Below are 72,089 nucleotides of genomic sequence, written 5' to 3'. Positions count from 1 at the left end.
TTTTTGCTTTCCTGATAACTGTAATTTATTATGTGCACGTATGTAGGTCATGCGATTTCTCATGTATGTTTAATGTTTGCAGCCTCCTTTTGCCTATAAAGGATTACACCACCCCCCCTCCACCAAGTCTGTTTGTGCCATTAGGTAAGTGTTTGGAGGGCCTCGTGTGATTTGTACCCATATGCGTTTTCTTATGTGTTTTTTTTTTCCATTTCTTTGCAGCCTCTTCTGCTTTTTTTGCCACCACCAACACCACCACCACCACCACCGTGTTTGTGCCATTAGGTAAGTGTTTGGAGGGCCTCGTGTGATTTGTACCCATATGCGTTTTCTTATGTGTTTTTTTTCCATTTCTTTGCAGCCTCTTCTGCTCTTTGCCCACTACTACCACCACCACCACCGTGTTTGTGCCATTAGGTAAGTGTTTGGAGGGCCTCGTGTGATTTGTACCCATATGCGTTTTCTTATGTGTTTTTTTTTTCCATTTCTTTGCAGCCTCTTCTGCTTTTTTTGCCACCACCACCACCACCACCACCGTGTTTGTGCCATTAGGTAAGTGTTTGGAGGGCCTCGTGTGATTTGTACCCATATGCGTTTTCTTATGTGTTTTTTTTTTCCATTTCTTTGCAGCCTCTTCTGCTTTTTTTGCCACCACCAACACCACCACCACCACCACCGTGTTTGTGCCATTAGGTAAGTGTTTGGAGGGCCTCGTGTGATTTGTACCCATATGCGTTTTCTTATGTGTTTTTTTTCCATTTCTTTGCAGCCTCTTCTGCTCTTTGCCCACTACTACCACCACCACCACCGTGTTTGTGCCATTAGGTAAGTGTTTGGAGGGCCTCGTGTGATTTGTACCCATATGCGTTTTCTTATGTGTTTTTTTTTTCCATTTCTTTGCAGCCTCTTCTGCTTTTTTTGCCACCACCACCACCACCACCACCGTGTTTGTGCCATTAGGTAAGTGTTTGGAGGGCCTCGTGTGATTTGTACCCATATGCGTTTTCTTATGTGTTTTTTTTCCATTTCTTTGCAGCCTCTTCTGCTCTTTGCCCACTACTACCACCACCACCACCGTGTTTGTGCCATTAGGTAAGTGTTTGGAGGGCCTCGTGTGATTTGTACCCATATGCGTTTTCTTATGTGTTTTTTTTCCATTTCTTTGCAGCCTCTTCTGCTCTTTGCCCACTACTACCACCACCACCACCGTGTTTGTGCCATTAGGTAAGTGTTTGGAGGGCCTCGTGTGATTTGTACCCATATGCGTTTTCTTATGTGTTTTTTTTCCATTTCTTTGCAGCCTCTTCTGCTCTTTGCCCACTACTACCACCACCACCACCGTGTTTGTGCCATTAGGTAAGTGTTTGGAGGGCCTCGTGTGATTTGTACCCATATGCGTTTTCTTATGTGTTTTTTTTCCATTTCTTTGCAGCCTCTTCTGCTCTTTGCCCACTACTACCACCACCACCACCACCACCACCAAGTCTGTTTGTGCCATTAGGTAAGTGTGTTCTGTAACTGTTCACTAATTATACTCTATATGAAGAGCAATCTGCAAATCATGTTTTTTCTGTTTTCTCTTTTGTCATTTCAGATTTAGGAGTTTGGGGCTCTTTGCTGCTGCTGGACAGCCAGATTCTCTGCCCACCTCGTGCTCCCATGGCCCCACCCACTGGAAGGATGAGAAGGGGCAGGGTGGCCAGGGAGGCCAGGGTGGCCAGGGTGGCCAGGGGGGGCAGGGGGGGCAGGGTGGGCAGATCGTCTGGCTCTGGTGTGAGGGAGGCTCCAGCTGTATCCATGAGGGAGTCCACCATCCCCATCCCGGAGGAGGAAGCCGGGGGAGGTGGTAACACACCAAGTGGACAAGCTGGCTCTTCTGACAGTAGTCCTGGAGAGGGTCTGTCCACCAGAGTCAGCTTGTCCACATTACCCCGGCTTCCCCGTTTCACCCACAATCAGTGCTGTGCCCTGGTCCACGCCTATATGGCCAGATATCAGGCGATACATGGGACCAGGGCCGCGTCTTACTCAGTAACAGAGAAGAACAGATTGTGGGATGAAATCCGGGATGCTGTAAATGCACTGGGTGAAGCACCTCGCCACCGTGACAGTGTGCGGAAGAAGGTCAACGACATCTGTGGGTCCGTTCGGAAGAAGCTAATTGCATGGGCTGCGGAGGGTCTTTATGACCGACAAGGTCGGCTGGATGAACGTGCACGAAGTTCTCTCTGGGATTATCAATTACCTTTCTTGAAGATCATAGGACCCGATACCATCTTTCCCAGAGAGGACTTAGATTCGGATGCTTTGCACCGAGGTAGGATATTATCTTGGATGTCAATTGTGTGAGTTGTTTTGAAAAGATTAACTACTATCCTATGTGTGACATGAATAGAATTTGATACTTGCCCTTACAATTGTCCTTTTTTGGTTTTCCCCAACCTGCAATTTGTTCATCTGTAGCACGGATCTCAGCCCCTCCACAGCCCATGCAGCTTGGCGAACCAGACGGACTCACAGGTGTTGACATCAGTGTTGACCCTCCTCCTGGTAGGTCCAATATCATACTGTGCCAAACAATGTAGATTTTTTTTTTTTTTTGCCAAGATAGCTCATATTGCTATGTCCTTTACAGAAGATCCGCAGCAGGGAACACACCCAGTGCAGCAAGGCCTGGAGGAAGGTGTTGGTATGTCTAGCCAAATAATGTTTTTTGCTATCTTATTAACCCCATTAACACACATGTTTTTTCTTATGAAAGAGTGTTGCCTTTTAGATGTTTACCCTGCAAAACACAGTTGACAGCATTAATGGGTGCCGTCATTAGTAGGCAGACCAAGCCTTCTTAACCTTTGGGAGGGTTTAGCAAGTGTCCTATGAGCCCAGGAAAGCACTTTTGAATGTTTGGCCTCAATGCCTCATTCCTGAAGCTAGGAGGGCAATCTGGCCATAATCATTACTGCCTAAGGTTATGTACTAAACATGTTTTTTTTTTTTTAAAAGAACATCAGGCCCCTCTTGACGTAGCAGCTGGAGTTGGATCAGGAGCTGGCGACGATTCTGCATCCAGTGCTGTGGTATGTGATATAAGGGAACAAGGTGCACATGTAACATTTCAGTGGTAGTAATGATTTTGGGCTAGATGTGGCTTACATTGTGTGTGTTAAATTAGTGCTATGACATTCTGACGATGCACCAGCACAACAAGAGTTCTATCTTGAACATCAGGGAATTATGTTATAATTTGGCGTGGCACTAATGTTCCAAAAACATCCAGGATCTTTAAAGTCCGGCCAGTCTTTGATTTTCCAGGTCCAAATTCATGGGTATCGTTTGGTTGGGTTGTCCTGTAGCTGATTGATGGCAAGATTTTAGACAACATACGGAGATGTCTAAAGTCATTGGTGTAGTAACCGATTTACCAAAAGCATAAACAACCTACCACACCAGGGTTAATTGGGAACACCTTCATGTTGAATCTTTTTTGCCTTTGTCATATTAGTCATACCAATATAATATGTACCCATTATCAGAAGTGTTGCTAGCTTGTATAATCTTACAATGAACAAGTACTTATTAGAAGCACATCAAACTTTTCAATGTTCTGCTTGGGGTGTTAATTTGTCAAACTAATCTGAAATATTTAGTCATGATGTTTGATAATGATTTGGTCTATTTCTTCTGCTTTCAGGTAGCCTTAGATGCAGAGGGATTGTCACCTACCCAAACTCGTCCATCTATGCTGGATGTAGCTGAGAGGCTGCTTGATGAGTATCGGATCCAAAATGAGTTAAGGAGGCGTACTCAGCAATCTACTGAGGTAGTACATCTGCTCGGGCTCATACAGGAATCTGTAGCAACAATGGTACAGGTTCAACAGGATATGCGTAACAGCTTGGTAAGTTTAGCAGACCAGCATCAACGGGATCGGCAAAGTGTTGACACTCAGGTGCTGGCCACACGCCAATGCCTGTTTGGATCTGAAGATGCCCCATTGGCAGAGCCCTCCCAAACATCTCACTCACCTGCCACTGCAGGTTGTGGTAGTGGGAGGGTAATGCCAGTGTTGGCCACTTGTCAGGCAGCTGGGGATGGGACAATTACTCCTGTAGCCACTCCTAGCACTTCACACTCCGTTCGGACTCCCACACCCCTCAATGAGCAATCCTCCTGCACAACCTCAATGCGCACTGGTTCCACAATACCCCTTCTATCTGACTACATTCCCTCCACACCTTTATCACTTCACTCCTCCCCAGGCCGTCCTCCTTTTGTGTCACCAATGCGACATGTCGTTACCCCCCGCACCGTGGACCACAACAACCAATCAACCACCACTCCCCACACATCTTCACAACCCTTGCACCACCAGCAGCATCAAATAGCCTCGGGGCAGCAACTATCCCATCTCATGGTAATGGCACACGTTCCCCAAATTCTTAGGCTGAGCACAGAGCAGATTAGACTATTGGCACAAGATCTTCAGTCTGGGACATTTCCAGGGTTCAACACCCTGCATCATCAGCAGCCTCAGACACAAGATCTGATCCTAATTGGCCACTTGACCAGAACTCTACTGCTAACCCCAGACCAGATGGGACTATTGTCCCACCATTTGATGGCAGGAACCTTAACAGTGCTCACCACACTGCTTCAGGCACCACCACCACCACCACCACCAACTTAATTTTTTTTGTTTTGTTTTATTTGGGTTAGTTTTGTTAATGATTGTTACATTGGCCAATTTGTTGGGCCATTTTTTTGTTTAATTTGAGGGTGGCACAATATGATTTATTATAGTGTTTTTTTTGGGGATGAAATAAAATTTTATGCAAAATGATTAGTTTGTGTTTGATCTTTGGTTTTTTAGGAGTGTTGGTGGCCAAGTAATGGCCCTGGTTAATGTAGGCATTTATACACACGTGCTTCTCTATCTCCAAACATATGATTTCATGTAAATTTTGAAAACTCAATGTTCACATAATGCCCCAAGAAAAGGTCTCCCTTCAAATGTAGCTTCAAAACAAGTCTCAAGGCTAACATAAACCAAAGCCAACATACTAACAATTACAGACCACACCACTCGACTAAACAAATACAACACAAAACACATTCGATGTGTACACCAAAAAGAAAACTTTGGTAATAAAATAAACGTTTTAATAACACATGTGGGTGTCTACCAACTGTAGCGTACAAAAAATATATTAAAATATATAATAGAATGAACTAAATTGCCAATGTAACATTTGTGTTGCAACGAGCAACATACTTTTATTTTATTTATATAAACTTTTTTTTGGTTTTACAATTTTTTTTTAGGTTTTCACAAAAACAAGTGTTTTTTGTAAACATTTGTGGTTTTTTTGGTTGCCAAAAACAACAAGGCTTTTTTGTAAACATGTTTGGTTTTTTTTGTTGACAAAAACAACAAGGCTTTTTTGTAAACATGTTTGGTTTTTTTGGTTGCCAAAAACAACAAGGCTTTTTTGTAAACATTTGTGGTTTTTTTGGTTGCCAAAAACAACAAGGCTTTTTTGTAAACATGTTTGGTTTTTTTTGTTGACAAAAACAACAAGGCTTTTTTGTAAACATGTTTGGTTTTTTTGGTTGACAAAAACAACAAGGCTTTTTTGTAAACATTTGTCGTTTTTTTGGTTGCCAAAAACAACAAGGCTTTTTTGTAAACATTTGTGTTTTTTTTGGTTGCCAAAAACAACAAGGCTTTTTTGTAAACATGTTTGGTTTTTATGGTTGACAAAAACAACAAGGCTTTTTTGTAAACATGTTTGGTTTTTTTGGTTGCCAAAAACAACAAGGCTTTTTTGTAAACATGTTTGGGTTTTTTTGTTGACAAAAACAACAAGGCTTTTTTGTAAACATGTTTGGTTTTTTTGGTTGACAAAAACAACAAGGCTTTTTTGTAAACATTTGTGGTTTTTTTGGTTGCCAAAAACAACAAGGCTTTTTTGTAAACATGTTTGGTTTTTTTTGTTGACAAAAACAACAAGGCTTTTTTGTAAACATGTTTGGTTTTTATGGTTGACAAAAACAACAAGGCTTTTTTGTAAACATGTTTGGTTTTTTTGGTTGCCAAAAACAACAAGGCTTTTTTGTAAACATGTTTGGTTTTTTTTGTTGACAAAAACAACAAGGCTTTTTTGTAAACATGTTTGGTTTTTTTGGTTGACAAAAACAACAAGGCTTTTTTGTAAACATTTGTGTTTTTTTTGGTTGCCAAAAACAACAAGGCTTTTTTGTAAACATGTTTGGGTTTTTTTGTTGACAAAAACAACAAGGCTTTTTTGTAAACATGTTTGGTTTTTTGGGTCCCAAAAACGAGGGTTTTTTGTTTTTTTATATTTTTTTTGGTCCCAAAAACGAGGGTTTTTTGTTTTTTTATATTTTTTTTGGTCCCAAAAACGAGGGTTTTTTGTTTTTTTATATATTTTTTGGTCCCAAAAACGAGGGTTTTTTGTTTTTTTATATTTTTTTTGGTCCCAAAAAAAAGGGTTTTTTGTTTTTTTATATTTTTTTTGGTCCCAAAAAAAAGGGTTTTTTATATTTTTATATTTTTTTTGGTCCCAAAAACGAGGGTTTTTTGTTTTTTTATATTTTTTTTGGTCCCAAAAACGAGGGTTTTTTGTTTTTTTATATTTTTTTTGGTCCCAAAAAAAAGGGTTTTTTATATTTTTATATTTTTTTTGGTCCCAAAAAAAGGGTTTTTTATATTTTTATATTTTTTTTTGGTCCCAAAAACAAGGGTTTTTTGTTTTTTTATATTTTTTTTTGGTCCCAAAAACAAGGGTTTTTTTTTTAATTTTTTGTTGATTTTTTTTAGATTTTTGCTTATAATGGACAAATGTGAGTAACCAAACAAATAAAAAAATAAAAACTATGATCTTTTTAAAGGTGACACATTCCTCACGAATGGCTCCTCAGGGTCTGGATCCACCCCACTAAGGTCCTCCAAAAATAAAATGCGGTCTATGCACCACGTCACATAATCCAGGAGGACCTCGTAGGTGATGTGGGTGTGCCCTGGGTAGAAAAAGACATGACAATTAGTTTTATGCAAAATGATCCAAACAACGATTGTAATTAATGTGCCTCAACAAATATGCTTAGGAGTCTATTGGTTGGCTTTTATCAACACTCTGAAGCAAATATGCTAAATTGCTGGTGTAAACCTTAAACTCAAACTTTCACAGCAAATTGTTCAAAAGGTTACATAAGATGGCTTGGAATGTTATTAGCAGTTCCACCAAAGCTAAGTAAAAGGCTTTTCTTCATGTCAACACAAGCAATCATTTAGAAGAATGTAAGGTGTTTTGGGTTCAATTGGTCAACACGATACATGTGCACACATTTATCTCTATCACCATTGGAGTTTGTGTAGCATTCTCTCTCCCTCTTACTGTCTATAGATTCAACCTGACACATAGTAGAGACTTACCCTTTGGAATTCGGAGGGCCATTTGTGGCCGGAGTACATGTGTCTGCTCCACCGTTTTATTTTCCGCCATCCCAGCTGTGTTAAGAGAGAAGAAAAAATTTATCTAAAAATCGAATCACGCTAACTGTAGGTTACGCAGTCATGAAAACGCTCTAACACCCACTCATTACCCCTCCACATTTCCCTGAACGTTTTATTTAGACATTGATATGGTGGTGATGCAGATTTGTACAGTGCAAGCGTCATTCTTCTGGGTGAAGCTTGTAGCGTTAAGGATACGTACTCCCTGCTTTTGTGCTGATTGTGTTTTTCTGATGTTTTTGGTGCCTCAGCCCTGCCTGTTCTAAGTGTTGGAAACATATCATTTTTGGAGGGCTGCGGAAAACTAATCAGGTTAGACTTACACTCTCTAGGTTTTTGGGGACGAGAGAAATAACAATCCTCCTTTTTACATGGCCCCTGTACACACCTCTAGGCACCTCCCTCCTGTTGGTTGACCCCACAGCAGGCAGCTTGTTATGGAGGCACATGAGATGAAGCCAAGCACCCTGTGCCTGTTCAGGCACTAGGCTGTGAGCCAGCCTTGCCCCCCTCCCTTCCGATGGTCTCAATGATTAGGAGTGACAGCATCAGGAGGCAATATTGGCATGCTGTCACCTCAGTTAAGGAGGAGGGGGAGTCTGTTCCAGACAAGTATTTGTGCAAAATTTTGGACAGTAAGAAAATGGTCCCAGTAAGTCTTAGGGGGAATATGCACACCTATCACTTGGAATACTAATGCATAGAATGCATTCACATAAAGAACCTGCTGCCTTTAGAACAACTTGAAGCCTGAGCGGGGACATACACAGTTACCATTTCTCCACTTACTAAGTAGACACATTACTGGAAAAGCACACAACTTACCATCATCAGTTTTTTTTTGGGCCCCCGAAGTGGATGGCGTTGCTGGCTCTGGAGAAACTGCACAAAAAGAACACAAATTGAGAGCTGGAATGTGGTACATTACCGAGGAAGAGTATTTATGAAAGATTGATAAACATACATTTTCAGTGTTGACTAAATCAGGACATGATTAAATTACAATGTCCCCAAAAAATTTACAAGTACAAAGCACACCATTTCCAATGTAGAGAAACTAACACCAATTTAGAATAGGGTGGCTTGAGATAACTTACAAAAGATAACATGTCCTGTAATGCTCCCCAAAACCACCTTTCAAACATGAAGGTTAAGCAAGAGTGTTTCATGACCAACCTTCCTGTCACATATAGCAAAACTACACTTGCTTTGACTCCAACTTAGATTATCCTAGATACACATCATCCTAGCACACACAATTCATGTGAGAATCTAATTTTAGGTACTTACAGACTAGTTCAGGGGAGCCTGGAGTGGGGGAGGATGGGGGAGACCCTACATGGGGGGATGGTGTCCCTTCATGGGGGGATGGCGTCGTATCTCCTAGAAACACAAAGACACAAATACAATCCTTGAACCAAAGCTATTTGATAAAGGCACACAGAAAGTAGTTGGGAAACATTGAAGGTAGTAGTTACATTGGACTGGGTAAGCAGCGGCCCCTCTTCCCCAGTCCTCCACAACAAACATCCTCAATGTCAGCTGCTACATAACCCCAATGGCAAAATATATATATTACAGCCCTTATATTTCCCAGGACACATTGAACACACAAACACATGTAGAATACTTACTTCCCATTTGAGGAGAGCCCAGGTCCTCATCACTGGGTGTCAAATGGGCCTCTTCTTGGGCACCAATGTCCTCCTGCCCCAGATCCTGGCTACTTGGCCCTGCCTGAGGCTCCTCTGTTGCTGAAGCGACATCAACCACAAAAGAAAACAAAACAAACAATCATTCCTCCAAGTTAGACCTAATACACAACACACCAGCACATCCACATTACTTACAGTGGGCCTGAGAAGGCTGAGCCTCCACATCCTCATCACTGGTTTCTAAAATAAAAGAAAAACATTATATATTATTTATGGACACAAATAGGCAGTAACCTCTCATCATGCTAGCATCATACTCAATGCCCCTACAATTCAGAACATAGAAGTGCACTTACACCAATGAGATGCATTGACCATGTTTTAAAACAGGAGGGCACCATGCAAATTAAGCGGGCGCCTAAGGCCTCGCACCTACAGGGGCCTTGCGGCCAGTGGCGGAGCACCAACATTTCGAAGGGCGCAGTCAGGGAAATCTCCCAAGTAAAAGATTGCTTTCAATCCTCGGATATAAAATTTGCTGCAGTCCCTTCACTGCGTCTGCCAGGTGTCTGTTGTCCGCTGACACTTACTCCTCCTTCTCTGACTGGGGATTGGCCGTCTGATCATGTTATCCTAAGATGTGGAGGAATCGGTAGGTGTGTACCTGCACCAGTAGGAAGTGACTGGCCGGTCAACTCACTCTGCTATCATCAGTTGTTGCTCTGGGAGGAGAGCTCCGCCCTGGACCCGGAACATACAGGTAACCAGGCCCAGACTTGATATTTTGCAGGCTGGTCATAGATTTGTGGTGTCCACTATGCAAAGGGGTTGAGTAGCCCCAGGGAAGTTGGAAGAGTCTGAAAATGGTTGGTGGAGGAGGAGGAGAAGAAGGCCCTGGGTGGCTGGGGGACAAGGAGAGGGCCCCTGGGTGTTTTCTAGAGGAGGAAAGATCCACAATGACGCCAGAGTCAATTGCCAGGGAAGAGAGTGGAGCTGAGCAAGTCCTGCCTATCTGACCTGAAAGCCAAACATGGTGTAGATGGAGCCCTTTGCCCTACACAATGACAGCACCGGAGGTGGAAGGTGAGTGGTAGCGGGTCTTTGACATTATAGAGCATATGGACTCTGTCCATTATTGGTAGTTTTGTTTGGAGTTGTCCTTTAGATGTTTAACTGTGTTGTTTTTGACCCGAGCTGTGAGGGACTGAGGTATGACAGCCCACTATGCTGAGACTTATAGTGCCCTAGAATGTTGAGGACTGAGGAATCCTTAGTCCCTAACAGAGGGCACTACAAGTCTTAGCATAGCAGGCAGTAGTTCCTCATTCCCCTACAGAGAGCATTACAAGTCCAAGCAGGTAGCCTTCTGCAGTGGGACTTGTTGTGCCCTTGACTGTGGTGGACTGAGGAAGGGAAGTGTAAGAGGGTCTCTGTAAGCTCAGATGTATGGGGGAGCTTTGGGGACCACAGAGTTCCCTTTTACACCAGAGTCCCCAGCTTCCCCCCTCAAATAATGGTTCCCAGAACTCTCCTTACATCAGAGTCTTCACACTTCCCTCTTACAGTGTAGTAAGTCTGGAGACTCCGATGTAAAGGGGGCTCTGTAAAATGTGATTAGAGATTTGAAATTTCTACCATTTTTATTTTCTACTTACGATCCACAATTTTCAGCTGCTCAAATGGCTCGCTGTCTCGGAAGGCATATTGGAGTGTGGCCGTCCTCCTCCTCCCCTTCTTCACCAAAAGCACAAGAGGGTGCCGGCCGTCCGCTTTGGCTAGAAGCAGAAGAAAAAAAAGAAACATAAAAAATACGAATGTACATAGTAGTATTAAAGGTTGTGAAGAGACACTTGATGGAGGTAGGAAAGGTAGGAGCAAGAGGGAGGGGGGGGGGGTGTTGGTATTAGTGTTGTTGCATAGCTAAACACATGTCCACCTACCCAAAAAATTGTAACCTATCTGGTCACATGTAATGTATATTTTTACTTACCGGAGATTTGCTCCACACCCTTTAGCAGGAGCCTGGGTGAGCGCCTTTTGGCATCACTCCAGGCCCGCTGCAGATCCACCATCTCAGCCTGGAAATGGAATCTCCGCTGCAGCCTCATCCGGACACGACACATCATCTTGTGCTTTTGGTGAAGATGCATGTTCACCTTATCATACCCCCAGAGGAGGAGGAGCTGTGGAAAGAGCAGTGTATGTTTGAGTCCAAGTATGTCCAAAATAGTACAGTCTTCAAATAACATGCTAGGTCGTCTTTGAGATATTGTAGAACAAAGAATTCCATTTCTGGTGATACATATACATCGATGTCCAAATCTACCTCCATGACATAGGTTGCCCCACACTGGTGATTTCCTCTACATGATATAGCCATTTTCTCAATTGGCCTTTCATGACACACCCAGGGCCGCCATCAGGGGGGGACAGGCAGTCACTGTATTTACAACCTTATTGCTGTCCATTTAGCAGGGTGAAAGTAACTTTACACACATGTAGCATAGGTATCAACTTTTGTCACCATGTTTAAAGGACAGCAGTATGGGTAGCATTACAGTGACTGTTATTAGTCCAGGCTCACTCAACTAGCCAATGCTTGGAAAAGCAAGCCATGCAGATTGCTTTTCAGGTCCCTTTTAACATGAGCTGTCTGATTGGGTGTGGCTGTTAATTTTTGACGCAGACCTGATAAGCCCCTCCATTCCCCTTTATGGAGTGTTATATGTAAATGGGATTGCTTCATTTGAGATGCAGATTTAAACTATGTATGGCCAAGCTGAAGGTACCCAAGTTGATTGATCGATCACCTTGAGGACAACGTACAACCAGTCTGTCAGATTTTACACACACTTATCGCTAGCATCTCTTGTAGCCACTAGCAATAATCACTGTGTTTTCCTGGCAGGGGCAGCACCGGGAGAACACAATGGCTCCGCAGGAGTGTTTCCCCTGTCTGTGTTGATGGTGGAATCAAGGCAAAATGTTTTTCCTGCAAGCCACGGGACAAACAAAGATAGTTTTTTAATTAATCCATGATTTTGCCAAAATGGGAAAAAAAAGATGTTTGCTTTGTATATTCTTAAGTTTGCTACATAACTAGAACATGTAACAGTGTTATATCATTGCAGGAGATTTCCCCTCACTTCCTGTCTTGGTGTCACCAGGACAGGAAGTGAGGGAATCTCCCGTGGGGATATAGCCAGCAATTCTTTCCTTTTATATATACTATGGACATTATAAGGCAACAATTGCAAGCTATTTCCCCACCATGATATTCCCCTCACTTCCTGTCTTGGTGACACTAAGACAGGAAGTGAGGGGAAATCTCATGCAATGATATCACCCTATTAGAAATTGGAGTTCCGTCTAAAAAGTATACATAAAGTAAGCACTTGGTTTCCAAAGTGGCAAAATTATGGAGGAGTTAAAACCCCATAGTGTGATCGGGGAATCTGACGGTGTGCTCCTACACTCCTCAATGTGTCTGTTCATTATGCTGTGCTGAATTATCCTTGATTCGCAATTCCTGCAAGAGTTGCACATGGTATGTGGGAAATGCAAATTTAAGGTGGCATAATTATCCACACAATCACACATAATCCTTTTTAAAGGTCCCCAGCAGAATTTGATGGCATAGTGGTTCACAGCAGTGCCATCAGATTCCAGTTAGATCTGTCAATTAACAAAGCAATGGGATCTGGGGGTGTATTTAACTTGCAATGGACACCCCCATTCATTATCATATGGCAGTGTGAGATGGGTCTGTTGGGAATGTGATCCATTAAGAAAAGTGATTATACACTCATGTGTTTCTTTTAGAGGTGATTTGTTCAAGGCAATCCTTTGAAGACATGACCATTCCAGATTTTTGTGATCACTGATTCCATCTCAGGTGAACCAATTAGCTGCTGTGTGCAGATCCAGCTTATGATGGTAAGAGTGTCAGACAAGACAAACGGTGCAGAGCTTGCAGTGTGTATGGATGTATGTAAGGCAATAATTTTTGGCATTATGTATTTAGGAAATATAATGTTTCTAATCTTGCATATATGAAAAGGGTCAATACATTTGTCTTTATCTAGACAGATTCCAAAGCGTTAGAGCAATCTGTCACAGATAATTGTGTTTCATTTTGTGTAAAAGTTGAAACTAATCAAATCTATCTATTTACAGGCTTAGCCCACTTTAAGTACACAATGGGACCAGGGCATGTATGTAAACTGAAAATGTACTTAAAGTGAAGCAATCTCTTTTTTCTTTTCTCAATGCATGAAAATACACCAGCTCCATTGTAAATTTTGGCCACATTGACATGGCCTTGCTCCCAAACCATGTGGGAGCATGTTAAGGGGATCCAGGACTATGACATGATAGATTACCTAGGCAAGCTGGCCAGCCACAAAATGGATATGTTGCAGTCCTGGGTACCCTCTCGTTGCTCCCTAAGTTTGTTATCCCTGTCACTTATGGTTTGTGAGCAGTGTCATGCCAAGCTGAACAAGCTGTGTCCTTACTCACGATTGTATATAAAGTGAGTGTACTTAAAGCAGGGTATGCCTATCTATATCTATATAGAAAGTTCAGAGATGTGAACCTGTTCCCTATTATATACACTAATATATGGTATATAACATATTCTATAATGTATATATATTGTATATAATGTATATATTGTACATAGTATATATATATATATATTGTCTCTAATATATATATTTTCTATAATATATATTTTGTGTGTGTGTGTGTGTGTGTGTGTGTATATACACATATACACATATACATATACATATATACATGTGTAGGGAACAGGTTCACATCTAGGAAGTTTCTATAACAGGAAGCTTCTAGATCACGTCTAATAGGCAGAAAGTGCATGCGCAGATCAGCAGACCAAAAGTTTATTGCACACCCGCTAGATAAGCGAGCGACCCACCCATCCCCCCAGCCACCATCCCCCATCCCGCACATTCACACCCCCTCCTTACCTTACACACAAATGCCACTATTTCGGCAGTATAGAGCGCAGGAGCCATGATGCACACACTTGCGAGAGGGCCTGGACAATTTCCGGAAACGTGTGCACGCACCAAAAGTTTCGTTTCCGGTTTCAATGTATAATGTATAAATGTGAGAACGCGGGTTTGTATATTAGCGAATTCGCGAATAGTCACCATACACAACCATTAAGCATATTTAACTTAGAAAAAGAAATACAAATACATACATTTGTGGACACCAGAAAACTTTATTTAGACACATGAAGACATTTGAAAAAAAGATTGGAAACATGCTGTTTATTACACAAATACACAGCTCAAACATTTCACATGACATATTTTTGGCACAGTCTCCACACTATCCCATTGAAGCCACAGATTTGTATTTTTCAAACCAAAACAACCTTTGTACAACATTTAGACCATATACATCGACAAAGAGCCCATAATCAACAGATGCAGATTGACAGAACAATACACAATTATGTTAACAGCAATAAATACTTACAGAGAGTCAACACACAACACAGCCAAATCTCACCTCCATAAATAACAAAGGCCCCCAAATTTTAAGCATAAAGCATGTGACACACAAATATATTGGACCTCTTCATAGGTCAAATCTTTCCTGATGTCTGAGTGAGCTATATATAATCAAAGCAAACACACACCCATAATGTTAACTCCCAGTCAAAAATTTAACTGTGTGTGTTTTGGAGCATGCTCAGTTGCCAAAAAAGGGAAATAGAAATGAGGAGGAGGAGTGAGACCTAAACAGCCCAAATCCATGTATGTGTGTATATATGTGAATTGATAAAATTCTCTCTTCAAGTTTGCTAGTCATTATTTAGAATGTTTAGATACAGGAATACATACATATATATACAATTACATGAGAGAGCGAGAGAGAGAGAAATATATATTTAGGGAAACAATTGAAACACACCTTTTGGGATTTGGGAAGTGAGATTGTGACGATTGAACAGATATGTAAGCCAACAATCTGACTCATCACTCATGAACATCCCTAATTTTGGCGTGGCAATTATATCAGGCGTTCTTATGGGCGTTTTGGCTGGCGTTTTCACAGGCGTTTTGACATGCATTTTTTGGGGAGGCATTGTTATATGAAATCACCTAAAAAAGCCCCAAAAACAGACCACAAACACGTACATGTGAACGTAGCCCTTTTGGGGGCGTTTGAGGGGGATTTGTACAGCTCAAGGATCAACTCCCAAAACAGGCAAAAAATCCAATCCTATTCAGTTCAATGGCCCCTGTTCCCATGTGAGCATTTTGACGGCATGAGGAAAACACCCAACGCTCACTGAGAAATAGCACAATGATTAGGGAGTCTGCCTTCCTGCTGTAGGTTTGTAAGTTCGAATCCGGAAGGAGCTCTCTGTATGGGCAACACTTGGATATCTCCAATCCTCCAAATGTTGACATCATTAATTTTGTTCATGTTTGAAAAAGGCATGTGTATCAGCAAACTTTTAATCTAAAGACATGAACAAAATACAAAAGATGCCAGTCAATATGTAGCAATATTGTGAGCTAAAGCTCTATTTGTTTGTTGGGCATACTTTGCTAATTAGCCAAGTATGAGGGATATATATATATATATATATACCTTCAGTTAAATGTGTAGTAAAATGGTAACACTTGGCCATACCCATATGGAAGAAAATGTAGTATTTGCAATATATTTCTAAAAAAATTCTTTGGAAACACATAAAATATTGTCAAAATTGTGACATTTCCTTGATATGTGTGAAATGCTAATAATCTTTCTTTGAAATATGTTTTACATCTATTTTTTTTCTATCTGACGACCAATTCCCCAATGTAATATTTTGTGGGTTTTTTCAGATAATGTGGAGGTTCTATATAAACACTGTAGATTTGACTGCTATGATTTCTGAGTTAGCAGGAAAGGTGTATGGAATGTGATGGTGTTTACTAAGGGATCCCTTGTTGGAAGTGTGCATGTTTTTCCAATTCCGCCGGTTTTTGCCATTTTCTATGGGCGAGACAGCGGATTTCCAAGCGGTATTCAAAAAAAATTTGACCCAAAATCGCGCTGGCGAAATTTTTTGAGCCTATTTGGCGTTGCGCATGCGCACATTCGCGCGTTCGCAGCTCGGGGCTGGAGGAGCTGTTTAACCTTTCTACACTTTCGCAGATATCTCTCTTTCTAAGTCAGTTTTTGACATTTTTTAAACGCAAGTCATCTCCAAATTGACTTCCACACCTTCCACAGTGATTTGGGATTTTTGGGGGTACAGGGGAAAATTTGGCTAAACTTTAGTCGATCTTTTAGCTGGCGTGGTTTTAAGTCGCGCTCTGACCATATTGCATCTTAATGAATCTCACACTAGGCGCTATTTTCCGCCCGCCGTTCTTTGAATGCCAATTTCAGACTTAAATAATCGCCGGTTCGCAAAATCCCGCAGAAACGGCAATTCGCCGTACTATGAATCAGGCCCGTAGTGACCAAAATATCGGTATCGGTATCCGCCCTGAAAAAAAACACATTGGTATATCCTTAATATATATATATATATATATATATATATATATATATATATATATATATATATATATATACAGTATATTTATATAAATATCAAGAATTAAGAGATGCTCTGAAACACTGTGCCAATGCTTTTCCAAATCAATATGGATTTTGATGCTGAGCAGTAGGGGTTAATGCTATGCAAGTTCTTATAAATGTATGTGGTACTTTGTATTTTTGTATGTTTATACTTGTTGCGAATTCCCTATTAGAATTGCTGTTTAGTGTATACATAACAGTATGGAAGGTAGTTATATTATGTTTTTGATTTTATTAGAATAGGGATGAAGTGAGATAGTTTTATATGGACACATGAATCTCTAGATTAACAATGGGTTAATTCATGCATTCACTGAAGTAGCGGTGAGTGTGTTTTCATGCTTATACTCTTTGTGAGAGGGAAGATAAAAAGTAACCTAAAAACATTGGTGCTATACATGCAGCTTGATGAAGGACATGTGTATGTCCAAAATTGTACCGTTGCTTGCTTGTAAATGCATGAAGATATGAAGTAAAGAAAGAAACTTACAATTATTGGGATTGCCTCTCCAACTTTTTGATCAATATATACATATACACACACTATCTCACAACAGCGAGTTTACTCCTCACCTCAACCACACATCCAGCCAGAGGCAGCACCCTCCTTCCACCTGGGGGCCCCCTCCTGGATCAACACTTTATCTCTCAAGCAGACTCACTGCTAGGGTTTTCACTTTTTCTTCAAGCCAAACCTGTAGCAGCCTGGAACACCTTTGGGTGCCCCAAGGAGAGTAGTATGTGGTGGGCAAAGCTTGCCACAGCGAAAGGTGGGTGTGGTCAAATTACTCTTGCTGAAATCATCGCTCTGCTCCCCAGTGATGTCGAACCTGCCCCCAGACAGCCGCCCGCATCTCCCGGAGGGTAACAGATTTGTGTGCGACTATCATGGTTACTTGGGGAGCCACAGTCTGGTCTGACTAATGTGTCTGGGTTTCAGTCTGCCTGAAACCTTAACACATGATTCAAAACCTGGACTGTCCCAGTGAATCCCAGACAGGTGGCAACCCTACTCCCTGCACATGGCAGGCCCCAGTAGTATCTATGTGGTGCCCACCCCATCAAGCCCTCAGCTTGGGATTGGCCAGGGCTTCCACAATACTGCCAAGCAGTGGCTCACTTCGCTGCCAGTCAGTCCCTGGGGAAACCCTGTAGATTTCTACCCAGACTGCTGAGGGGCACCCAGCAAAACCAGCCCACCTGGGTCTGCCCTGCCTACCAAAAAATAATTACCTATTTACAGTTCTTCTTGTCGTATACTCAGGGGTGAGCCTTGACCATGCGTATGAATGACTCGGGATCGAACAGAGTTAAAGAGGTTGTAAACCCACTTCACAAACTTTTACCTATAGGTAAGCCTATATTACGGCTTACATATAGGTGTTATAAATATCACCTAAACATGCACCGTTTAGGAGATATTTAGAGTGCATACTGCCGATAACATCATCGGCGCATGCGCTCTGAGGAACGGCCACCCATGCCGTTCCTTCAGAGTCCTATGCCGTGAACGGCGGCTCCCGCGCGCACGCGCGGGTGTGATGTAATCGCGCCTCCGGCCAATCAGATGGCCGGAGGACGCGAACCCAGAAGCAGGGCGGCCAGACTGTCGCTGAGGGGGCGGCACGGCGGGGGCTTCGTTTTAAGGTAAGTACTTCATACTCTTTACAGGGCTTTTTTTTCCTCGTTTTTTTTTAAGGGACTTTACTTCCTCTTTAATGTATGCACCATTTTCCAGGTGTAAAATATGGCTGCTTTGGGACTTCCTGTTAAAACATTGTCATTTCCTTTTGGGAGGTAACTTTTCATTTGTGCAGAAAAATGTGACAAAATGTGCGATAGTACATAAAAACGCTCAAATCGCATGTTTCCAGGTCCTCCTATAAGAATAAAAATGCGCCAAAAATGCCCAAATCTTGCCGATTCAAGCTACAAAAAAAGCTCCAGAATGTTTTTGAGCTTTAGGCGACTTGGAGTGGAGATGTGAACCATCTCCATAGAGAAGCATTGATTTATTTCTCCTCCAGCGTTTTGTAGCTTCGAGCTTCAAGCTACAAAATGCTCAGGGGTGTATGGGGCCGAAATGGAAATCTCACAAATGGGATCAAAAACAGCAAGAAATGTTTTCTGAAGCCTGTGAACTGAGAAAGTAACCATTTTACTTCATCATCCAACAGACTTCATAAGACCATTTCCTTTCTTTTCTGCAAGCTAAGCCCTGATAAAGGGGGATGCTTATCAACCCCAGAGCACTTTGACTGGTTACTCGGACATTATATGATAAAATAAATACTACGGGACCTCAAAACTATTGGTGCAACACTCCTGTCTTTCCTCAGCAGTAAAAACCTGATGGGGTCTCACCTTTCCCAACCCTATTCAAAACTAAGGCTGGAATCGTGGAAAACACATGGAAATCTTGGCAAAAAATGCAACGCCAAATGCTCCCAGATCTGTGTCAAAATTTGGTACATTAGCTTCTTTGACATGTTTTTGGAGTGGATGGAGGCCCGTTCAAATGAAGGGTGCCACTCCAAAAACGCTCCACAAAAAAGCTAAAATAAAACGTGGTGCAGCAGGTGTCGCTGCAGTACACTTAGGTGTGAATGAAGCCTTAGAAAAAATTCTGGCTGGAGATGAGCTTTATTATTATTATTATTATTATTATATTAAATTCCCAGAGAAAATGAAGCACGATAACAAAACAGCGCCATATTTTTATTCGAACACTGCCTTTGTTTCATACAATTAGAAAGACGCAGAATGCTGCTGTTGCAGTGTAGTACGAGGAATGTATATCCCCCGTAATGTAAAGAAATGGGACAAAATGATAGAATATAGGCACAAGTGCCCTTGGAAAGGCTCTTATTTGTCATAATGCATCTGTGCAATGATTGCAATGTACAATAGACATGTCGGTAAATGGTTGTGGCGCTCAGGTCACTCCGTAGAAAAAGGCAGATAATAGGAAGAGTTAGAGAAAGTTTCCTCTGCCTATAGCTGGAGGCGAGATCTGATGTGTCAGTAATTTGTGTCTTATTAGAGTCTAATTGATTTTCTTTATGTTCCGCTTTTATGTCATTTCATACGTTCTTTCCAAGGTAGAACATTCCGCAGGCCGGCAGGAAGTCATCTCTGTTTCCTCGCAGGAATTAATTCTTTGTGCGTCTCTGAAAATATGGCACTAATGATAATGTACAAAAATAGTCACAAATTATCTATATAGAGAGCTCAGAGGTGAAATACTTTGTTTAGCGTTATCCCAACTTGCCACTACCAGCTCTGACATAAAAAGAAGTTTAATAAAACATGACAAACTTGATAAAAAAAAAAGCTGCAGTCCTGGAACCTTCTACGAGGCATGTAAGAGTCTTAGAAAACATTTTAGTAATAAATTTAATTTTTGCAGGAGATATTTCTGATTTGACTGTGCAGACTTCTAGAAAAACAGTCACTCAAACAGAAAAGCAAGAAATTAGGTTTCTTGGGTTCTCAGTAAATAAACAGCGTACAGTATGCACTCTAGGGTTTTGATTAAACAATCTTTTTAGATTTTGTCAATTTTATGGATGAAATAAAAAGGTAATTTTTAATGAGCAGTTCTGTAGCTGAGACCCCTCGCCAGAGCTGACAAACATCAGTCTCATGATGATCTCTTACAGTGTGTGTGTAGGGGGTTATATGTCCTAATTATATTAACTGCGGGATCTGTGGGGTATTTTTGGCAAAATTACCTGTTTGGTCTTCCTAAAAATGTTTCCAAATTAACCTTTAATTTCGCCATGTTGACTGCTTGGAAAAAATGTGGTTAAAAAAATAACAATCAGAAAAAAAATGAGTATACGGTACAATTATATATATTTTTTATAATTTGAGTTTTTTTAAATTAAAAAAATATATTTTGGTTATTTTACTGATAAAGTAAAAAGGAAAATGCAGAAATACTTTCTCGTGTGCTTTCACTTTAAATGTAATGCGTTGTGTTTTTTTTTTTTTTTTTTCTTACGGCAAAAGTGTAAAAAAACCAATTAAAATATAAAACAAAAATGAAGGCAAAACACACACGAAACAAGTAGCCCTTGGAAGCAAATGGCCAAAGACCATTGAAAGCTACCAAAAATCACAGTTTCGCTGAAATTGTGAAATTTTTTGAAATTTCTTAGAAATTACAGCAAAGCAAAAACTGTAGATTTCATTAATCACAAATTTTGACCTGGTGAAGGATGAGTTTTCCTACAACTGACAGGTTGTGGCACTTTTATATTTGGACACAGGCACATATACATTTTTATATATAATGTTGTACATTTCTGCTAGTCAATGAGAGGACACACTTTGGTCCTAATGTTTATGAACCAATTTGATTTTGCTGCTGTTCTGAAAAAAATAAAGAGTGCCAAAATCAATGTGGCTTCTAGATATCTGGAGTAACAGAGAATCTTAACCACAAGAGCATTTGTGAGGTTAGCTATCGATGTTGGATGAGAAGACCTGGCTCGCAGTCTGTGCCCCAATTTATCCCAAAGATGTTCAGTAGTTCAGGGCTCTGTGCAGGCCACAAGGTTGGAAGAGCACAATTAAATGTTCAGTCATTTGGGGAAACTTCCATATACTTTTGGTTATATAGCTTATATGGGGGTCATAATCATGTGTTGGAGTTTTTGATGATGCCAATTTATTTGGCTATCTTTTATTGCTCATAGTTCTATGTTTTTGTACCACATATGTCACATTTCTTTGATAAAGGACCCTGTGTGGTTTATATTTGACAACTATGGATTAATAATAAATTACCTTTCTTTGCAAAAGTATATTGTGCTGGTGATAATTTTTCTGGATTTTGCGAGGCAATGTTGTTCTGGTAACCAGAGCAGCTTATGTAATCACAACTACTTAAGGGCCGTACACACTTGATGAAAATCGGACTAAATACCCTCCGATTTTTCTCTGTCTTCTCAGCGTTCATTACCGTTTTTAGTCAACAGTGCATAAATGTTCATGAAATTTCTCGTCCGATTTTTTTCTTTTTTTTGGCACATTTGTTCCTAGACTTCCAGGTTGTCAGCAACTTCAGATCATGCGCGGTTTTTCATATTCCGATTTTTCACGGACGTACTGCATACACATTAAACGAAAATCGGTTGTCTGGGGACGGACGAAAAAAAATTTGGTGTTTGTCCCTCCGTCGGCATCGGCTGCTGAAAGTTGTGTACACACTAGACGAAAATCGGACGATTTCACACCGGGCGGGAATTTTAAACTCAGGAGATAGAGAGCCAAAACACAGGCCAGGGTCACAACAGGCAGACAAAAATCCAGAGACAGGTCAAAGGCAAGACCATACAGGGGAAGGCAGAAGTAGCAGATAATGTCACAGATAAATCAGGAACAAGCTGAAGATCAACTAGTAATCTGTCCATGCCACACTCTAGCTACAGTATCTCACAAAAGTGAGTACACCCCTCACGTTTTTGTAAATATTTTATTATATCTTTTCATGGGACAACACTGAAGAAATTACACTTTGCTACAATGTTAAGTATTGAGTGTACAGCTTGTATAACGGTGTAAATTTGCTGTCCCCTCAATATAATTCAACACACAGCCATTAATGTCTAAACCACTGGCAACAAAAGTGAGTACAACCCTAGCAAAAAATTTCCAAATTGGACCCAAAGTGTCAATATTTTGTGTAGCCACCATTATTTTCCAGCACTGCCTTAACCCTTCTGGCACAAAGTTCACCAGAGCTTCACAGGTTGCCACTTGAGTCCTCTTCCACTCCTCCATGATGACATCACAAAGCTGGTGGATGTAAGAGACCTTGCGCTCCTCCCCCTTCTGTTCGGGGATGCCCCACAGATGCTCAATAGGGTTTAGGTCTGGGGTCATGCTTGGCCAGTCCATCACCTTTACCCTCAGCTTCTTTAGCAAGTCAGTGGTCCTCTTGGAGGTGTTTGGGGTCGTTTCCATGTTGGAATACTGCCCTGCGGCCCAGTCTCCGAAGGAAGGGGATCATGCTCTGCTTCAGTATGTCACAGTACATGTTGGCATTCACGGTTCCCTCAATGAACTGTAGCTCCCCAGTGCCGGCAGCACTCATGCAGCCCCAGACCATGACCCTCCCACCACCATGCTTGACTGTGGGCAAGACACACCTGTCTTTGTACTCCTCACCTGGTTGCCGCTACACACGCTTGACACCATCTGAACCAAATACGTTTATCTTGGTCTCTTTAGACCACAGGACATGGTTCCAGTAATCCATGTGTCCTTAGTCTGCTTGTCTTCAGCAAACTGTTTGCAGGCTTTCTTGTGCATAATCTTTAGAAGAGGCTTCCTTCTGGGATGACAGCCATGCAGACCAATTTGATGATGTGTGCAGTTTATGGTCTGAGCACTGACAGGCTGACCCCCCATCCCTTCAACCTCTGCAGCGATGCTGGTAACACTCATACGTCTATTTTCCAAAGACAACCTCTGGAGAGGACGCTGAACACGTGCACTCAACTGCGTTGGGCAACCATGGCAAGGCTTGTTCTGAGTGGAACTTGTCCTGTTAAACCGCTTTATGGTCTTGGCCACTGTGCTGCAGCTCAGTTTCAGGGTCTTGACAATATTCTTATAGCCTATGCCATCTTTATGTAGAGCAAGAATTCTTTTTTTTTAAGATCCTCAGAGAGTTCTTTGCCACGAGGTGCCATGTTGAACTTCCAGGGACCAGTATGATAGAGTGAGAGTGATAACACCAAATTTACCACACCTGCTCCCCATTCACACCTGAGACCTTGTAACACTATCGAGTCACATGACAACGGGGAGGGAAAATGGCTAATTGGGTCCAATTTGGACACTTTCACTTAGGGGTGTACTCACTTTAGTTGCCAGCGATTTAGACATTAATGGCTGTGGGTTGAGTTATTTTGAGGGGACAGAAAATTGACACTGTTATACAAGCTGTAGATTCACTACTTTACATTGTAACAAAGTGTGATTTCTTGTGTTGTTACATGAAAAGATATAATAAAATATTTACAAAAATGTGAGGGGTGTACTCACTTTTGTGAGATACTGTATATAGACCGTTTGGAGCCGATACCAAAGCCAAGCATATACTCTGCTCAGTGTGCATGCTAAAACGTCTGCACATGTGAGCTAATAATACACGTTTAGTACTGACCTTATGCACAGAAACCTGTGAAGTACCACCCCTGGAGAAGCTGCTGAATATAATGTCTCCATGTAATTGGAGATGACACACTGGCTCACCCAGCATGTACTGATACACCTTGGGTGTTTTAACAATTTATTTGAACAGCATCAATCTAAGAAAAGAAAGACAATTAGTATTTTAAAGAGATTACAAGCAACAAAACAAAATATATTGCATGGAGACAATAGCAAAGCACTAGCTATGCTTTTTTGTGGCAGTAGTACCACAGTCTAATAGGGAAGAAAGTCAGCTTGCTGAAGTTTGAGCTCTTCACTGAATGTCTCACAACCATCCAGGGAGTAGATTCAGAATTTCCAAATCTCTGAACAGAGGCTTGTCCCCTGGCTTCCTAGAAGTGCCCTTGGGCCACAGCCACTCACAACAGAGCACACTTGGTTACTGTCTCCAGCATAGTAGTAGAGAAAAACAAAAAAGAAGAAAGGGATGAGCACACCCAAAAGGTTACTTCTAAAAACGTTTATTGTAACCAATATCGCTAATACAACAATACACAGCATCCAAGACCATGAACCCATCAGAAACCTCTCCCCATGCTACACTCCACCAAATCAAAAACCCCAAAACAAAGGAGAACTCCCAAACAATTTATTTACATTTTTTTTTATGTTTTGGATTTTCTGTCTCCAGCAGCCGAATTTCAAATGTACTTGGGGAAGGGGGGGGGGGACTCCAGAGGTGGGGTACTTTGCATGATAGGCAGCTCAGTCTTCACATACTCCAATCCCTGCATGCATGTGTGTTCTAACTCTTTTGCCTTTGTCCCACACCTCCTCTTCTTTTAGAAAAACACCAGACACCACCAAAATGGCTGCCCGCAGTGGTTTTTCTTAAGGATTGCTATCACATTTCTGTATTATTGAACTTCCAACTAATGGGTTTCTTCTAGATGGCTGTTGCATTTGTATGCAAACAAATACTCAACTTAAAGTAGAACTATGGGCAAAACGTTTTTTTCCCATTTTGGATAGGAGGGTTATAACCCGTCAGATTTTGTTTTGTCTTCTGTCTCCCATTGCAGAGATTTTGCTTCACTTCCTGTCCCATACCCAAACAGGAAGTGAGAGGAAATCCCTGAAAATTATGGGAATTCTTTGGGGACCCCCAGGCCGCCATAGCTAGTGTCCCCATTGGAAGATTTCCACGCTATCACTTTTTTTGGAACAACTAAAAATTTGAGATTTTCTTTTCTTTCAATGATAATAGTAAAAAGGATAAATAGAGAGGGGGATTCTCCCTAATGGGGGCACAGACAGCAATAAAATCTGACAGGTGTTCTAATCCCTCTCCACTCTATCCAACACTAAAAAACAAAAGGTTTGCCTTTAGTTATAATTTAATTCTGTCTATTCCACAGAAAAAAAATGCAGCAACAGCAAGACGAAAAGCAAAAGTCCACAACAACTATATTATTGGATACACACTCCCCCACCAATTAAACTTTGGTCCCCAAAAGTGATACAAGGCCACAAGAATGAAAGATGAATTAATAAACATTACATAGCAATTAAACTGATTTCATGACATTTCCTGACAAGCACATTAGGTAATAGAAACTGCCATCAAGATGTGTCAGAGATGAACTAACCCTCTGGTGCGGTTATAGGTAACATTGAGGCATCCATGGACCAATGCACAGTCAGAATCATCTCTTCCAAGCTATTGCCTAGCGAGTCATATTTAAGTCTGTGTGGGGGTCGTAAGGGTCTCGTGACCCACTGTTACCTGGGTTCAGATGGCTCTGGAGGTAAAAACGTGTTGTCTAGACTCTGGTGGCTCTGGGACAGGGATTTCTGTCCCTTGATCATGAGTTACCTGGAAAAGGCACTGAAGACTATTCTGATTCTTCTTCAAAGAGTTCTGTAAATGTCCCTTCTTTGTAATCGCTCACTTCTTTTCTTGAGTCTGTGGCATCCATAGACTCAGATGACCACAACCAACCCACTTCCAAGTCTCTATCACTATCATTTTCTTCTGGATCTGTTTCAGCAGGTGCCAGTGGGTGAGATGTAGTGTCACAATCTGGGGTAAGGCTCAAAGACCAGTTGCTATAGCATTGGAAGCTCACACAGGAACCAGCAGGATAGGAACACAGGCAGGTCACTTTGGCAGATGACACAGGCTCACCTAAAGGTCAGAATCTAAGTACTAACTGGTGTTCACCAGAGCTCCTGATGGTGGAGATGGATTTTGCTGCGTGTTAGCACAAGGTCACGGTCCTCAGGATCACCCCACCAGGAGGTGAGAAAGCCTTGGTCCAGTAGCAGATGTAGCAGGTAGGGATCAAGCAGAAATGTAATTGAAGAACCATCCAAAGGTTGGTAATGAATAGTTGCAGGTTGGAATTAAGCAGTAGCATAGTCCAGGAGCAAGCCAAATGTTGGTAACGAATGGTAGCGAAGATACGGATGGCAGCCAGTGAGACAAAAGCGAGATATTGGCTGGAGAAGGCACAGTATTCTGGCAAGCAGGAAGTGCAGAGACATGGCTTAAATCAGGAAGTTCATGGGAAGAGCAAAGAGTTCAAGGTTCAAGGCAATATTCATTTAAGGAAATGTCTAGGGAACTGTCCAGCATTCCAGGTGGCTCAGCAAGCAGAAACATAGCCAGACACAGCAGAGGTTCAAGTCCAGGTCCTAACTTTCTTCCTCCCATGAAGTCCGCTGGACATCCTAGGGCCAGGTTTAGGAGGAAACCTCTGCTGAAATTCTCTTGACAATCTAGGGGCATGAACATTCTCCTTAGGCTATCACAAATTTTCTTCTGGTCCATATCCTTCTCATTGAACCAGATATTATAATTTGTTCCTAAAGATCCTGGAATCAAGAATTCTCTCCACCACAAATTCTTCTTCACCCTGTACCTCAACAGGTGGAGGAGGTGGAAGAATTCTTCCAAAAAAGGATTTTCATTAAATGGTTTGAGCAGCGATATGTGAAAACAGGGTGCATTCTCATACTGTCAGGAAGTTTTAAAACAGAAGGTGACTGGGTTGATCTGAGCAGAAATCTGGTAAGGTTCCACAAACATGTGTCCCAACTTTGCAGATGGAATATAGACCTTCAAATTTTTGGTTGATAACCAAACTTTTTCACCCACATGAAAGGTAGGAAGTGATCTGTGATGTCTATCATTAGCCTTCTTGTAACATTCCTGAGACTCCCTCGAAGTCTCAATCAATTTCTCCCGAATCTTGTGCAACATAGTTAATCTGTTGGTAACAGCAGGAATTGGAGTTGAGATAGGGAGATCAGGAATAAAAACTGGATGATACCCATTATTTAAGAAAAACAGGCTTTGAGAGGTGGACCCATGTCTAGAATGGTTATAAGAAAATTCTGCCATAGGAAGATAGTCCATCTAGTCATCCTGAAGATAACTAAACTATCAAAACAGCGAAGGTTTTGGGAGGCACATATACAAATTGTTGTAATTCCTACACCGTTCACCTGATTTGGATGTAAATACCCTAAAATAAAGCTGAAAGTCTGCAGTTAAAGCACATCTTGTTTGTTTTATTTCAAATCCATTGTGGTGGTGTATAGAGCCAAAAAGATTAGAATTGTGTAGATGTCCCAATATTTATGGACCTGACTGTAGACGAGTGTATTAGACCTGCTGGTAACACAGAGGTCTAATTTTGAGGTGAGCGCAGTAGCTTGATAGGAGGTGAAGGCTCATCACCTGAAGTGGACTCATTACCTCACTTCCTCTTCAAAAAAGGGACTTTTGGGCTTTTTACTATCATTTATATTTTACATTGATGTGTTCATGCTTATTGCGCTGCACTTATTCATGTTGTTTGCTTAGTTTGGGTTTCTGTGATTAACCTTTTAGTGTTCAGCTGCATAATTTATGTATATCGTTGCTTTGGTTTTTACTCTTTGTGCTGATTGCATTTGCCTATAGTATTTATACATCCCTGACCACTGACACCCTGTCACCTTCTTGGATGTTTGCCTGTCTGACTGACCCCTCCCCTCCACAGCGCCCGGGGAGAACTACATGGACCGTTTGGGGTTCTTTTTCTGTTTTCCTTCATCTTATTCTCCATTGGGGAGTCCTATGGAACCATGAATCTACTAGACTGTTTACCCTGGTTTGGAAACTGGTTAGAACTATTATACACAGTTGTAAGTCTCCATTCAGAAAAGGCTTCCTTAATTGTAAGTAACTCTTTATTCCCTATGTTGTACTTCCTCTCGGCTGAAGACATTAAACAAGAGAAGTAAGCACAAGGATGAAGCTGCTTCTTTTTACCGCTTTGTTGAGAAAGGATAGCTCCCACAGCAGAGTCAGAAGCATCCACTTCCACTACAAAAGGCAGCTCCGGTTCGGCATGTTCCAATACTGGTGCTAATTAGTGAAAAGAGTTTTTAACTTAGAAAAAGCAGCCTGTGGATCAGGTGACCAGACAAAGGGCACCCCTTTCTTTGTTAGCTGCATGATCGGAGCTATCACCTTAGAGAAGTTTCTTTTGATCTTCCTGTAGAAGTTGGCAAACCCAACAAATCGTTGAATTTCCTTAACATTTCCAGGGACAGGCCAATCTACAACTGCTTTAATCTTCTCAGGATCCATGCTTACTCCACCTGGAGAAATATACCCCAGAAACTGGATCTGGGTTTGTTCAAACTCACATTTCTCCAGTTTGACCTGAAGCTGATTCTGCCTTAATCTTTCAAAGACAGCGCAAACATGCTTGTGATGTTCCTCCAGGTAATCGGAAAAAATGAGAATGTCATCCAGATAAGCAATTACAAACTGGTCCAACAGATCTCAAAAAACATAGTTGATGAAGTTTTGAAAAGTTGCAGGGACATTGCAAAGACCAAAAGGCATAGCCAAGGAATCAAAATGTCAGTATCTGGTTCCAAAAGTGGTTTTCCATTCATCTCCTTGACGAATACGAACAAGGTTATATGCCCCCTGTAAGTCAAGTTTTGTAAACATTTTGGCAGAACAAAGTTTTTTCAATATGTCAGAGATCAAAGGGAGAGGATAATGTTTTTTAATAGTGATTTTATTTATATGCCTGTAATCAATGCACGGATGCAAGGTGGAGTCCCTCTTTTCAACAAAGAACAGGGCTGCTCCTGCAGGAGCGCCTTTAATTCAGGTTCTGACAGATTGAAAAAGCGACTGAAAGGTATTTCTGCCCCTGGGAGCAGCTCAATGGGGCACTCATATAAGCGATGAGGAGGTAACTGGCCCGCATCCTTCTTATCACAGACATCCCCAAACTTATGAGATTGTGGAGGAAGGTTGTCATTTGACTGTGTGATAACCACATCCACCTGTGACTCCTTGATTGGTGGAGAACTTGTTTGACAAGGTTCTCTGCAGTATTCCTCGCAATGAGGGGGGGGGTGTAAAATGTATAATCCGTGCTTCCCAATCGATGGGGGGATTATGGGTGGAAAACCAAGGAAAGCCCAAGATGACAGGAAATTTAGGTAACGTAAATTAGCTGAAAACTGAGGGACGGTTTCATCGGTAATAGGTCCAGAAGTTAAGGGTAAACCATCCACCGTCTCCATATCGATAAGGGCAGATTTTGTTTTTATTCCCCCCGACCAGTTGTTATAGCAGTTGAAGCTCACACAGGAACCAGCAGGATAGGAACACAGGCAGGTCACCCTAGCAGATAACGCAGGCTCACCTGAGGCATGGAATCAAAGTGATAACAGGTGTTCAGAGCTCTTGACGGTGGAGATGGATTTTGCTGCGTGTTAGCACCACGTCGCGGTCCTTAGGATCGCCCCACCAGGAGGTGAGCAAGCCTGGGTCCAGTAGCAGATACAGCAGGTAGGGATCAAACAGAAATGTAGTCGAGGAACCAGCCAAAGTTCGGTAACTAATAGTTGCAGGTTGGGATTAAGCAGTAGCGTAGTCGAGTAACAAATAGTAGCAAAGATACAGACAGCGGCTTGAGAGACAAAAGCGATATATTGGCTGGAGAAGGCACAATATTCTGGTAACCAGGAAGTGCAGACACATGGCTTGAATCTGGAAGTTCATGGGAGGAGCAAAGAGTTCAAGGCTCAAGAAGGCAAAGAAGATCACGGCAGCATCATTCAAGGAACTGTCCAGCAAACTGTCCAGCAAACTGTCCAGCATTCCAGGTGGCTCAACAAGCAGAAACATTACCAGACACGGTCGAGATCCCAGGTTCAAGTCCAGGTCCTAACATTTAATGACTGGAAATGGTCTGTAAAGAGACCGCCTGTTATCGCGTGGGTATAAAGCCTCTACGTGTTTAGCTAAAATCTTTCTGGGATTTTCCTTTGAACTGCTTGAGGGGGTTGCGCTCATTCTTCCATCTATGGTGGTACAGTCCTAAAATTAAGAGATTCTGGGAGGAGATCTCGCCATGGATACAAAAGACCACCCTCAAGCCTATTCAACATAAGCCCTTTCACTATCTTTTCCAGGATCTACCTGAATCTGTTAAATCATACAAGAAAAGTGTCAGTCCTTATTTGTTAAATGCAGCAAAAAACATTATTCTAAGGTTTTAGAAAACAGATAGGTGTCCTGCTATTTTTGAGTAGAAAGCAGTGGATAAGATAATGGAGGTGGAGATGTGGGTGCTCAATTTAAAAGATAAGCAAGAAAAATTGAGTTGGGATGGATGTACTATTTGAATGATATCATTGCCTGTGATTAATTATTTTCCCACAAATTAAAAAATTATTAATTACAAGCAATTCAGCTAAAGTGCCACTCGATTAAATTGGGGGCAAATTTTATATGCTGAGATTTTGCTTTTTTGTACCCTTACAACCAGAAAAAACAAAAAACGAACTGTCATAATACCAAGATGATATGTACAAACTTGCTGAAAACCCTGATACCTACCCAATTCACTTGCCCTGCATCTGGTATATGTTTATACATTTACTCTATGGTTTATATTTATTCAGGTACTTTTTCTATCCCTGTTTTTTTTTTTCTCCTTATCTATTTTATTTCTTTGTGGTTCTCAACATCTGTCATCTTGCGGATATGTGATAATGTAATGAGGTGTCAAAAAGTCCTCGTAAATTTGACGTAGATGATTATGGACGCTTGACCTGCGAATACAGATGTTGAATCAGTTAACCTACAATACATGTTTGATATGTGTATCTACAACATAATGTTGGAAACTTGCTTTATACATCGCATATTTTCCTGTAATGATGATGAACACCTTGACACTCTTTGTTAAACAATAAAACTTGATTATATAAAAAAGAAAATCACAGATCACTTGACTCCCCAGCTTCACAACAGGAACAGCCTGGAGGTTGAATATTAGTTGGGCCCTGGAACACTCTTGTCCGGCAATGTGATGATTTTAGTTGTTAGTAAGGTCAATATTGGCATCACTAGTGGCATCTGAAACTTTTTTTTTTTTTTTGGCATCTGGGACTTTAAGGTTGCTATCTCTTCACTGACCTCTACTGCGCCCACTAATCCAACTTCAGCATGGGATATTGTTGATGACCCATGGCTTTCTTGGCTTCAAACATGGCTTCTTCTACTCTCACTACCTTAAAGTGTAACTCCACTTTTGTTGAGAAAACAAAATTCTCCTCTGGGTGATCTATGTACATTGCAGGGATTTTAACAAACTATTTTGCAGATTCCTATCTTGTGTTATTCTAAAGAAATCACTGTTTGTTCTTCTGTGCCCCTGTGCTAAGCGAGTCTAATAGGGGTGGTTTAATAACTTTAAACCAGCTTCTGCAGCTGTAGGACTCTAATGAGGAAAACTGCTGGGTCTGCACCCAGTTAGATGAGATTTCCTATTGGGGTACCTTACCAAAAATGACATTTTTGTTGCAGGGGGATGCCAAAAATCTGACTTGTATCTTAGTGTACACTTCTGGGGAAATCTGCCAATCACACTAGCGGAAAATGATGTTTCTGGGGGGTGTTCTGTATACATTCTGTGTACAGAACACCTCCAGGTAGCCATATTGCATTGCATTTTACAGAAAATGACAGCAGCTGCTGATTGAAAAGAAAAGGTAATTTTTAATAACAGTCAATTACATTATGACTTGTGTCACCATTGCATATGCTATATATATATATATATATATATATATATATATATATATATATATATTTTTTTTTTTTTTTTTTATTTGCTATTTATTTTTCAATGAAAGTGGAGTTACTCTTTAATGAGCTCAGGATATTTTATTTATATGCCATTCTCTAAAGCATGGGTGTCCAACCTTTTGGCTTCTCTGGGCCACATTGAGTGTAGAGAATTTTTTTTGGGCCGCATATAAAATGTATACTATAGTTAAGGTATATAAGTAATAAAACGCCGCCACGCCCTTCCCGCGCTGCCGCCCCCCCCAGCACTAATTTAACACAACTAGAGGATGATTCCTTCGGAGGCAGCCTCTGCCTACAGTTAGTTGGAAGCCACTGTGGCCGTGCCCCCAACCAAACTTCCTTCTTCCCCATCAAAAAATAAATAAAATTGTCAGGGGGCAGTGGGCCGCATTGCCTGGGGCTCTGGGCCGCATGTGGCCCCCGGGCCGCAGTTTGGACATGCCTGCTCTAAAGTCTTCAGCTGAATCCAGACCTGGTCAGAATTGAAAGCACCTCTCAGGATCTGCTTCTTCTGAACTAGATCTATAGCTGCAGGTTTCATCCCTTCCTTAAGGACAATTTGGTGCAATATCTTATTCAGCCACCTGTTATACTTAGTCATTAATTTCCATGTTGACATGTGTGCTCGAATTGATAGATCAAGTCAGAAGCATTTTCTCTTCAGCCAAAATTATATTGCAGCATAGCAAGATAATCATAAGCTGGTCAAGTCCCTTGACTAAAAATGAGGTTACTAATGGCCTACTCAGTGGCTTCCCTCAAACCCTCCATAATCCAATGTTTCTTGTGTAATTCTGGGACCTCCCATTCTTCCAAAGCCTACATCGCCTGTTCATCCAGGTTTCATATTCTTCTGCTCCAGCAGCACTAGTTCTGCCCTAGCGAAGAGTTTCTGCTTCCTGTAGCCTGCTCCTGAATGGATAACACTCACCTGATTACACTTAGTAATAAAGCTCCCTAGAGCAGTGAAGAATTCTGCCCTTACAGTAACTAAGGTTGCTTATGCAGGTGTCCCTTCTGTTGGAGTTGGCTCCCTTGAGCTTTCAGAGTCAACGTCCTTCACTTTTGGATGAACCAGACAACATTCAAGTCCCCCCGATAGCTGTATGCTGTCCCCTTGAAAGCCGATTGGGATTCCTCTCTTCCTTTCTGACAAGGCACACATATAAGAGAATGACAGATGAACTCTCAGATCCACCATGAACATTTTTTGGTCAGGCACAACTGTTAAGACTATTAGCTGGAGCTGTTTGTCTTTCCAGGTTACTCCTGTAAGGCCTATAACTATGTAGCGGGGTCTTCCATTATACAAGTTCTAAAAGACTGCTGCTTGACATTTGAGAGGAACTCGGCTCCATCTAGTGGCCAAAAGGACACATTGCAGCGGCTATGGAATGTCTTTTGATGTTGTTTTCCTTTCAGGAAGTTGAGCAGTCTTCATCGCCCATAGTGCTTTGAGAATACCAGGGTGCACTGCTGCACCGCACAGCCTTCTGGGGGAAGCTTTATAAAGGAAGGGAGGAGCCAGGCTCACTCTCTTGGGAAAGACACAGTGAGACAAGCAGGATGCCAGTGCTGTGGGCTGATGCTGTATGCTAGGCCGAAACTCCTGGGCCTTAAGTGACTAAGTTGCAGTGTTTCATCTCCAGTAGAGGATCCCTCCTGGAGGTCCCATCGATGTTCTACAGAGACCAGACTCATCCACCCCAAATACCTAGCGCGGCTGGTGACAGAGGCCGGAGACTGAGACAGCAGCGGAGGCTTCCTGGGAGACAGTCCTGTTGGTGAGAGGGCACCTGCCCAAAAACTGACTCTATCTATCAAAGAAGTAACTTTAGTCAGGATTAGCCTTAGAGTAGTAGAAGGCAATATACCAGGTGGCCCAGTACATCTCTCACAGAAGTTTTACCAGCAATCCTACACAGACACCCCGCGGTGATTACTAACTGTTTGCTGCCATTCTCTCTATTGATCACCCATCCTCAATGTGGATTACAAATTGCGAGTGCACCAACGTTGCTAGCGAAGATATAGAGAAGAAACAGCGGACTCAGATAGGTCTGACATTCTGATACTGTGTCTAACTGAATGCTGAGCCTTATCTCCAAAAGTATAATAGTGATTAAGATGGCGGTCCTATAGGCTCTGAGACATTTCCTGAAACAATTAATGTGCCCTTGAGGAGTGATATCACAGTATTTATCTTATCTTTGATTAATTAATTAGTATATCCTTTTACAAAGTCATATTTTACTGTATCGAAACTGTTTATTTGATTCACAGTAAATAACTTTCCTGTTTAAAAGCAAGCTTGTGTGTGGTCACCTTGTATTACCCAGAAGGACTGCAGCTGGAGAGAGGTAACAGGTCATTATTATTTATTGAAGTGTTATATTCCAATCTGTGTAGCCATTTGGTATTCCAGTCCTATTCTGGGTCAGTTGTGCCTAGGGAGGGTTCGAGCCAATTCTGTGGGTTGTTAGGCAGGACGTAGACCCAATAATCTAATCAGCAGCTCCTGCGGGGGTGGTGCTACACGTGGGGGCTCGTCCGGGATGATCTACAGTCCTGCAACACAACCCTCTCAGCCACAGAATCCCCCTCAACGCAGAAATGGATCCTACCGCTGCAGCCGAGTGGTGCAGGGAAGAGAATGTCGTAGTGGAAAATGGCCTGGTGGTTGAAATCAAGGGAGAGGTCTGGACTGAGGAAAAACTCCTCCCAGTTTTAAGGGCACTGTCCACAGACAGGAAATTCTGGGTGACTGACATAAAGACAGACACCACCGTTCCACACACGTATGCATTGTGTGAGTGGAGGAAGGGGGTCCCTGATTACTTTAAGGGAACCAGTGTAAAGACTACTGACCAAACAGAACTTTTCTTAATACATCCAGAAGTCCTTACTGAAGGTCCCTCATCCACCACTCCTGGGGGATCCAGCAAAGAAAAAGGTGTCCAAGAAGGGAGTCCAGAGTCACCACCTTTGTCTACCTTTAGCTCAGAACTGTGTGCTGTTCTCGGGGAAATCGTAGCAAAATGTAGTAAGGACTCCCCAAACTATCTGATGACTGAATATAGGAAGCTCAGGACATTCTCTGGGAAAACTTCTTTTGGAAGCCTTGGAGATCCAGCGCCCTGAGTTGCTTCTCACCGACTCTCCTCAGGGGGCCCGTCTGTTGCATAGAGAGTGGACCCGGTTACAGATCCGAGAAGGGGTGGCCTACCGAAGAGGCCCATCTGAAGATCTGGAGGAGAAGTGGCAACTGTTCTTACCAGCTAAATACAGGGAGAGAGTTCTGGCTGCTCTTCATGATAATCATGGCCATCTGGGACCTGAAAGAACTTTTCAGCTTGTCAGAGACAGGTTCTACTGGCCCTGTATGAGGGCCGAAGTTGAAGGATACTGTCATTCTTGTGTCCGATGTATACAAAGGAAGACTCTGCCACGTCAAGCAGCCCCAATGGGCCATCTGCAAAGCCAGGGACCCATGGAACTGGTGTGCATTGATTTCCTTTGCCTAGAGCCTGATCTGAGTGGCCAAGGGAATGTCCTTGTGGTAACAGACCATTTTACCAGATACGCCCAAGCATTCCCAACAAGGGATCAGAAGGCCTCTACAGTAGCCAAAGTTCTTGTAGAAAAGTTCTTTGTACACTATGGGTTACCACAACGCCTCCATTCAGATCAGGGAAGAGACTTTGAAAGCAGACTGATCAAGAGACTGTTAGATCTGTTAGGCATCCAAAAGACTAGAACTACTCCCTACCATCCACAAGGGGATGCCCAGCCGGAAAGATTTAACAGGACTCTTTTGGACATGTTGGGGACTTTAAGCTCAGAGAAGAAACAGCATTGGGGCAAACATGTAGCTGCCATTGTGCATGCCTACAACAGTACTGTCAGTGATGCTACTGGATATTCCCCTTATCGTCTAATGTTTGGACGAGAGGCTCGATTGCCAGTGGATTTGGCCTTTGGCATCTCGCCCGACCACACCTCTTCAGCATCGCACAAGGGATATGTGGACCGACTGCGGAAGAGTCTGAAATCGGCCTATGATAAAGCTCAGGCCACATCTGATCAACGTGGACTGAGGAATAAAAGGAATTTCGACTTAAAAGTTCGGATCCAAGACTTGCAACCAGGGGACAGGGTATTGTTGAGGAACTTGGGTGTCCCGGGAAAACACAAGTTGGCAGACCGCTGGAAGTCCCAACCTTATGTTATCTGCAAGCAACTACCAAACCTCCCTGTGTATCAAATTCGGCCTGAAGGAAGTGTGGGTCCATTGAAGACTTGGCATAGGAACCATTTACTGCCTCTCTCTGAAGCAGTTCGCATGCCTCCTGTCGTAGATTCGCCAGAGACCCCTTCGACCTCTCGCCTGTCCAGACCAGTCACCAGATCTCAGTCGACACTCCCAGATGTGAGGGAGGGAAATTCTCCATCTGAAGATCTGGAAGATGAAGAGGAGGTACCTGACTGGATGTGGTCGTCTCAGTTACCAGAACCCACACCTGCCTCCCTGTCTTCATCCGAATTGGCTGACAGAGGAACCCTTCGGGCGGAAGCCCCCGAATTCATACCTTTCCACATGCTTCCAGAAGAAGTAGTTGATGATGAAGATCCTGAGGAGGAGGTTGCACCTTCCTCTGAAGAAGAACTGACCGCTCTTGAAGCATCAGATTCCTGTGTGTTGGAACATGAGGAGGAGGACATTGAAGAATCCCCAGAAGTGGCTGGTCCTAGTACCTCTGAGATCGTGCATCCCAAAGAACAGAGGGAAAGAAGAGTCATTCACCCGCCCAAAAGACTGACCTATGACCAATTGGGTGAATGCTCAGAAGAGGCTATCTTTACTTCCAAACGAACTCTTGATCAGCCTAGTTCTTCCACCGCAGATTTGGTGGAGGACAACCCTAGCTCACCCCCAGGCACATCTGTACAAGCCACTCAAGTGTCAGGGGTCTGTGAACAGAATTACCTTCCCTCCCCTGACAATTGGTGGGAGGTTCCTATGTCGAACCTGTGTTGTAATATGCAGTTGTTAAGTTTGAACTCTGCTTATGAAAAGGAAGATGATTCCCTGTTATGCATATGTTAATGTTTTTTTTTGTGTACTGCCAACATATGCACTGGAGTACATGCTGTTGTCCTCTTTGGGGACCAAAGTTTCTCAAGTGGGGGGAGTGTGTAGCGGGGTCTTCCATTATACAAGTTCTAAAAGACTGCTGCTTGACATTTGAGAGGAACTCGGCTCCATCTAGTGGCCAAAAGGACACATTGCAGCGGCTATGGAATGTCTTTTGATGTTGTTTTCCTTTCAGGAAGTTGAGCAGTCTTCATCGCCCATAGTGCTTTGAGAATACCAGGGTGCACTGCTGCACCGCACAGCCTTCTGGGGGAAGCTTTATAAAGGAAGGGAGGAGCCAGGCTCACTCTCTTGGGAAAGACACAGTGAGACAAGCAGGATGCCAGTGCTGTGGGCTGATGCTGTATGCTAGGCCGAAACTCCTGGGCCTTAAGTGACTAAGTTGCAGTGTTTCATCTCCAGTAGAGGATCCCTCCTGGAGGTCCCATCGATGTTCTACAGAGACCAGACTCATCCACCCCAAATACCTAGCGCGGCTGGTGACAGAGGCCGGAGACTGAGACAGCAGCGGAGGCTTCCTGGGAGACAGTCCTGTTGGTGAGAGGGCACCTGCCCAAAAACTGACTCTATCTATCAAAGAAGTAACTTTAGTCAGGATTAGCCTTAGAGTAGTAGAAGGCAATATACCAGGTGGCCCAGTACATCTCTCACAGAAGTTTTACCAGCAATCCTACACAGACACCCCGCGGTGATTACTAACTGTTTGCTGCCATTCTCTCTATTGATCACCCATCCTCAATGTGGATTACAAATTGCGAGTGCACCAACGTTGCTAGCGAAGATATAGAGAAGAAACAGCGGACTCAGATAGGTCTGACATTCTGATACTGTGTCTAACTGAATGCTGAGCCTTATCTCCAAAAGTATAATAGTGATTAAGATGGCGGTCCTATAGGCTCTGAGACATTTCCTGAAACAATTAATGTGCCCTTGAGGAGTGATATCACAGTATTTATCTTATCTTTGATTAATTAATTAGTATATCCTTTTACAAAGTCATATTTTACTGTATCGAAACTGTTTATTTGATTCACAGTAAATAACTTTCCTGTTTAAAAGCAAGCTTGTGTGTGGTCACCTTGTATTACCCAGAAGGACTGCAGCTGGAGAGAGGTAACAGGTCATTATTATTTATTGAAGTGTTATATTCCAATCTGTGTAGCCATTTGGTATTCCAGTCCTATTCTGGGTCAGTTGTGCCTAGGGAGGGTTCGAGCCAATTCTGTGGGTTGTTAGGCAGGACGTAGACCCAATAATCTAATCAGCAGCTCCTGCGGGGGTGGTGCTATGCTACAACTACATACAGCCAAATTCTGCCATTTTGTTCTTTGCACCCCTGGGTTGGAGAAACTAGGTCCATGATGGTGGCTTGGCTAGTGAAGGTGGGTAATACCTAGTGAAGGTGGTTAAATGGTTTTCTCAGTCCCAAATGTGTATCCTAGGCAAGCCCCCACTTTTAGCACAATCCCCGGAGGAGCCACTAGAAATAATGTCTCTGTGTAATTGGAGATTACACATGTGGCTAACCCAGTTCTTACCAACACACCTTGGGTGTTTTAACAATTTATTTGAACAGCAAAAATCTAAGAAAAGACAATTAGTATATCCAAGAGATTACAAGCAACAAAACAATATATTTTGTACGGAGGGAATAACAGCAAGGTGCTAGCAATGCTTTTTTTTGTAACAATATGAAACTGTATGGGTAGTCTATGCTTAGTACCAAGAGGAAAAAATGGCTAATTATATTGGCTAAACAATCACTTTTTCACTGGCCAGTGGTACAACATAGATGAGATAAGCACATTGCCTGGCAGCGGTGGAGCCCTTTAAGAAATAACACAGTCTCGGTATGGAAGAAAGTGTGCATGTTTGAGTTTCACACTGATGTGGCCGCGGGTTCATGCCTGGAGTCCGGTGTGTCCCTGTTCACCGTTTCAGGTGCATATCAGGTCTGAATTTGTGCCTGTATTCGCACCTGAAACCGAGCCAAAGACTAGACGCACAGTATCCTTTTCCATTGAGATCTGCGACCGCCCCTGAGCTGTGTGAACCGGCTCCATTAAGAGCCGGTCACACTCTTCTGTCATGCAAATTGGATACGGGGAAACCCACATCCAATTTGCATCTTGGTGAACCCAGCCTAAGATTGAACTCTTACCTGTCCTGTGCTCACTCCAAGAATCACTATAGATTCACAGACTTAGTTAGCTATACCTTTAGCCATCAGCGGGGGAGGGAAGGCTCTACTAGACAGTCCAGTCACACAAGGTGTTCACCAAATGCCTCACACCCTCCCAGGGAGTAAGCTCACAATTTCCAAATCAAAGCTTAAAACAATGGCTTGTGTCCTTGGGCAACAGCCACTCGCAACAGGGTGCTGGGTGCACACAGTTACTGTTTCTAGCAGTGGGATTCCAAATGCCCTGGGAGAGGGGGGGGGCAATCTTCATTGGGGTACCTTGCAGATTAGCAGCTCAGTCCCAGTACACTCTTGCACATGTTCACCATGTTAACCTTGTGTGTCCTCACTCCTCTGCCTCATCCCACTCCTCCTCCTCCTTTTCTTTTAGATAGCGCAAGAAACCACCAAAATGGCTACCTCAGCGGTCTCCCTAAAGATAGTCAACGCATTTCTGTATTATTGATTGTTTACCTAATGATCTTCTTAACGATGGCTGTTGCATTTGTGCACAAACGACTGCTCAACTTAACTCTTAATTCTACGGAAAAAAAAATGCAGCAACAACAGATGGAAAGAAAAAGTCTGTAGCAACTATAGACCTGGCTACATGTGCCTGCCTACACCTTCACTGGTCTTCTCATACTGGAACACATTGGACCTTCTTTACAAGATGCTTACGTAGGATGAATGGACAGGTGAGCTTTATTAAATCATTTAGTAATTCTTCATTGATTTAATTTATGGACCATCCTGAGGTGGTTGTTACATTGACCAAGAAGCTTGCTTTATGAATATACTTGTTTTTTAATTAGGCGGAGTGGAGTGTCATGGTTACAATGTAGCGATAATGAAATTTCTATTTATACCGATATTGCATTCTGTTTTCAGCCGTCGGTCATCTTGACATGGCCTGCGCTTTGTATTAAAGTTGTTAAATGGGATTCATGCTGTTAGCTTGTGACGTTGCACACATTGTGTCAGATCAAGATTGCATTAATATGAAGTCTTTTAATATATTGTTTGTCAGTATCTTTGGCCTCATTGTTTGATGGTATTGCCAGCTGCTCAGTAAATCATGTTTTTCAGTGACACAGATAATTCTATTTTTATATTTGACTCATGATTCCAAATGGAACATGCTCTTTCCCCTGCATCTAAAATGGTGGTGCTAATGCTGACTTGGCACCCCCTACACAAGGATAAACCTTTATGGATGCCACTTCAGTATTCAGTCTCATAATCCCGTTCCTGGAAACGTAAAGATGGTGCTGTGTAGTGGTTTCACAAACCTGGAGAAAGTAAAAGCTGAGCCATCAAGGCTGCTCCCTTTGCATTGTTTCCACAGTGCCTTTCATTTAAATCTGTAGTTTGGTAAAAAAAAAAAATGGGCATCAAACACATAAGTTATGTGTATTTCATTACCTGCAGGCTGCTTCTTCTGCTAAAAACCTTCCCTGCTGTGCCATCTTAGAGCCACTGGATACTGCCTTGAGTCTTCCAGCACACTATGGTTAAAGCGGTAATAAACTGCAAAAAAAAAAAAAAATTAATAAAATAATAAATCTTCTCAATGCAAATAATGTCACAATGTGTTTGAATGCATCGCATAGTAGCACATTATAAAAGCTTATATCTTTACCCAATATTCAATCTGGGTTTCCCGGGAAGCTGCCGTTTAAATAGCAGAGTCGTGATGACGTCACTCTCGCACATGCGGGCAGTCTATGGACAGCACACCTTATTATAGGTTTACCTGTAGACTTAAAAAAAAAAAAGCCAATTAACAGCAACTACTGCTACTAAGAAAAGTTGCGCCCTTCTGCTGCCCATTTCTGCCGTCTCAATTAGCATCATTCACAGAACTCGTATTACAACTCTTCCATAACGGATTGCATTTCACAGTCAGTTCACTTATATGACCTCTAGTAATCCCTTATGTTGATGGGTAAAAATCCATTTCTGGCAGATACATAGATTTAAAGGCAGCAGCATGAAACATGGTTCAGTGTATTAGCTGCAGTTCCCTGATGGTCTGTCTGATTTGGGCTAATTAGTTATCATAAGAAAGTATTTAAAGCCCTTGTGCCCAGGGCCGGACTGGGAATAAAAACAAGCCCTGGAAAGTGGAAATAATTTCATACCAGCCCCAAACCATTGATATACCAGCCCAACAGCATACAGTGGTGATCGAAAGTTTGGGCACCCCGGGTAAAAATTTGTATTAATGTGCATAAAGAAGCCAAGGAAAGATGGAAAAATCTCCAAAAGGCATCAAATTACAGATTAGACATTCTTATAATATGTCAACAAATGTTAGATTTTATTTCCATCATTTACACTTTTAAAATAACAGAAAACAAAAAAATGGTGTCTGCAAAAGTTTGGGCACCCTGTAGAGTTAATATCTTGAACTGCCCCCTTTGGCAAGTATCACAGCTTGTAAACACTTTTTGTAGCCAGCCAAGAGTCTTTCAATTCTTGTTTGAGGTATCTTTGCTCATTCTTCCTTACAAAAGTCTTCCAGTTCTTTGAGATTTTTGGGCTGTCTGTCACGCACTGCTCTTTTAAGGTCTATCCATAGATTTTCAATTATGTTGAGGTCGGGAGATTGTGAAGGCCATGGCAAAACCTTCAGTTTACGCCTCTTGATGTAATCCCCCGTGGATTTCGAGGTGTGTTTAGGATCATTATCCATTTGTAGAAGCCATCCTCTCTGTAACTTCAGCTTTTTCACAGATGGCATCAAGTTACCATCCAAAATTTGCTGAAATTTTATTGAATCAATTTTTCCTTCTACTTGTGAGATGTTCCCTGTGTAACTGGCTGCAATACAACCCCAAAGCATGATTGATCCACCCCCTATTCTTAACAGTTGGACAGAGGTTATTTTCATTAAATTCTGTGCCCCTTCTTCTCCAAACGTACCTTTGTTAATTCTGGCCAAAAAGTAAAATTTGAACCTCATCGGTCCACAGAACTTGTTTCCAAAATGCATCAGGCTTGTCTATATGTTCATTTGCGAAGTTCAAACACTGATTTTTGGGTTGAGGGCTTAGAAGAGGTTTTCTTCTGATGACTTTTCCATGAAGACCATATTTGTACAAGTATCTCTTTATAGTGGAATAGTGTACCACAACTCCAGTGTCTGCCAGATCTTTCTGGAGGGATCGTGCAGTCAAACGTGGGTTTTGAATTGTTTTTCTCACAATCCTGCGAGCTGTTCTGTCTGATATTTTTCTTGGTCTTCCAGATCTTGCTTTAACTTCCACTGTTCCTGATGACTGCCATTTCTTAATTACATTCCAAACAGAGGATATTGACATCTGAAAACGCTTTGCTATTTTCTTATAGCCTTCTCCAGTTTTGTGAGCGTCAACTATTTTCAGTTTCAGATTTCTAGGCAACTGCTTAGAAGATCCCATGGTGCTGATTGTTGGGGCAAGGTCAGATGAGTCTGGGCATTTAAAACCTTTGAGATTGACATCACCTGGTCTTCCCAGACGATGATTGAGAACAATCGATGACACTAGCAGGTCTCAGCCTTGCAAAGGGGGCAGTGCATGCTATACATTCTGCAGGGTGCCCAAACTTTTACAGACGTCATTTTTTTGTTTTCTGTACTTTTGAAAGTGTCAATGATGGAAATAAAATCTAACCTTTGTTGACATATTATAAGAATGCCTAATCTGTAATTTAATGCCTTTTGGAGATTTTTCCATCTTTCCTTGGCTTCTTTATGCAAATGAATACAATTTTTTACCTAGGGTGCCCAAACTTTCGATCCCCACTGTAAGGTCATTATTTTCTTATTTATAAAAGGGAAAACCATGCATTTTAAAGCACATTTGAAGAGTGCATTATATATAGATAAGACAGATATGAAAGCATATGGGGCTTTATAAGAGCAAATTCTGGTTAAAAGTGGTAAAAGTGTGGACACGGTACAGGACGACATGGCAGAGGCTGCACAGACACGGTACAGGACGACATGGCAGAAGCTGCGTAGACACGGTACAGGACGACATGGCAGAGGCTGTGCAGACACAGTACAGGACGACATGGCAGAGGCTGCGCAGACACGGTACAGGACGACATGGCAGAAGCTGCGTAGACATGGTACAGGACGACATGGCAGAGGCTGTGCAGACACAGTACAGGACGACATGGCAGAGGCTGCGCAGACACGGTACAGGACGACATGGCAGAAGCTGCGTAGACACGGTACAGGACGACATGGCAGAGGCTGTGCAGACACAGTACAGGACGACATGGCAGAGGCTGCGCAGACACGGTACAGGACGACATGGCAGAAGCTGCGTAGACACGGTACAGGACGACATGGCAGAGGCTGTGCAAACACAGTACAAGAGATGCAGGGGACTGCAGACACGGTACAGAAGATGCAGGGGCTGCAGACACGGTACAGGAGGAGGAAGCAGACATGGTAAAGAAGATGCAGGGGCTGCAGGCATGGTACATGAGATGCAGGGGATACGGGCATGGTACAGGAGGAGGCAGCGGGCATGGTAAAGGAGATGAAGGGGCTGCGGGCATGGTACAGGAGATGTCAGTGGCTGCAGAGGAGTCTTACCAGGCTGTGATGGAACACCACTGCTGCCTTTCATTTAAAAATAGCACCGCCTGCTATTACGTCCATGCGCATGTGCCCGCCTGCGGGAGAATAGCCGAGCGTGTACGGTCTTTCCTGAGCAGGGGCTGTGATGCATATGCAGTTGAAATGTCAGCCTGGGCCCGGCCGCAGCCATATTTTTTTTTACGGGAGCTGCTGCCCTAAAAGCAGCCCCAGGGTAGGCGGCCGTGCCGACTTACTGGGAAATTTCTCAGTATCCCGGTAATCCAGTCCGGCCCTGTTTGTGCCCAATCTGCAGCCCTAGAGCCCCAGGCAGCTCTTTGGTGTTTGAGGTGCTGCCCTTGGGCCCCCAGCAGTTAGTAGTTGGAGCAATGATTTGTAAAGGGGCTTTAAATAGCAATGCTTTCTAGCAGTTTCTTGTAATTTGACCCTAGTCTGACTGTCCCCTCAGTCTTCAACTACTCCTGTAGAACACTCACTGACCATTTCCTCCAGCAATTGTTCAGTGTATGGCAGTCGTCCGTAGCAGTAAACATAATAAATATTACATACAGCCCTTTGGAGATATCAGAGGCCACATTTGAGTTCCATTGTACCTTGTAAGTTGACAACCACTGATCTAAACTATTATTTCTGAATGAACGAGACCTCAGGTGATGTCATTTATTTAGCACCCTCATAGGTACGTGCTAGTGAGAGAGTATAGTTTTTGGCTCTGTCTGCCTATCAGAGGAGGAGCAGGCAAATCTATATTGCTTTCTGCCTACCAGAGAGCAGGATCTGTGAGTTAGGTCTGCTCATGGTGCTCAGTGTGTGGTTCATCTGGTCTAGGGAGTGTTTCGCACTGGTCCAATAGGGAGGCATATTGGACAGTGGAGGAAATCTGACCAATGGATACACAGGCTTTGATACAGTCCCAGTGACTGGCACAGACTGGCTGTCTCAGTGCATTGCGGGGTGTGGTATAAAAGCCAGGAGCACATGTGCTGGGGGGTCTTTGGCTGGTGAGCAGGGTCCCAGAGGGAGGGTGGCAGCTGCCTCCTCCTCTGTAGCAGTGGCACGTAGTCACAGGCAGTCATAGGATAGTCAGAGGACGGGTGTCAGCAGGTGGAGTGAAAGGGGGTACTATGTGTTTATCCCGAAGATAATTCATCCTAACAAGTCATCTACATAGAGACTTAATCCTAAATTCATCTAGTGGCAAGGTGAATCTGCAGCCTGGCTTCATCTTCAGACTGGAGTCCTCATCTACTGTGAATAGTTCAAGTTGGAGTATCCCACGCTTCCCTTCTCCCTGTCACGGAACCATGAACCAGACGTACAACAACAGAAGTGAAAATAAGACAGCTTTATTGAAAAACAAGCTATAAAGCAAAAGTCCAAACGGATGGCGAAACCGATGCAGAGTCTTTGCGAAGCCAGGGGTCAGGAACCAGCAGGGTAGTCAGACGAAGCCAGGATCAGGAACCAACAGGGTAGTCAGACGAAGCCAGGATCAGGAACCAACAGGGTAGTCAGACGAAGCCAGGAACAGGAACCAGAAGTAGCAGCAGTCTTAGTAGCATGTGAACACAGGAGGACCAAGCAGGGAACTGAAGCCACAGACCTCCTATATATATGAGCTAGGCATCCAGCTCCTCCCAGTGGGAAGGAGGAGCCGCAGGGTGGGAGGCTACAAGAAACCCAGAAACCAAGATGGCCGCCAGCACATATCAAACGAAGGAGAACAGCAAGAAGGTAAGACCATGACAGTACCTCCCCCTCAAGGGCCCCTCCTCCGCGGAGTAAAGAACGGTTTCTGAGGGAAGCGTGCGTGGAAGGCTCGGAGCAAGGCAGGAGCATGGACATCTGCGGAGGGAACCCAGGAACGCTCCTCTGGACCATAACCACGCCAATGAACCAAAAACTGCACCCGACCGCGGACCAGGCGTGAGTCCAGGATATTGCTCACCTCATACTCCTCACGATTGCCCACTCGGACCGGACGAGGCCGAGGAACCGAGGAAGTGAAACGATTACACACCAGAGGCTTCAACAGGGAGACATGAAACACGTTGGAGATCCGCATGCCAGGAGGAAGCGCAAGGGCATAGGCTACCGGGTTTACCCTGCGAAGCACTCGGAAGGGACCAACAAAGCGAGGCGCCAGCTTGGGAGTGGGCACTCGAAGGTTGAGGTTGCGGGTGGACAACCATACACGGTCTCCGGCCTGGTAGGAAGGAGCAGGCGCTCGTCTGCGATCAGCCTGGAGTCTCTGGCGCTGCGCAGAGACCTCAAGGGACTTCTGGATCTGTACCCAAGAAGCACGTAGGACGGAAAGGTGATCCTCCACAGCCGGAATATCCTGGGGAGAGAATACCTCCGGTAACACGGCAGGTTGGAACCCATAGTTGGCCATGAAGGGAGACGTCCCAGAGGAAGAGTTCACCGCCGTGTTCCTGGCAAACTCAGCCCAAGGCAGGAGGTCAACCCAATTGTCTTGGTGATCGGAGACATAGCAACGAAGGAATTGCTCCAAGGCCTGATTGGATCGTTCTGCGGCCCCATTGGACTGAGGGTGGTAGGCCGAGGAGAAGGAGAGATGAATCCCCAACTGGGAGCAAAAGGCGCGCCAGAACCTGGACACAAACTGACTCCCCCGATCCGACACAATCTCCTTGGGCAAACCGTGCAACCGGAAGACCTCCCTGGCAAAAATCGTGGCCAACTCCTGTGCAGAGGGTAACTTCTTGAGAGGAACACAGTGACACATTTTGGAAAACCGATCCACAATCATGAGAATGACCGTATGGCCTCGGGATGCAGGGAGGTCCACAATGAAATCCATCCCCAGGTGTGACCATGGGCGCTCCCCGGTGGCTAAGGGTTGCAGAAGGCCCAACGGAAGGTGCCGAGGGGACTTACTCTGGGCACAAACGGAGCATGCCGCTACATATGCGGCGATGTCGGAACGTAGGGAAGGCCACCAGAACAGACGTGAAACAGCCCAGGACAGCTGATTCTTTCCAGGATGCCCCGCGGTCTTGGAGTTATGGTAGGTTCGCAACAACCGAGTGCGCAACTCCTCAGGCACAAAACATCTGCCGTTGGGTCTCCCAGAGGGAGCACCAGATTGAGCCGCCAAAATCTGCTCACCCAGGGGAGAGGTCAGGCTGGTGCGAATGGCAGCCAGGATCTGATTCGGAGGTATGACCGAAGTCGGAATCGACTCCTCCCTGGACAGGTCGGAGTACTGCCGTGATAAGGCATCAGCCCTGATGTTCTTGGAACCGGGTAGGTAGGAGACCACGTAATTAAAACGTGACAAGAACAGAGCCCATCTGGCCTGACGTGGTGTCAATCTCTTGGCCTCAGAGAGGTAGGTCAGATTCTTGTGGTCCGTCAGGATGAGGACCGGAACCACCGAACCCTCGAGCAAGTGCCTCCATTCTTTAAGAGCCTGCACGATGGCCAATAATTCCCTGTCACCAATCTGGTAGTTGCACTCCGCGGAAGACAGTTTCCGGGAGTAAAACCCACAAGGAAGCAGAGGACCCTCTGGTGTTCTACGCTGAGACAGAAGGGCGCCTACTCCCGTCTCAGACGCGTCCACCTCGAGGACAAAGGGCAACCCAGGGTTGGGATGCGACAGAATCGGAGCCGACACAAAGGCGGACTTTAGAGCCTCAAAAGCTCGGATGGCCTCGGGCGGCCAGACCTGGGAATTACTGCCCTTCCTGGTCAGATCCGTGAGAGGCTTGGCTAGCATGGAAAAGTCCCTGATGAACTTCCGATAATAATTGGCGAAGCCCAAAAAGCGCTGCAGGGAGCGAAGACCACTGGGCTGGGGCCACTGTAAGACAGCCGAAACCTTCTCAGGATCCATGGAGAACCCCTCAGCGGAAATGATGTAACCTAAGAAGGTTACCTGGGATCGGTGAAATTCGCATTTCTCAAGCTTACCGAACAGCTTGTTCTCTCGTAACCGTTGCAACACTCGTTTGACATCCAGAATGTGGGTCTCCATGGACTCAGAATATACCAAGATGTCATCCAGGTAGACCACCACACACTGCTGCAACAGGTCACGGAAAACATCGTTGATGAATTCCTGAAAGACTGCGGGCGCATTGCACAGCCCAAAGGGCATAACCAAGGATTCATAATGACCGGTCCTGGTGTTAAACGCGGTCTTCCACTCATCGCCCGCCTTGATCCTTACGAGGTTATATGCCGCCCTCAGGTCGAGTTTGGTAAAGACCGTGGCCCCTTTAAGGCGATCGAACAGCTCGGAAATCAAGGGTATCGGGTAAGCGTTCTTGATCGTGATGCGATTGAGACCCCTGTAATCGATGCAAGGCCTCAACTCACCGCCCTTCTTTTTCACAAAGAAAAATCCAGCCCCTGCCGGGGACGAGGATTTGCGAATGTGTCCACGTGAAAGCGCCTCCCTCACGTACTCCTCCATGGCCTCATTCTCCGCTACCGACAGTGGATAGACTTTGCCACGAGGAGGAACGGCACCAGATTGTAACTCGATGGCACAATCGTATGGGCGGTGCGGAGGTAGGGCAACCGCGCGCACCTTATCGAATACATCCCGGTACTCCTCGTATTCAGGGGGCAACAGAGAGTCCGAGGAAGTACACAGCAACTTGACAGGCCCATGGATGCAACTAGTCCCACACTGCGGTGACCACGAGAGGATCTCGGCCGATCTCCAATCGAAAATCGGATTATGCTTCTGGAGCCAGGGGTACCCCAAGACCACCGAGTAGTGTGGAGACGAAATAACCTGGAAGCAGACCGACTCTCTGTGGACGGCACCAATGGCTAACCCCACTGGAAGGGTCTCATGAGTCACGTGTGGCGGCAGAAGGGGTCTGCCGTCTATCGCCTCAAGAGCCAGAGGAGAACCTCGAGCCTGCAGAGGAATGGAATTGGCGGCAGCGAACACACTATCAATGAACAAACCACCAGCACCAGAGTCCACCAACGCCTGGGTCGTCACCGAGCCCCCGACCCAGGAAAGGACAACAGTGATCAGTGGTTTGTCAACACGGGAAACCGGGGACGAGGAGACTCCACCCAAGATCTGCCCCCGACAGGATCTCAGGTGCGAGCGTTTCCCTGGACGGTTCGGACATGCCAACCGAAAATGCCCACCGATCCCACAGTACATGCATCGGCCCTCGCGTCTCCGGAGTACCCTCTCCCCCTCGGACAGGCGAGCAAACCCCAGCTGCATGGGTTCACCCCCAGACAAGTCATCCCCAGGAGGCGTGGGAGGAGAGGGAGGCACGGGTGGGACAACAAAGGTAGGCGCCAATCTGTTAGGAGGCCTCCGCAGACTCTCCTTAAAGGAAGGTCTCTCCCTGAGTCTGGTGTCAATCAAAATCAGGAAAGAAATAAGAGACTCGAGCTCCACTGGTAGGTCCTTAGCTGCAACCTCATCCTTCAAGGCATCCGAGAGACCATGAGAGAAAGCAGCGACCAGAGCCTCATTATTCCAGCCCACCTCTGCTGCCAGGGTACGAAACTCAATGGCGTATTCAGCTACGGATCGTGAACCCTGTCTGATGGACATAAGGAGCTTCGCAGCAGAGGCAGCACGAGCCGGCACATCGAATACCTTCCGAAGAGAAGCAACAAAACCGGAAAACTCGGCAACCACCGGATTGTTGTTCTCCCATAAAGGGCTGGCCCAGGCCAAGGCCTTGTCCGAGAGCAGCGAGATTAAGAAGCCCACCTTTGATCTCTCAGTAGGAAAGGCATGTGGCAGCAACTCGAAATAAATGCCCACCTGGTTAAGGAAACCTCGAGAGTGAGTTGGCTCTCCCCCAAAGCGCTGTGGAAGGGGGGCAGAACCGGACATACCCCGAAACACCGCGGGCGCAACAACAGGTGTCGGGGTAGACTCTGGCGCAACAACCGGAGCGGCAGTAGGAGCGGACACAGGAGCGACAACCGACCCATCGGCAACGGGAGCGAAATGAACCGTGCGTTCAAGCAGGGTTTGCAACGCCACGGCGAACTGACCCAACAGGTGATCCTGCTGATCAAGTCTGGCAACCAGCGTGGGTAGTGAGGATGGCCCTGTACCGTCAGAATTCGTGGCCTGTGGTACCGTGCGTTCAAGCAGGGTTTGCAACGCCACGGCGAACCGACCCAACAGGTGATCCTGCTGATCAAGTCTGGCAACCAGCGTGGGTAGCGAGGATGGCCCTGTACCGTCAGAATTCATGGCTTGGTCCTAATGTCACGGAACCATGAACCAGACGTACAACAACAGAAGTGAAAATAAGACAGCTTTATTGAAAAACAAGCTATAAAGCAAAAGTCCAAACGGATGGCGAAACCGATGCAGAGTCTTTGCGAAGCCAGGGGTCAGGAACCAGCAGGGTAGTCAGACGAAGCCAGGATCAGGAACCAACAGGGTAGTCAGACGAAGCCAGGATCAGGAACCAACAGGGTAGTCAGACGAAGCCAGGAACAGGAACCAGAAGTAGCAGCAGTCTTAGTAGCATGTGAACACAGGAGGACCAAGCAGGGAACTGAAGCCACAGACCTCCTATATATATGAGCTAGGCATCCAGCTCCTCCCAGTGGGAAGGAGGAGCCGCAGGGTGGGAGGCTACAAGAAACCCAGAAACCAAGATGGCCGCCAGCACATGTCAAACGAAGGAGAACAGCAAGAAGGTAAGACCATGACACTCCCATCCCTAATTTAAATAAAACCACAAAAACAACTGCATCCCCTAGACTGTACATTGACTGAGCCAAAGAGTAAAGAGTTAAATTGTGCATGCTGCAGTTGCTATCGGTAACCCAGGGGGGCCCGAAAGTTTATTATCCAGCAGTCCTCAAGGAGGCAGTGCTACAGGCAAGTTCTGACCCTTTAAATTAGTGGATGTCAATACACACACACACACACACTATAGTTTGTGGACGCTATAACTTTCACAAACCAATAAATACTGTATACACTTATTGGGATTTTTTTTTTTTTTTTTTTTTACCAAAGACATGTAGCAGAATATATTTTGGCCTAAAATTTATTAAGAAAGTTGGTTTTATTTTATATGTTTTATAACAGAAAATGGAAAATATTGGGGTTTTTTTTCAACATTTTTGGCTTTTTTTTGTTTCTTTAGCAAAAAATAAAAAAACCCAGTAATGATCATATACCACCCAAAGAAAGCTCTATTTGTGTGAAAGAATTTATATATATTTAATTTGCGTACAGTGTTGCATGACCATGCAATTGTCAGTTAACCGCTTGCCGACCGCCGCAAGTAAATTTACTGTGGCGGTCAGCCCCTGCCAGGCAGAGTGACGTTAATTAACGTCACTAGCCTGGGAGGGTCTGGGGAGCGAGCGCTCCCGCTCCCGCGCGGTCACGTACCCCCCGCGCGTGTGACCGGCGAACCCGATGTCCGCCGCTCACTCGGCGATTGTCGGGGGAGAGGGAGAAAGTCAGGCAGCTAGTGTAAACAAGCTGCCTGTCATTCTCCTCGGTGTTAAAACACTGATCAGACAGATCTACTATGTAGATCTGTTGATCAGTGTCCTTTCACCTCAAGCCACAGCCAATCACAGTAAGAATCACGCCCCTAGGGACACACACAGCCCCTCCCTCCCAAATAAAGTTAACCCCTTCACTACCAGTGTATTTTTACAGTAACAGTGCATATATATAGCACTGATTACTGTAGAAATGTCACTGGTAACCCCAAAAGTGTCAAAAATTTCAGTCAAGGGTCCGATCTGTCCGCCGCAATGTCGCAGTACCGCAAAAAAAATCGCAGATCGCCGCCATTACGCGTTAAAAAAAAACAACAAAAATGACAAAAATCTTTCCCTTTGTTAGTAAACGCGATAACTTTTGCGCAAACCAATAAAAATACGCTTTTTGCGATTTTTGTTTTACCAAACATAGGTAGGATAAAACAAATTGGCCGAAAATGTTAAAAAATTTTGATTTTTACATTTTTTTGGGGGAATTTCATATAAAAAAATGTGAAAAATATTGTTATTTTTGCAAAATTTACGCTCTTTTTTTGTTTATAGCGCAAAAAGTAAAAATCGCACAGGTGATCAAATACCACCAAAAGAAAGCTCTGTTTGTGGGAAAAAAAGGACGTCCAATTCGTTTAGGTACAGCGTTGCACGACCGCGCAATTGTCCGTTAAAGTCACGCAGTGCCGAATCGCAAAATACCCCCTGGTCGTTTAGCAGGAAAATCCTCCGGGGCTTAAGTGGTTAAAGTAGCTGAATAGCAAAAATGCTCTGGTCATGAAAGGGATAAAAGCTTTCCGGAGGTCAAGTGGTTAAGAGGTCTGTTGTGCCTGTCTGGAGATCTTACTCAGGACTCTTTTCTAGGTCATTCAGCGGTCTCCTGGAGTCTATAAACAAGGTAATGGCTCTCCATGCTTCAGAATTTGCCTTTTTCTGTATTACTCCTAGGTTCGTTCAGACTGTAGACTCTCTTTCTTCCATCTCATCTTTTTTTGTAGTTAGTTTCAATAAAACATTTCTGAGTTTTGTAGCCCAGGGTGCAGCATGGGACAGGAAGGGTCTGTCACAGCGACAGACATCTGAGTGTATAGGAAAAATCCATGGCTGTTGATGGATCCTGCAGCCTGACTAAGGGGAAAGGAAACTGTCATCACAGACCGACTGGTTCACCCAGTATACAGAGGGAGACCATCTGCCAACACAAGAAGTTGGTGAGAATCTATGAATTAAGATAAAATACCTTTTGTATGTAGCACCCCCCCCCCCCCCAGCACCCCTAATACCCACCTAAGCCCTCTCTCTGTCATGCGATGTCCACGAGTCCCTCGGCATTCCTGGGACTCTCCCTCCTTGTTGGCTCCCACGGCTGTCAAAGTCAGCGAGCCAATCAGGAGAGAGAAGGGGCAGGGCCAAACAGCAGCTCCATGTCTGAATGGACACACGGAGCTGCAGCTCAGGTGCCCCCATAGCAAGCGGCTTTCTGGGGGGGGCACTCGATAGGAGGGAGGGGCCAAGAGTTCCAGCCAGGGACCCGAGAAGGAGGAACGGGGCTGCTCTGTGCAAAACCAACTGCACAGAGTAGGTAAGTATACCATGTATGTTATTTAAAATAAATTAAAAAAAAAACCACGAGACTTTACAACCCCTTTAAAGAGACTAGAGAAAGTGCCATCATCAGCCCTGAAAGGGATATTATCATAAGTGTTTTGACAGCTGGGTCCAAACGAGCTGGCCATCAGAAGAAAGTATATTACAGACTGCTCAGCTGTTAGACTGGTATAATTTTCCTTAGTTAAGATTGGTCTTTACACTTTGCTTGTTTCTACAGTATATTTCTTTCTCCTGTTATACTCTTTGCAAGATTTTCCTTGCTGTAGTTTAACTGTTTGCTGCCAGCCAGGTGTGTCAGTGTGTATGATGCTGTTTGCAGAGTTGTGTGCACAGGAACAGGGGACCCAATACATCCAGGGGCTCCGTTGGGGGTGAGTACTACAGTTTATTTTTCCTCTTGACAGAGGCCTCATTTATGAAGTTGGGATTCCATTTGATGTCCTTTGTGTTCCCCAATCAGACAGGACACACACACATACAGGAAAAGTCCTAAGTGCAGTAATATTTTACAATTTTGGATGGAGCAGAGTCCTGTTCTCTAGGAAAGCAGCAGCTTTACAGAACATGTTTTCTGTCTCGCTGTGGACTCTCTTATCACACAGAGAAGATTCACATAGCAGACAACACCATACCTGCCAACTGTCCCATTTTTCCCGGGACAATCCCGGCAAAAAGGAGCCTGTCCCGGGTATTTTACAGTGTCCCTGTTAATCAGGGACAATGTAAATCACAAAAAAAAAAAAAAAATTTTTTTTTTTTTTTTTTTTTTTTAATTTTGTGCCACACAGTGTCGCTATCACCCCAGCTAGGAGTTGTAGTTCTGGCAGCAGGTTGTCTCTCTCTCTGTGCCCGCTCACTCTTCCCGCCTGTCGCAAATTTAACGTGTCACCGAAGGCAGGGTGTCAGCATGGTGCACTTTCCAAAATCCGCCAGCAGGGGGAGGCAGAGCACCTTCCGACAAGCTGGAGGCCTCACACTCCATTAATTACTACTATCAATAATGTTTTTTTATAGATATAATTTATACACCTGTTAATTGATACATATATATAGTTTTCTAGCTCTAGATAAATGTGTGTACATATCCGTGTATGTGTGTGTGTGTGTGTGTGTGTATATATATATATATATATATATATATATATATATTGCTCAAAAAAATGAAAACAGACCTCAATCCTCAATGGGAAAAATCTCATGCTGGATATCTATACTGGTATGGACTTGGTATGTGTTAGGCTAATATGGACTGGGTAATGTGTTAGGATCTATACTGGTATGGACTGGGGAATGTGTTAGGATCTATACCGGTATGGACTGGGTAATGTGTTAGGATCTATACTGGTATGGACTGGGTAATGTGTTAGGAAGGAAAGGATGCTACATTGTTTTATGTAAATGAAAATTATCGCGCTACAGAGGGCTGAATTCAAAGACAGGTGAATAAAGTGTGAAATGTGCTCAGATGTGACCATACAAAAAATGGAATATGTAAATCTAAATAAAGTATTAGGTGTAAATAAGTACAATAAAACCTAATTATACCAGATAGTATAATCGTACTTATTTACACCTTGCACTTTATTTATATTTCCATATTACATTTTTTCTATGGTCACACCTGAGCACATTTCACACTTTAGAATTGCAGGGAATTGTGATGAGAATTTTAACCACATCCATACCGGCGCATAGTAATATGACGCCGGCAGGATGGCTTTACCGTTCCGGGCGGCCGTCAAATGACGTCCGCCCGCTCTAGCTGCTACTGCGCGCCCCCGGGGGCGCGCAGCGCGGCGATCGGGGGTGAGGCTCGTCCCTCGGACATAGCCCATCCCTGATCAAGGTAAACAGCCAATAGAAATTGGCTGTTTACCATGTGATCGGCTGTGTCAGTCACAGCCGATCACATGAGCGGCTCCTGCACGAGCCGCTCGTTCTCTCTGCAATGCGCGCCCCCGGGGCGATCGGGGACGAGGCTCGTCCCTCGGACAGAGTCGATCCCCGATCTAGGTAAAGAGCCAATGAAATTGTCTCTTTACCACGTGACCGGCTGTGTCCAATCACAGCCGGTCACAAATGTCAACAGAGAACACGGTAACTAGCTGTCACCGTGTTCTCCTCCTCACACACTGATCCTGTGTGAGGAAGAGAGTGTAGTAACAGCTAGTTACCAAATACAGTGCACCCCAACCACACTGATTGCCCCCCCCCCCCAATAAAGAGTACCTGTCACTAGCCCATCAAAGTACCCGAGTACCTGTCACCAGCCCATCAGGTACTCTGATGACAGGTACTCGGGTACTCTGATGGGCTGGTGACAGGTATTCGGGTACTCTGATGACAGGTACTCGGGTACTCTGATGACAGGTACTCGGGTACTCTGATGACAGGTACTCGGGTACTCTGATGACAGGTACTCTGATGACAGATACGCAGGTACTCTGATGACAGGTACTCGGGTACTCTGATGACAGGTACTCTGATGACAGATACGCAGGTACTCTGATGACAGGTACTCGGATACTCTGATGACAGGTACTCGGGTACTCTGATGACAGGTACTCGGGTACTCTGATGAAAGGTACTCGGGTACTCTGATGACGGGTACTCGGGTTCTCTGATGACGGATACTCGGGTATTCTGATGACAGGTACTCGGATACTTTGATTACCTGTCAACGGAGTACCCGTCATCAGAGTACCTGAGTACCTGTCACCTACCCATCAGAGTACCCGAGTACCTTCCACCTGCTCATCAGAGTACCTGACGCCTGAAGTACCCGAGTACTTGCCGCCTGCTCATCAGTACCCATCACTACTCATCAGTACTCATCAGTACCTATCACGTATCAGTACTGATCATCAGTACCCATCAGTACAGTATCACCTATCAGTATCAGTACTACTCATCAGTACCTATCACCTGCCTGTCACCTGCCCATCAGAGTACCCGAGTACCTGTCACCTGCCTATCGGAGTACACGAGTACCTGCCACCTGCTCATCAGTACCAGAGTACCTGTCACCTGCCTGTCACCTGCCCAACAAAGTACCCGAGTACCTGTCACCCTTCATACAGCCCCCATGTCCAAGTCCAAAAAGGTTTATATACATCCTCCGTTTAAACCTAAATACCGGTGTTATGGCAGCAGATAGCTGCCATAACCCTGGTATTTTTTTAAACGGTGGACGGTTGGCTTTTCCGATAAGGGTGGTCCCAGCGGCGGATTCGCCGTGGGTTCACCCTTCCGGGATGGCGGAAGAGGTGCCCCCCCCTCCCGTCGCGTCCGGTCCTTTTCCCCGCTTACCGGACCCGCCGGCAGCGGGGAAAACGATCCGGTCCCGGATCCTCACAGACAGGATGTCGAGTGAGGGCAAGCTTGCCCTCACTTGACTCTATGGTCTTGGAGGACCGGAGCTACGGAAAATGTTGTTGCCTAGCAACCGGTTTAAATGTCCTTTTTTTTTTTTTTTTTCATTTTATATAATAATTTTTTTTTTTTTTTTTTTTTTCTATCTTTTAGTGTACTTGTGAGATCTGAGGACTTTTTGACCCCAGATCTCACAAAAAGAGGTCCTGTCATGCCTTTTTCTATTACTAGTAATGTTTACATTTCTTGTAATAGAAATAAAAATGATCAATTTTTTTTTTTTTGTTAAACGGTGTAAAAATAAAAAATAATAAATAAAATAAAATGGTAAAAAAAAAAAAAAAAAAAAATTAAAGCGCCCTGTCCCCGTTAGCTCGCGCGCAGAAGCGACGCATGTGGAAACCCCGCCCACATATGTAAACGGTGTTCAAACCACACATGTGAGGTATCGCCGCGATCGTTAGAGCAAGGGGAATAATTTGAGCCCTAATCCTCCTCTGTAACTCAAAGATGGCAACCTGTAGAAATTTTTAAATTGTCGCCTATGGGGATTTTTAAGTACCAAAGTTTGTCGCCATTCCGTGAGCGTGCGCAATTTTGAAACATGACAGGTTGGGTATCTATTTACTCGGCGTAACATTATCTTTCACATTATGGAAAAAAATTGGGCTAACTTTACTGGTTTCTTATTTTTTAATTAAAAAAAGTGAATTTTTTCCAAAAAAATTGAGTTTGGAAGAGCGCTGCGCAAATACGGTGTGATAAAAAATATTGCAATAATCTCCACTTTAATCTCTAGGGTCTCTGCTAAAAAAAAATATATAATGTTTGGGGGTTCTAAGCAGTTTTCTAGCAAAACAACTGATTTTAGCTTGTAAACACCAAATGTCAAAAATAGGCCTAGGCAAGTGGCTAGGATGCATGATGATGCGCCTTGGATGTTAGGCCCCTCTATATGGCTAGGCTGTGAAAAAGTCTCACACATGTGGTATTGCCATACTCAGGAGGAGTGGCAGAATGTATTTTGGGGTGTCATTTTTGCTGTGTACATGCTATGTGTTAGGAATATCCTATAAATTGACAACTTTGTGTAAAAAAAAAAAGTTTTTATTTTTTTCCCACATTTTCCAAAAACTTGTGGAAAAAAATGACATGTTCAAAGGACCCATAATGCCTCACAGAATATACGTTGGAGTGTTTGCTTTCCAAAATGGGGTCATTTTGTGGACTTTTCCATTGTATTGGTGCTCTAGGGCCTTGAAAAGTGTGATAGGTAGTAAGAAAGTTTTATGTGTATTTATGCTCCTAAAACGCCTTATGGTGCTACTTGGACGTGGAGTCTCTTTTTGTGGCCAGGCTGTGTAAAAGGCTCACACATGTGGTATCACCATACTCAGAAGGAGTAACAGAATGAATTTTGGGGTGTCATTTTTGCTGTGTACATGCTATGTGTTAGAAATAGCTTATAAATTGACAAAGTTTTGGGAAAAAAAAGAAAAAATTTTTTTTTTCTTAATTTTCCCAAGAATTGTGGGAAAAAATTATAACTTCAAAAAACTCACCATGCCTCTTACTAAATACCTTGGACTGTCTACTTTACAAAAAGGGGTCATTTGGGGGGTATTTGTACTGTCCTGACATTTCAGGGCCTCAAGAAATGAGATAGGCAGTCAGTACATCTGGTGTGATCAATTTTCAGTAATTGGTACCATCGCTTCTAGACTCAATAACTTTCACACAGACTAAATAATATACACTAATTTGGGTTAATTTTACCAGAGATATGTAGCAGTATAAATTTTGGCCCAAATGTATGAAGAAAAATAAATTTTTTGCAAAATTGTATAATAGAAACTAAAAAAAAGTGGTTTTTTTTCAAAATTTTTGCTCTTTTTTTGCTTATATCACGAAAAAAAAAAAACCCAGTTGTGATCAAATACCACCAAAAGAAAGCTCTATTTGTGTGAAAAAAATGATAAAAATTTTGTTTGGTTACAGTGTAGCATGACTGAGCAATTGTCATTCAAAGTGTGAGAGTGCTGAAAGCTGAAAATTGGTCTGGGAAGGAAGGGGGTCTAACTGCTCTGTATGGAAGTGGTTAAACTTTAGGCAGAAGTAGTGCAGCTGAATGGGAAAATTATTCCAACTCTGCTACTTTGGCCTTAAGTTTTCAATTTTCTGTAATTCTCTCTTTATGAAGTAGACCCTATAATCTGATAAGTAGGCGGAGATTAATTATGCGGAGTGGGCGGGGCTTCGGGGAAGTGGGTGTGGTAAGTAATTGATAGCTGTGCTGCAAAGTGTCCCTGGAAATTTTTTTCAAATGTTGGCAACTATGCACAACACTTAACAGCAGGTACAGAAGAGTCCACATAGTAAGTAAAGAAGACCCTGGCCTCCTGCTGATCTGGCTGAATAGACAGGAAATTACCCACTATGTTACACAGTGTTACAGTATGTTCCTGTGCAGTACAGGCATGTCTTGAAACAGCTGCCTGCATCCTGAACAGGAACAACCTCCAGGTCTCCTCTGTGTATGTGTCACGTACCTTGTGGCAGAACCTGATGTGTAGAGGGAGGCCTCTCATACAGCCCCGGCTCTGAGACCACTGATGTTGCAACAGTGGCCGCAAGAACGCGGCGAGGTAGGAGTGCCTGTAAGACAGGGGTCAGGAACCTTTTTGGCTGAGAGAGCCACGAACACCACATATTTTCAAATGTAATTCCGTGAGAGCCATACACTATATTTCAGGGGTCGGTAACATTTATTTAAGTAAGTAACGCAGTGACGAATTGCAAAAAATGGCCTAGTCATTAAGGGGGTAAAACCTTCCAGGGCTGAAGTGGTTAAAGGAACTGAAATATAAAAATTGACTTCCCCTGTTCACACTAGTGCGATTTGCAGGGCATGACAATGGAAAGGAGAAATAACCTTAGCGCAAACAGAAAGTGGATGTGTAGCCCATATGTGCCAAAATGTCAATGTCTGGGGAAATGTTATTAAAAAATTCCACTGTATATACGGCTGCAGGCCTGCAGCACTTCTTCAGTGAGGGTATTGGGAGCCTCTGTAAACTATGAATAAAAGATAAAAAAGAAGGTGCAGGCTAGCCTATAATCTTTTGCTTTCTGTGCTTCCCTGTCTCAACTTATGGCACTTTTCCACTGCAAGTACCGGCTCGGCTCTACTCGGCCCTGCTTGGCCCGGTTTGCTTTTCCACTGCTGGTACCGCATGGTACGGTGTTGGAAAGGTTCGGTACGGTACGGTATGGTTTACTTTTCCACTAAAGTAGTACTAAAGTTAAGTGGGTGGGATAACAACGGGGTGGGTGGGATTCTCTGACCAATCAGTGGCTAGTAGTGACTGCATGCAAAGGATTGTGGGATATGGTACCGGTATGGTACCTCTTGGAACCACAATCGAGTAGGTACTGTTTTTGAGAGCCGTACCGTTCGGTTCCATGCAGTGGAAAAGCGCCGCCGTACCGTACCGTACCGAACCATTCCTAGACCATACCATGAGGTACCAGCAGTGGAAAAGCACAAAAGCGAGCCGAACCGTTCGTTTCCATGCAGTGGAAAAGCGCCATTAGTAATTGCAAATACTCTTTCTGAGAGAGTACTTGCAATTATTTGATACAGGGGAAGCACAGAACGCAAAATATTTACACTGACGAGTCTGACTGACTGACCTGTCGCTTCAGGACCTCCCTCAGCTATACGCTGAGCCCGCGCTGCCGCCTGGAGAAGAGGGAGGTGGCCAGTGGTAGGTGGAGTAAATTTAGGAGTGGAGGAGGAATTTGACGATTGCCCTCAATCTCCCACTGTCACGTGACAACGCCGTCACGTGACATCACTGGTTGCTAGACGCCAAGCGGCATACTAGCAACCAGTGTGGTCACAGCGCGCAGGCATGAACTCGACTCGGGGCTAATAATGATATACTCATAGCAGAAGACCCTATTTGTCTGCGAGCCATATGCAGCCATCAAAAGAGCCACGTCTGGCTCGCAAGCCATAGGTTCCCGACCCTGCTGTAAGAGGTTTAATTTCGGTGGCAACAGGAGCGTTGCCATGGACAGGTCAGATCACTTGAACAGCGGACGGCAGCAGACCCAGGTCTGGGCAGACAGCAGGCGGCAGATGCTTGACAGGCAGCTAGCAGGTGACTTGTGCGGCAGGACTGGTAACACTCAGCAGGTGTAGAACCAGCAGGGACCAGGTAGCATGCAGAGTAGAGCTGGAGAATAACTGGATGCAAGGTCAGACAAGCTAGGTCGGCAACAGACGGTCAGATACAGGCATAGACAGCAGGAAGGGAATGGTCAGGGTTCAAGCAAAGATTGGCAACATAGAATCAGGTAGATGAACAGGAGACAGAGCAAATCCAGGGACAGGCATCATTTAAACAAGCCAGGTCAATAACAAAAGTCAATACAGGAAAGGATGCAGGGATAAAAGTAATTGTTGCAGATCAGACAGCACAGGTTGATAGTTTAAATAGTGTCATTGGCACTAACATTAGCAGCATGCGCATGGTGATGCACAGGCAAACAGGCACCAGCACATCTGCGCCATCACAGCTGTGGATGTCTAGAGGCTTCAGCTGTACTAGTGCCTTCTTGACAGTGTGAAATACGAGATCAATATAGCTGGGTACTTGCTGGAACTGATTCAGCAATACTGGAATTTAGCTCCAATTGTCTGGTCAGTACTGCATTGCTGATAATTTCTATTCTAGAGATGTAAACAAAGAGCAGTGAATATCATATCATTTCTCGGAGTCACTCACACTTTACATCATTTCTTGGAACATCACATCATTTCTCTGAGTCACTGTATCCCACAAGTACCAGCTGTCAGGGGAGAATTCAGGAAAGGGATAGAGAGAAGACTGGGAGGAGAAGCTGTGCCTACCACAGGAGGAAGGAGCTGTGCCTACCATAGGAGGAAGGCGCTGTGCCTACCACAGGAGGAGGAGCTTTGCCTACCACAGGAGGAAGGAGCTGTGCCTACCACAGGAGTAAGGAGCTGTGCCTACCACAGGAGGAGGGGCTGTGCCTACCACAGGAGGAAGGAGCTGTGCCTACCACAGGAGGAAGGAGCTGTGCCTACCACAGGAGGAGGGGCTGTGCCTACAACAGGAGGAAGGAGCTGTGCTTGCCACAGGAGGAAGTAGCTGTGCCTACCACAGGAGGAGGGGCTGTGCCCACCACAGGAGGAGGGGCTGTGCCTACCACAGGAGGAAGGAGCTATGCCTACCACAGGAGGAAGGAGCTGTGCCTAACACAGGAGGAAGGAGCCGTGCTTACCACAGGAGGAATGAGCCGTGCCTACCACAGGAGGAAGGAGCTGTGCCTACCACAGGAGGAGGGGCTGTGCCTACAACAGGAGGAAGGAGCTGTGCTTGCCACAGGAGGAAGTAGCTGTGCCTACCACAGGAGGAGGGGCTGTGCCCACCACAGGAGGAGGGGCTGTGCCTACCACAGGAGGAAGGAGCTATGCCTACCACAGGAGGAAGGAGCTGTGCCTAACACAGGAGGAAGGAGCCGTGCTTACCACAGGAGGAATGAGCCGTGCCTACCACAGGAGGAAGGAGCCGTGCCTACCACAGGAGGAAGGAGCCGTGCCTACCACAGGAGGAAGGAGCCATGCCTACCACAGGAGGAAGGAGCCGTGCCTACCACAGGAGGAAGGAGCCGTGGCTACCACAGGAGGAAGGAGCTGTGCCTACCACAGGAGGAGGAGGAGACGTGCCTACCACAGGAGGAAGGAGCCATGCCTACCGCAGGAGGAAGGAGCCATGCCTACCGCAGGAGGAAGGAGCCGTGCCTACCACTGGAGGAAGGAGCCGTGCCTACCACATGGGGAAGGAGCCGTGCCTACCACAGAAGTAAGGAGCCGTGCCTACCACAGGAGAAAGGGCTGTGCCTACCACAGAAGGAGGGCTGGGGCTGCTTTCAGAAGAGATCGGCCTCTCACAGTAAGTGGAAGAACAGGATTGTGGGAAATGTAGTTCTGGATTGAGAGCAGACTGTGATCTGGATTGCTGGGGAAACTGTACTCCCAGGGAGCAACGGGGGAAGTGAAGGACCATGGGAGAGGCTATAAACCTATCTGCTCCACAGTGTGAACTCTCTCTTGCTTCCGGGACTCGGCGAGGACAGACCAGTCTCAGAGGTGTGTCGGTACACTGTTGGTGACGGAGGCCTAGTGCGTGCGGCCTAGTGAGAGCGGAGCCCATCCTCAGCGGCACGGATGCTGGTGACTACACAGCAGCAGCAGATCCAGAGTAGCTGAACGGAAAGCAGGCGGATGCTGAGCTGAGCTGACTGATCGGGGCAGCCGAGTACTGATCACTCCCAGTGCATCGCCTGTGTCACAGGATCATCACACGTAGACACTAACAAGTGGAAGAGTGCCTGGTGAAATCCTAATCGCAAGTATAGTTCTCCTTCAATAACACACTGACTGCAGATAGGACTATGCACATTACTACCCTGGATTACAAATATCACATTGAATAGTGATAAGAGCTCCAACTGCCGGCGAAGATTTAGCAAGGCCTTGCTAGGAGAGGGACTTCAGCACCTGCTGTCTTAAAGGGGACCTTTTATAATAATATTGAGTCATTATTAGTGAGGATTAGATATTGCTAGACTTGAGGTCTTCAGCTAGAGTCATAAGTTAACCACTTTCCGACGCGGCCCTCCTGCGCAAACTGATGTAGGTATACGTCGGTCGCGCACCTGCAGCGGTGCGCTTCTGCCCCTACTCGGCAGTGGGGTAGCCGCTGCACGGGGCAGGTGGCTCCAATTGCTGCCTGACATCCATAGTTGCCAACATTTAAAAAAAATTTCCAGGGACACTTTCCAGCACAGCTATCAATTACCACACCCACTTTCCTGAAGCTCCGCCCACTCTGCATAATTAATCTCGCCTACTTATCAGATTATAGAGTCTACTCAATATAGAGAGAATTACAGGAAATTAAAAAGGGAATTTCAAACTTAAGGCCACAGTAGCACTTAAGGCCACAGTAGCAGAGTTGGAATAATTCTCACATTCAGTTGCACTACTTCTGCCGTACATTTACGGGCAGCCCGATAAACAGGCGCTTCCAGGGACAATATGAATTACCTGGGACACGCTCCTATTTGCAGGGACTGTCCCAGGAAAAAAGGGACAGTTGTCAAGTATGGACATCCGCTATTGCTCCCCGCTGAGAAAGAAGAACGGTCAGCTGTTGTAAACACAGCTGACCGTTCTTCTCTCTGCAATGATCACAGAGCACCTGTAATCCTTCTATATAGGAACACAGGTCTCTGTGATCATTTCACAGTTAGAAACATGCCCCTAGGTACACTTTTAACTCCTTGATCACTTACTGTGTTAACCCCTTCCCTGCCAGTGTCATTATTACAGTAACAGTGCATATTTTTAGCACTGATTACTGTAGTAATGTCACTGGTCCCCCCAAAAGTGTCAAAAATGTCAGTTAGGGGTCCGATCTGTCCGCTGCAATGTCACAGTCCTGCAAAAAAATTGCAGATCGCCACCATTACTAGTAAAAAAAAATAATCTGTAGTTAGTAGACACAATAACTTTTGCGCAAACCAATCAAAATACACTTATTGCTATTTTTTTTACCAAAAATATGTAGCAGAAACAAATTGGCCTAAAATGTTAAAAAAGTTTGATTTTTAAATGTTTTTTTTCGGGAATGTTATATAGCAGAATGTGAAAAATATTGTTGTTTTTTTTTTTTTTTCAGAATTGCCGCTCTTTTTTTGGTTTTAGTGCAAAAAATAAAAATTGCACAGGTGATCAAATACCACCAAAAGAAAGCTCTATTTGTGGGAAAAAAAGGACATCAATTTTTTTGGGGTACAGCGTCGCATGACCGCGCAATTGTCTGTTAAAGTAACGCAGTGCCGAATCGCAAAATATGGCTTGGTCATTAAGGGGGTAAATCTTCCGGTCCAGAAGTGGTTAATGTATGCTGCAATAACATTGACCGGTTTAGCTTATGATATAGTTGGTTTGCATTATCCATGTGATATATTACCCTTTTTGCTGAATATTTACCTTCATGGTATCAGTCCATTGAGCCGCACTGTGTTAGGTGGGGTTTGGCTGACTGATATTGGTACATTCTTTTATCAAGTTATACCTGTTCACCTTTGAGTTATACTTGTTTATCTATCCAAGTAAAATCACAAAACGTTATTTCATTTGTGTCAATGTATTTCATTATTTATTATTATTTATTTAAGGTGCATACACTCTAAAATTACCAGGTGTGCCATTGGGGTGGCGCTTGTTCTTGGGGTTAAAAGGCCAAAAAAAAACAAAAGATCTAAAAGAGGGTCTAGAGGGGGGAAGAGGATTCACGTGCAAAAGGCAGCAGCTTTAAGGGATTCTGGTCTATTCAACCTGAGCAGTGCGACTCTGACTAAGGAAGAGAAGCACGTGCTGAATCTCTGTTTGAAATTTGCCCCCCCCCCCCCAAAACTCTTAATAAGTTCAACACATTCATCGACATACATAAATTTGTTCGTAAAATGAACATCAAGAGGTATATGCTTTCTAAGCCTCCACGACCCGAGCTGCAATGTAGGCCTGTTATTCAACATACTTCTTTATCTAACGCATCCCTTTTTAATCCTCCGGATCCTGTGGTCACAGCAGTTTCTGTGTTTAAAGATTTGGTTACAAAGGATCTTGATCAGCTCCAAACCAAGAAACAAAGGACGGAGCATAGCTTCACTAAAGGTTTGCAAATGTTAAAGAACAGGAAAGACATCCTAGTACGCCTGGCAGATAAGGGTGGGGGCATTGTTATCTTGGATGTAGAGGCATACAAGGCGGAGATGTGCAACATCCTCTCTGACCGGGATACTTATCTTCTGCTTCCAAAAGATCCCACCTTGGGTTATCAGAAGGAATTAAAGAGTATCATTGATAAAGGCTATAATGGCAATATTCTCACTAAAAAGGAGAAAGCTTATTTGATACCATCGGCCCCTAGAGTGTCAGTCATATACTACCTGCCCAAGGTGCATAAGAATCCCCTACACCCTCCAGGAAGACCTATTGTTAGTGGGATTGATTCTGTCACAGCTAGGACAGGTAAGTATGTGGACCATTTCCTACAACCCTTGGTGATTAAGACCCCGTCTTTTCTGAAAGATTCCACTCAGGTCATTAATGAACTGAGCGGTATAGTGTGGAGGGAGGGATACTTGTGGGCGACAGCCGACGTGTCCTCTCTCTATACAATTATTTCACATAAACAGGGACTGAAAGCTGTTTCTCATTATTTGGGAACTAGTATGTTATCAGTGGCACAGCTTAGGTTTGTTCTGACATTGCTAGAGTTCACCATGAGCCATAACTACTTTTGGTATGGTAGGTCGTACTACCTACAGAATCGAGGTGTGGCAATGGGCACGAAATTCGCGTCCAGTATGGCCAACCTATTTATGGCCAAATGGGAGGAGGATGTCATCGGTGGTTGCCCCAGGCCACAGTTGGTTTTCTGGAGGAGGCACATCGATGACATCCTCCTCCTATGGGAAGGTGATGCTCCATCACTGGAGACTTTCATGCAGGAGCTGAATAGCAATGACATGGCATCTCCCTACAATATGAGTTTAGCCCCTCTGAAATCCACTTTTTGTTTCTCAATATAAAGACAGTGGAGGGTGTTATCACTACATCTACTTTCTTTAAAGAGACCGACAGAAATGGTTTCATAGGCGTCAGGAGTTGTCACCACTCAGCTTGGCTGCGCTCCGTCCCATACAGCCAGTTCTTAAGGCTAAAGAGGAATTGTACAAGCCATGACGTTTTTATTCAGGAGGTTGAGGTCCTTAAACGTTTCACAGAGAAGGGTTATCAGGAGGAAGATCTTAGCAAAGCCCTGATTCGCATGGATCAGAGGAGTAGGGAAGATCTGCTGAAACCTAAACATTGGGAACATGATGATTCTTTTAAATATGCATTCTTTTCTTCATTTTCTACTCAGCATTTTTCTGTTAAACGCATTTTACAGAAATATTGGCATGTCTTAAAAAATGATGCAGTGTTGGGTCCGGTATTGCCTTCCGATCCTCAGGTCGTCTTTAGAGGATTACCCCCCTCAGGCTGTATGTCTCTCCTAATGTTGTGGATCCTCCTAAAATGTTTTCCTTTTTTCATGACATAGGAGGCTTCTATCAATGTAGGAAGTGCGCTGTTTGTAAAATTAATAAGGATAGAAGGAGGAAAATTGACTCTTTTGAGTCTAGCTCTACACATCAGCATTTTGAGATCAAGCCCTTCATCACATGCGCCACTAAGCATGTTGTGTATCTCCTACGATGCCCATGTGGCCTGGATTATATAGGCTGTACCATATATGGGACACCATTAGTTTGCCTCCTCTTTTCCAACTCCTCCTTTTGAGGATTCAACCCCCTTTTTAGTGGCTTTGGGTGTGAAACTAAGTAGAAGAGTGATCCTCCCAATTCTTCTGGAGGCTGGATGAGAACTACTTTATAGGCGATAAACCAACACGTTTTTGATCTCAACATAGGTTATCTCTGGTAAGGAGCCATACATTATTATTTTCCACACGAGCGAGGTGTGTGTGGTGAGGATGGGAAGATATACTGTGAGGAATTAACCCTAGAGTCACCTTTAATGTTGCTTGCTAGCAGTTTCTTTCTGGTAAGGAGCCATCCACAGTACCTATCCCTATCCCTGGGTGAAGAATTTGGTGTTTTGGACTTTCCTTTCACTTGTCACGTTTTGAGAAGAAATTATTGGAATTGTGTTACGCGTTTTTCCCAGGATTTAGTTGGGAAATCACCAATATACTGTTTTTTTATTGAATTTATTATCACCAATATATTTCTCACATTGTATTTTGGTGTTATTTCAGTTGATTATAATCGAGCTATACATTTGTCGTTAGTTTACACATGTATATACATTTTTTTTTTTTCCATGTTTGTACTCTTTTGTTTCTAGAGTTTAGGTGCTGCCTCCCCCACCTCTTTTTTAGGTTAGCGCACTCATTTACACACTTTATTTACTGAAGTGAAGATACTTTAAAGGTTCCTGCTTGGTTATTCTCTTCAGGGTTCTAACTTGGCACCCCCTTTGCTCTCACTGCCTGTGTGCTGACACCTGTCTGCTGACTCTAGCCTCTGGAGTGGTCCCCTTCCTGGCAGACCCCTGGGCAAGTTGTTCTGTACTCACAGACATGGTTTTTCCAGAACCACCATTGCCTTCAACTTCCCTAGTCAGCTTTCAGTGGACCTCTGGGTTCAGCCACACTTTCTGGTTCACAAGGCCGACTGCCTTTGACCACCTTCCACAGCTTCAGAAGAGGAGACAGCCGTCACCCTCCTTCTGGGACTTGGCTTTCCACCCAAAGACTCCCTGCCACATGTGTCCTTGGCTTTTAAAGCATATCCCAGGATGCACCACTTGTCTGTGCTAACCTACTGAGACAGCCACAAAAGCCTGTGTGTCACTGGCTGGGTTTCCTCCACTGTCCAACAGGCCTTCCTATTGGACACATTGGGGACACTCCCTCAGCCCAGATGAATCACACATCAGACACACTGAACAGGCCTAACTTGTGATCATGCTCCCCTGATAAGCAAAGTGCAGCTATATTTTGCCTGCTGCTCTCCTGATAGGCAGGCAGAGCCAAAACTACTCTCTCTACCTAGCGCCTATCTAGGAGGGTGCTACATATGTATTTCATCTGTGTACTTATCTGATTGCCTGTAGTTGAGATTTAATAAATAAAAGTAGGAAAATAAGATAAAGCTTCAGCTGGTTCATGATACAAAGCTGGGATTTCTCCAATTACACTGTAATATCATTTTACTTTATTTGAACAAATACATTTCCACACCCTGAGATGTCACCAGTCCCTGGGTGGATTTCCCATATTTAATTGCTTCTCACTTCCTTTAATTCTCCACTACTTAAATCTATAAAGCCATCATGCACACCCAATGCAATATGGAGGGGCTCAGTGAAAGTGGCAGTGAATGTGTGGAGGTGGCGGATTGAGTCACACAAGGCATAAAATGAGAGCTGACCCACCTCGTAATCCAGATATGTTCTGATTCTCTTAACAGAGATCTTGACAGGTAATTCAATCAATTTACTATCATGTTTTACCAAATACTCATCTTCATACATGCTCAAACACCAAGATTTGTTATTACTTCCAAAGGATGACTGAGGTCCTTTCCTGTCTATACTAGGGTAACACACCCCGGCGTTCCAATATTGATTGAATGTCCAATTCCCAATAATGTTAACCTGAGGAGAAACTCTGACTGCGTAACACTTGTAAAGTTTGAAATCTTTCTGGTGATTGTAAATAGACTTCAAAATAGAAACATAGAATGTGTCGGCAGATAAGAACCATTTGGCCCATCTAGTCTGCACAATATATCTGAATCCTATGAATAGTCCGTGGCCCTATCTTATATGAAGGATAGCCTTATGCCTATCCCATGCATGCTTAAACTCCTTCACTGTATTTGAAGCTACCACTTCTGCAGGAAGGTTATTCCATGCATCCACTACTCTCTCAGTAAAGTAATACTTCCTCATATTACTTTTAAACCTTTGCCCCTCTAATTTAAAACTGTGTCCTCTTGTGGTAGTTTTTCTTCTTTTAAATATGCTCTCCTCCTTTACCGAGTTGATTCCCTTTATGTATTTAAAAGTTTCTATCATATCCCCTCTGTCTCTTCTTTCTTCCAAGCTATACATGTTAAGGTCCTTTAACCTTTCCTGGTAAGTTTTTTCCTGCAATCCATGTACTAGTTTAGTAGCTCTTCTCTGAACTCTCTCTAGAGTATCTATATCCTTCTGAAGATATGGCCTCCAGTACTGCGCACAATACTCCAAGTGAGGTCTCACCAGTGTTCTGTACAGCGGCATAAGCACTTCTCTCTTTCTACTGCTTATACCTCTCCCTATACATCCAAGCATTCTGCTGGCATTTCGTGCTGCTCTATTACATTGTCTTCCCACCTTTAAGTCTTCTGAAATAATTACTCCTAAATCCCTTTCCTCAGATACTGAGGTCAGGACTGTGTCAAATATTCTATATTCTGCCCTTGGGTTTTTACGCCCCAGGTGCATTATCTTGCACTTATCCACATTAAATTTCAGTTGCCAGAGTTCTGACCATTCTTCTAGTTTTCCTAAATCCTTTTCCATTTGGCGTTTCCCTCCAGGAACATCAACCCTGTTACATATCTTTGTGTCATCAGCAAAAAGACAAACCTTACCATCGAGGCCTTTTGCAATATCACTTATGAAGATATTAAACAAAATTGGTCCCAGTACAGATCCCTGAGGTACCCCACTGGTAACATGACCTTGTTCTGAATGTTCTCCATTGACTACAACCCTCTGTTGTCTGTCACTCAGCCACTGCCTAATCCACTCAACAATATGGGAGTCCATGCTCAATGACTGCAGTTTATTGATAAGACTTCTATGTGGCACAGTGTCAAAAGCCTTACTAAAATCTAGATATGCAATGTCTACTGCACCTCCACCGTCTATTATTTTAGTCACCCAGTCAAAAAAATCTATAAGATTTGTTTGACACGATCTCCCTGAAGTAAACCCATGTTGTTTTTCATCTTGCAATCCATGGGATTGAAGATGTTCCACAATCCTATCCTTTAATAGGGTTTCCATTAATTTGCCTACTATTGATGTCAGACTCACTGGTCTATAGTTGCTCGATTCCTCCCTACTACCTTTCTTGTGAATGGGCACGACATTTGCCAATTTCCAATCTTCCGGGATGACTCATGTTACTAATGATTGGTTAAATAAATCTGTTAATGGTTTTGCCAGCTCACCACTAAGCTCTTTCAACCACTTACCGCATATCAACGTACCAATACGTCGGTACACTTTGCGGGTTTTTACCGGGATGATGCCTCTAGTTAGAGGCATCATCCCGGTACCGTGGTTTGAAGCCGACGGTCGGCTTTCCGTCAGTAACGACCGATGCGGCTCGGGAGCCGCTCGATCGTTACCCGGGGGGCGGGGGGGGACGTCCCCCCCCTCCCGCCGCCTTCCGTGGCTTTGCCCGGGGCTCCCGTCCCACCGGGAGCCCCGAGCACCCAGCCGGCACGTCCGCCGGCTGTATGGAGTCCCGATGAATGCCGGAAACGGCATTGATCGGGGCTCCGATGACGTAACCCGGAGGCGGCGTCCATGACGTCACTTCCGGGTTACTGTGCTGCAAAAGGCAGCAAATTTAAAAAACGGCTGTATGCAAAAATGCCGTTTTCGGCGTTTTGCATACAGGGAAGTGTAGTGGAGGGGTCTAGGGTCTTTTAGACCCTCGATCCCTCCATAAAGTGTACCTGTCACACATATTGCTGTCACAAGGGATGTTTACATTGCTTGTGACAGCAATAAAAGTGATCAGATTTTTTTTTTTTTTTTTAAAAACCTGTAATAAAGTTTAAAAAAAATAAAAAATAAATAGGAAAAAAAAAAAAAAAAATTTCACCGCCCCCGTCACCGTTAGCTCGCGCACAAAAAAAAACGTATACGCAAGTCGAGCCGCGAATGAAATCGCTGTTCAAACCCCACATGTGAGGTATTGCCGTGATCGCCAGAGCGTGCGCAATAATTTAAAAAAAAGAGCTACACTCTACCTCTAAACTGGTAACCGTTAAATAAATTTAAAGCGTCGCAGATTGAGATCTCTATTGACCGTAGTTTGTCGCCATCCCACGGGGGGGCGCAATTTTAAACCGTAACATGTTGGGTATCTATTTACTCGGCGTGACACCATCTTTCACAATATACAAAAAAAATGGGCTAACTTTACTGTTTAGTATTTTTTAAATGCAGTGAAATGTGATTTTTCAATTTTTTTCCAAAAAAATGGCGTTTTAAAGACCGCTGCGCAAATACCGCTTGACAAAAAGTTTTGCAATGACCAACATTTTATTCTCCAGAGTCTTTGCTAAAAAATATACATAATGTTTGGGGGTTCTAAGTAGTTTTCTAGGAAAAAATACTGGTTTTAACTTGTAAACAAAAAGTGTCCGAAATAGGGCTGGGGCTTAAGTGGTTAATAATTTTGGGTGTTTCTCATCAGGACCCTGTGACTTATTTGTCTTCACTTTAGACAGCAATCTTAGAACGTCTTCCTCTGTAATGGCACATGCATCAAACAATTCATTAGTCATCCTTTCAAGTGGAGGTCCTTCTTTTTATTCTGTAAAAACTGAACAGAAGTATTCATTAAGGCAGTCGGCTAGCCCTTTATTCTCTTCTACATACCTTCCGTCCTTTGTTTTTAATTTAGTTATTCCTTGTTTTAATTTCCTTTTTTCATTTATATATCTGAAGAATGTCTTATCCCCCTTTTTCATAGACTGAGCTAGTTTTTCTTCTGCCTGCGCTTTAGAAGTTCTTATAACTTGCTTGGCCTCTTTCTGCCTAATCTTGTAGATT

Source organism: Pelophylax lessonae, assembly GCF_965119305.1.
Source record: "Pelophylax lessonae genome assembly, chromosome: 4".
Classification (NCBI taxonomy): Eukaryota; Metazoa; Chordata; class Amphibia; order Anura; family Ranidae; genus Pelophylax; species Pelophylax lessonae.
The sequence above is the reverse complement of the archived record's forward strand: the minus strand, read 5'-3'. Positions refer to the sequence as shown.